General features: G+C 38.1%; 1 protein-coding gene across 6 annotated transcripts; it reads left to right on the top strand.

Moving 5' to 3' along the window:
- Nucleotides 1-25,951: 25,951 nt before the first annotated feature.
- LOC103234294 (uncharacterized) lies at nucleotides 25,952-67,419 on the top strand. 6 transcript variants are annotated; one of them, XM_073016707.1, is made up of 5 exons: nucleotides 25,952-26,075; nucleotides 27,281-27,376; nucleotides 53,019-53,956; nucleotides 54,209-54,548; nucleotides 54,965-55,076. In XM_073016707.1, exons 1-5 carry the CDS (start codon nucleotides 26,042-26,044, stop codon nucleotides 54,997-54,999), a joined length of 1,443 nt encoding a protein of 480 aa, XP_072872808.1. In that variant the 5' UTR covers nucleotides 25,952-26,041; the 3' UTR covers nucleotides 55,000-55,076. The 6 variants fall into 6 exon arrangements, with proteins under 6 accessions (XP_072872808.1, XP_072872811.1, XP_072872807.1 ...); XM_073016706.1 differs by lacking the exon at nucleotides 54,965-55,076 and adding an exon at nucleotides 54,713-54,747 and having other exon boundaries at nucleotides 25,961-26,075; nucleotides 53,019-54,182; nucleotides 54,342-54,548; XM_073016708.1 differs by lacking the exon at nucleotides 54,965-55,076 and adding an exon at nucleotides 54,629-54,663 and having other exon boundaries at nucleotides 25,961-26,075.
- The last annotated feature ends 4,670 nt before the right edge of the window (nucleotides 67,420-72,089 follow it).

Raw genomic sequence — 72,089 nt, 5'->3', positions numbered from 1 at the left:
TGCAGATGAAAGTCCTGAAGGATATTCAGTCTGTCCAATAATAAAATGGGAATTACAACTACCCAAGCCTTTTGTGACAAGCCAACTAAAGGTAAATCCTCTGTAGACGCAGCAGCCTTGTGACCAATCTACCACCTCTGCCTATTACAAATGAAGAGGTCATCTTATAAATATGGGATCTTTGCCTCTTGTTACCAGTTTATATAAACTTGAAGAGGTTTTCGTTCAATGAAATTTTCAAAAACCAATGCAAAGCAAAACTATATTGTGCCCATTGTCAATGCTTCCATTTTAACATAACCCTGGAAGTATGTAGCAGAAGAGTTAGGCAAAAATACATTGTTTAAAGCCATTGAAATTGAAGACAAGTAAGTAAAGAGTTGCTGTTTGCAGATCATATAATATTACATATTTTTAAAAAACCATAAATGGTAAATTTAAGGCCAGGCATGGTGGCTCATGTCCGTAATCCCAACACTTGGAGAGGCCAAGGCAGGCAGATTACCAGAGGTTAGGAATTCGGAACCAGCGTGGCCAATATGGTAAAACTTTGTTTCTACTGAAAACACAAAAATTAGCCACACATGGTGGCCGGCGCCTACAGTCCCAGCTACTCAAGAGTCTGAGGCAGGAGAATCACTTGAACCTGGGAGGCAGAGGTTGCAGGGAGGCAGAGGTTGCAGTGAGCCAAAATCACGCCACTGCACTCCAGCTTGGGCAACAGAGTAAGACTCCATCTCAAAGAAAAAGAATATATTTTAGCCTAAAATATTAACTCCATGCTTCAGAAAGATAAATTTTCTTGTTTCACCTAAGTTGTACCTTAAGAAATGCAATGAGATAGACAACAACATAAAAATAGTGGGGGACTTTTATATGTTACTTATAGCATTACACAGGTCATCATGAGAGAAAGTCAAACAAACAAACAAACAAAAATCAATGGGCTTAAACTATACCTTAGAACAAATGGACTTAACAGATCTTTACAGAATATTCTACCCAGCAACTGCAGAATATACATTTTTTTCATCAGCACATAAAACATTCTTCAAGATAGACCATATGATAGGTCACAAGACAAGTCTGAATTTTTTTTTTTTTTTTTTGTAACAGCGTCTCACTCCGTCACTAAGGCTGGAGTGCAATGGTGCAATTTTAGCTCACAGCAACCTCTGCCTCCCAGGTTCAAGGGATTCTGCTGCCTCAGCCTTCCAAGTAGCTGGGATTACAGGCACACGCCGCCATGCGTGCCTGCTTTGTATTTTTAGTAGAGATGGGGTTTCACCATATTGGCCAGGCTGGTTTTGAACTTCTGACCTCAGGTTATCTGCCTGCCTTGGCCTCCCAAAGTACTGGGATGAAAGCGTGAGCCACCATGCCCAGCCCCTGAATAAATTTAACAATATCAAAATTTTATCAAGTACTGTCTTAGACCACAGTGGAATAAAATTAGAAATCAATTCCAATAGGAACACTCAAAACCATACAAACACATGAAAATTAAATAACCTGCTCCTGAATGACTGTTGGATCCACAATGAAATCAAGATGGAAATTAAATAACTCTTTAAACTGAATAATAGTGACACAACATATTAAAACCTCTGGGATACGGCAAAAGCGGTGCTAAGAGGAAAGTTCATAGCATTAAATACACACATCAAAAAGTTCAAAACACCACAATAAAGAACCTAAGATTACACCTCAAGGAACAAGAGAAACAAGAACAAACCAAACCCAGCAGAAAAAAAAAAAAAAAAAAAAAATCAGAGCAGAACTAAATAAAGTTGAAACTTAAAAAATATAAAAGATAAATAAAACAATAAACTAGTTATTTGAAAAGATAAACCAAATTGATAGACTATTGGTGAGATTAACCCAGAAGAGCAGAAGGAAGATCCAAATATGCTCAATAAGAAATAAAAGATCATTCTGCGTTTTTGGCCAGGCGCGATGGCTCAAGCCTGTAATCCCAGCACTTTGGGAGTCCGAGACGGGCAGATCACGAGGTCAGAAGATTGAGACCATCCTGGCTAACACGGTGAAACCCCATCTCTACTAAAATATACAAAAAACTAGCCAGGTGTGGTGGCCAGCGCCTCTAGTCCCAGCTACTCGGGAGGCTGAGGCAGGAGAATGGTGTAAACCCGGGAGGTGGAGCTTGCAGTGAGCCAAGATCCGGCCACTGCACTCCAGCCTGGGCGACAGAGCGAGACTCCATCTCAAAAAAAATAAAAAGAAAGAAAGAAAAGATCATTCAAAGCTACTATGAATACCTTTACATGCTCAAACTAGAAAACCTAGAGGAATTCCATAAATTCCTGGAAATATACAACCCTCCTAAATTAAACCAGGAAGAAATAAAAACTCTGAACAGACCAATAACAAGTAGCAAGATTAAACTAGTAATAAAAAATTGCCGCTGGGTGCAGTGGCTCATGCCTGTAATCCTAGCACTTTGGTAGGATGAGGCGGGTGGATCACTTGAAGTCAGTCTGCTAGGGATGCAGAGATGATTTAACATAGGTAAGTCAATACATGTTATCCACCAAATAAACAGATTTAAAACCAAAAATTATATGATTATCTCAAAATACACAGAAAAATCATTTGGCAAAATCCAGCATCCCTTTATGATTAAAATCTTCAGCAAAATTGGGATAGAGGGAACATATTGTAAGGTCATAAAAGCCATCTATGACAGGCCAGGTGTGGTGGCTCACGCCTGTCATTCCAATACTTTGAGAGGCAGAGGTGGGCGGATCACCTGAGGTCAGGAGTTTGAGATCAGCCTGGCCAACATGGTGAAACCTCATCTGTACAAAAATACAAAAATTAGCCAGGAATGATGGCGGGTGCCTGTGGTCCCAGCTACTGGGGAGGCTGAGTCCCAGAGGTGGAAATTGCAGTGAGCGGAGATTGTGCCTTTGCACTCCAGCCTGGGCGACAGAGCAAGACTCCGTATGGGAAAAAAAAAAAAAAAAAAAAAAAAAAAAAACTATCTATGATAAACAGCCAACATTACACTGAACGGGAAAAAGTTGGAAGGATTTTTTCTGAGAACACAAGACAATAATGCCCACTCTCACCACTTCTATTCAACATAGTAATGGAAGTCTTAGCCAGAGCAATCAGAGTAAAGCAAAAAATAAACAGCATCTAAATTGGTAAAAAGGAAGTCAAACTGTCACTGCTTATCAATGATATAATTGTATAGCTGGGAAACCCTAAACACTCATCTAAAAAGCTTTTAGGGCTGGGTGCAGCGGCTCAAGCCTGTAATCCCAGCAATTGGGGAGGTGGAGGCAGGTGGATCACCTGAGGTCAGGAGTCCAAGACCAGCCTGGCCAACGTGGTAAAATCCCGTCTCTACCAATAATACAAAAATTAGCCAGGCGCGGTGGCAAGTGGGTGTAATCCCAGCTACTAGGGAGGCTGAGACAGGAGAATCACTTGAACCCAGGAGGCAGAGGTTGCAGTGAGCTGAGATCATGCTACTGCACTCCAGCCTGGGTGACAGAGTAAGACCTTGTCTCAAAAAGAAAAAAAAAAAAAAAGAAAAGAAAAAAAAGCTTTTCGATCTGATACATAAATTCAGTAAAATTTCAGGATACAAAATCAATGTGCACAGATTAGTGGCACTGGTGTACACTAACAGTGACCAAACTAGGAATTAAATTAAGAACTCAACTCATTTAAAAATAGCTGCAAAAAAAAAATAATAATTAGGAATATGTCTAACCAAGGTGGTGAAAGATCTCTACAAGAAAGATTACAAAACGTTGCTAAAAGAAATCACAGACAATGGAAACAAATGGAAACATATTTCATGCTTATGGATGGGTAGCAATCCTTTTGCAACCATGATAAACCTACCAAAAGCAATCTGCAAATTCAATGTAATTTCCATCAAAATAGCATTATTATTCTTCACAGAACTAAAAAAAATCCTAAAATTTATATAAAATAAAAAGAGAGCCTCCATAGTTAAAGCAAGAAAAAAAAAAAAAAAACCCCAACAAAACCAAAAACACACACACAAAAAATCTGAAGGCATCACATTATCTGACTTCGAACTATACTACAAGGGTATAGTTACCAAAACAGCATTGTATGGGTATAAAAATGGACATTTAGATCAATGAAACAGAATAGCGAAACCAGAAATAAATCCAAATACTTACAGCCAACTGATCTTTGACAAAGTAAACAAAGATATAAAGTGGGGAAAGAACACCCTATTCAATAAATGGTGCTGGCATAATTGGGAAGCCACATATTGAAGAATAAAACTGGGTCTTTGGCTGGGCACAGAGGGTCATACCTGTTATCCCAGCCCTTAGGGAGGTTGAGGTGGGTGGATCACGAGGTCAGGAGTTCCAGAGGAGCCTGGCCAACATGGTAAAACCCCGCCTCTACTAAAAACACAAAAATTAGCAGGGTGCGATGGCTTATGTCTGTAATCCCTGCTGCTCCGGAGGTTGAGGCTGGAGAATCGCTTGAACCCAGGAGGCGGAGGTTGCAGTGAGCCGAGATCGCACCACTGCACTCCAGTCTGGGCGAGAGAGCGAGACTCCATCTCAAAAACAAACAAACAAACATACAAACAGAAAAGACCATAATTAAAACATCAAAAAATGGACCAGGCACGGGTGGCTCATGCCTGTAATCACAGCAAACTCCCTCTCGAAAAAAAAAAAAAGAAGAAGAAGAAAAGAAAAGAAAAGAAGGGATAAAACCCCAAATATTGTGTGTCCTCACTTATGAGTGGGAGTTAAGCTATGAAGACGCAAAGGCATAAAAATTATATAATGGGGCCAGGCGCGGTGGCTCACGCTTGTAATCCCAGTACTCTGGGAGGCCGAGGCAGGCGATCACCTGAGGTCGGGAGTTCAAGACCAGCCTGACCAACATGGAGAAACCCTGTCTCTACTAAAAATACAAAATTAGCCGGGCATGGTGGCGCATGCCTGTAATCCCAGCTACTCGGGAAGACTGAGGCAGGAGAATCGCTAGAACCTGGGAGGCGGAGGTGGCGGCGAGCCGAGATCGCGCCATTGTACTCTAGCCTGGGCAACAAGAGCGAAACTCCGTCTCAAAAAAAAAAAAAAAAAAAAAAAAAAAAAAAATTAAGAAATTAAAAAGAATTATATAATGGACTCTGGGCACACAGCGGGAAGGGTGGGAGAGGGAGTGAGGGATGAGAGACTACATATTGGATACAGTGCACACTGCTTGGGCGATTGGTGCACCTAAATCTCAGAAATCACCACAAAAGAACTTATCCATGTAACCAAATACTACCTGTACTCCAAAACTACTGAAATATAACAATTTAAGACAAAAATAAAACCCCCCAAACCCCATAAATTGAAGTTTATATGCTTTGGCTTTTTTTTCCAGAAATGGTCTCACTCTGTCACCCAGAATGGAGAGCAGTGGCTTGATCAGGGCTCACTGCAGCCACAACCTCCTGGGCTCAGGCCTACTTCAGTCCCTGAATAACTGGTACTACAGGTTCAGGCCACCATGCTAAATTAGCTGGGCGTGGTGGTGGGCGCTTCTAATCCCAGCTACTCGGGAGGCTGAGGCGGAAGAATCGCTCGAACCCAGGAAGGCGGAGGTTGCAGTGAGCTGAGATCATGCCATTGCATTCTGGCCTGGCTGGCAGAGCAACATTTGTCTAAAAACAAAAAAAGATAAAAATAAAGATTGTTTCAAGTTAAAAAAAAAAAGTCTAATAAAATAAAATAGAAAAAGTTAAAAAATTATAAGAGATTATAAGGCCGGGCGCCATGGCTCATGCCTGTAATCCCAGCACTTTGGGAGGCTGAGGTGGGCGGATTGCCTGAGGTCAGGAGTTTGAGACCAGCCTGGCCTCAACATGGTGAAACCCTGTCTCTACTAAAAAACCAAAAATTAGCCAGGCGTGGTGGCAAGCGCCTGTAATCCCAGCTTCTGGGGAGGCTGGGGCAGGAGAATTACTTGCACCCGGGAGGTGGAGCTTTTGGTGAGCTGAGATCGCGCCACTGCACTCCAGCCTGGGCAGCAGAGGGAGACTGTCACAAACAAACAAACAAACAAACAAAAAAGAGATTATAAAATTTATGTGAAAATCTAGAGTGTTCAAAAATGACAAATTTGATGGATTTATTTATAAGATTTTACTAAAATTAGGTTTAGTTTTTGTTTTGTTTTGTTTTTTGAGATGGCGTTTCACTCTTGTTGCCTAGGCTGGAGTGCAATGGCCCGATCTCAGCTCACTACAACCTCCACCTCCTGGGTTCAAATGATTCTCCTGCCTCAGCCTCCTGAGTAGCTGCGATTACAGGCGCCCATCACCACACCTGACTAATTTTTGTATTTTTAGTGGAGAAGGGGTTTCACTACGTCGACCAGGCTGGTCTTGAACTTCTGACCTCAGGTGATCTGCCCGCCTCGGCCACCCAAACTGATGCCATTAAAGGAGTAACCCATCACGCCCGGCCTTCAGTATTGATAATACACTATTACTAAAGTAAAAATTGATTTACTGTTGAACAAAAATTTTATGTATTATTAACATGGCAGTAAACTATATTTGTTCACATTTCGAATACATTTAAAAAGAGAGTAAAGAAGAGAAAGAATTTTCCCATGCTCTGGGGTGGGCCTGGCTCAGCTCAGGGAGGAAGCCCTGCCTGGAAAGGCTGCAGCCTTTTGTTATCAGAAGCATCTGATAACATCTTCTGTCACTCAGGGCCCGAAGGGGCGGGGCCTTAAACATCATCCAATCAGGGACGCTGGGCTGGGACCGTCCAATCAGGCATGCAGCTGGAGCGGACAGGGCGACTTCCGGGATGTGGTCGGACCTTTGGCTCTCGCCGCAGCCGGAGGTCAAGGTGGGGTGGTTGCTGCTGTGTGTCCTCTCCTCCTAGAGGCCCAGCTTCTGTGGTCCTGTGACCTGCAGGTATTGGGAGATCCACAGCTAAGTCGCCAGGACCCCCTGGAAGCCTAGACATGGTGAGTGTGCCGGGTCCGACATCCGGAGAGAGTGGCCGGGGCTGGTTGGAACCGGCTGTGGCGGGACTCAGGCCTCCCCGCAGTCAGCTCCACAATCTGCGCCCGAAGTTCTCCTTGCCTAGCTCCACCTCAGTCCGCTTCAGCCATAAGATGGCGGCTGCGCTGACACCCGGACCCCGGGCGTCCTGTCTCTAACCTGCGCTATGACTGTGCCCTGGCCTGGAGACCTCTTGGGGCAGCTCTGCACTAGCAGCGCGGAGTCTCTCCCATATGTGCAGGGACCATGGGAGGGTCGTCAGAGGAGAATCCTGACTCCGCGTGTGGGTTCATGAATGGAAAGAGCTTTGGTCCGTGAGGTTCCCAGCTCCTGTTTCCTCTTATTAAAAATTTACGGAAGTCAGCGCACAAATATAAAATAATTTATCCAAAGAGTGATTCCAAAATTGTAGAGCACCCAGCTGTGGGTTGTAGTTTATGGTCTATTGAAGGGATTTGACGGAAGAGTTTTATAAGGCACATAATGAAGAAAACCAAATTCAATAATTGGTTAGGTACAGTTAGGTAGTTTCTTAGTTTGTACTATCAAGATGGAAATTTCTTGATTATGTAGTCAGAGATTAATTGGCACTTTATAGTTTCTTAAGCCTGAATTTTTTCCCCCAATATAGTAATTTACAAAAAGTGCATTTGAATTAGTTTTTTTTTTGAGACAAAGTCTCACTCTGTCGCCCAGGCTGGAGCGCAGTGGCACCGTCTGGGCTCACTGCAATCTCCGCCTACCAGGTTCACGTGGTTCTCCTGATTTAGCCTCCCAAGTAGCTGGGATTACAGGCATGCGCCACCACGCCCCCTTAACTTTTTTTTTTTTTTTTTTTTTTTGAGAAGGACTCTGGCTCTGTGGCCCAGGCTGGAGTGCAGTGGCGCGATCTCGGCTCACTGCAAGCTCCGCCTCCCGAGTTCATGCCAGTCTCCAGACTCAGCCTCTTGAGTAGCTGGGACTACAGGCACCCGCCATCACGCCCAGCTAATTTTTCTATTTTTAATAGAGACGGGGTTTCACTGTGTTAGCCAGGATAGTCTGATCTCCTGACCTCGTGTTTCACCCGCCTCGGCCTCCCAAAGTGCTGGGATTACAGGTGTAAGCCACCGCGCCTGGCCGGATTAGGTTTTTTAAAAGTAGAATTTAGGAACTAGAGCCTCTTCAGTCTAACTGCCAGCCACTTAATTATTTGCACACCCCACAAGGAACTGCTGTTTCCTTGCATTTTTCACATGTGTCCCAAGCAAGGCCTCAAGTCTATCCCCCATCCCCTATTTCTCCAGCCTGACTCTGGCTTGCAGTAAAATACTTAATTTTCTCTTCCTTCTGACATTCCCAAATGCCAGTTTCCCCTCCCTTATTCATATTATCAACTATTTGTCCTTTAGTGTACATTTTGATACCTGTTTTAATCATTTTTTTGACAAAGCATTTGATGGCACATTTAAAAAAAATGGTTTTCTGTTTGTAAATATTTTTTCTTCTGTTTTCCCTAGACACAGATATCAGAATGTTTTGGGGTCAAGGTTTCCCTTTGGAAACTTTATAGGGAGATGTGTCCTCAGCTACCCTTCAATTTTTTCTTGGACCTGAGATTCAGTACTGTCTGGGGAAAAACCAGGATACCCGCCATGGCTATGTCTGCGAGAGTGTCTAGTGAATATCAGTTCCTGGGTCATTTTCTCCCATAAGACAACCTGAGCTATGGAGTGTAGCCTCTCATCTCCCATAAGACAAACTGAGATATGGAGTGTAGCCTCTCGAGAGCAGGTGAATGCCCTGCGACTGAGAGGCATCTTCTGGTGCGCTGTTTTTTTGGAAAGCTACCCCCTTGAGGTATTAATATTGTCTTTACCCAACGCAGCTTCCATTTCTTGGAGACACATTATTGTTCAGACAGTCAGATGCTGGTAGTGAAGGGGAAACCAAAATAATTTTTGCCCCTGGATTCTCTTAGGGGACAGAAAAATAGTGATAGAAAAATGGTAAAAAGTTTGTGAAATAAAATAGCACTCCAAAGACAAAGAAAAAAAACTGATCCCAGTGAGATGGTGCAAGAACTTGCAAAGTGAAATATACCTGGGGCACTCACTGGGGCAGAGTTCAGAGTCTCCTGAGAGAATGATTATTGAGCACTTAAGTGAACAGGATGGGGTGGGAGACTCTCTCAAGTAATTGGATGGCCTGACTTGACACATGAGTCAGACATATCTGTACCTTGAAATGATTAAATGATTTGTTCACTTATTTTGACCTCAGGTTTTTTTGTTTTTTGTTTTTGACAGTGTTTTCCTCTGTTGCCCAGGCTGTAGTGCAGTGGTGCAATCTCTGCAGTGCTCACTGCAACCTCTGCATCACAAGTTCAAGTGATTCTCATGCCTCAGCCTCCTGAGTAGCTGGGACTACAGGTGCCTGCCACCACACCTGGCTACTTTTTGTATTTTTAGTAGAGATGGGGGTTTGCCATGTTGGCCAGGCTGTTTGAGCTCAAAATTCTGACCTCAAGTAATCTGCCCACCTTGGCCTCCCAAAGTGCTGGGATTGCAGGTGTGAGCCACTGTGCCCAGCTGACCTCAGTTTTTTAACTGTAAATTGCATTTTATTAGTAGGGCTTGAAAGGTAAGAAAATATTTACAAAGGGCATAAAAAAGGTGAGTTTCAGAAAATAATACCTAATTATATATTTGTTGAAAATTCTCATTCACCTTTTTCTCAGAGTGAATTTAGAAGTTTTCTCAGGTTTGTTTTGTTTTGTTTTGTTGAGACACAGTCTCACTCTGTCACCCAGGCTGGAGTGCAGTGGTGGGATCTCAGCTCACTGCAAACTCTGCCTCCCAGGTTCATGCCATTCTCCTGCTTCAGTCTCCCGAGTTGCTGGGACTACAGGTGCCCACCACCATGCCCAGCTAATTTTTTTGTATTTTTAGCAGAGACGGGGTTTCACCTTGTTAGCCAGGGTGCTCTCGATCTCCTGACCCCGTGATCCGCCTGCCTTGGCCCCCCAAAGTGCTGGGATTACAGGCGTAAGCCACTGTGCCCAGCCTTCTGGTGTGTTTTTTATGGCTGAATGATTTCAAACAGAATTCCATCTAGCTTTTAGAATGTTAGCTACTGAGAAAAAAAATAAGAAAAATTGTTCTTCCATTTCGGCTGTAGAGAATTAATATATTTCCACAAGCAAATGTGGTAGATAATTGGTGAGTTACATAGATTTGTGAAAACATCAGTTTCTTTTTTTGCAGGGTGAATTTGCTAAAGTAAATATCTTTGTTCTATATCCTGTTATTTTGATTTCTGAGTTTAATGCTAAATTTTATGTGATGAAACTTGGTACCTCCTAGAAGTGTTCCCATATAACTGTTTACCACATGATTTTTATTATTTTATTTTATTTTATTTTAATTTTATTTTATTTTATTTTATTTTATTTTATTTTATTTTTTTGAGACAGAGTCTCGCTCTGTCGCCCAGGCTGGAGTGCAGTGGCCGGATCTCAGCTCACTGCAAGCTCCGCCTCCCGGGTTTACGCCATTCTCCTGCCTCAGCCTCCCGAGTAGCTGGGATTACAGGCGCCCGCCAACTCACCCGGCTAGTTTTTTGTATTTTTAGTGGAGACGGGGTTTCACCGTATTAGCCAGGATGGTCTCGATCTCCTGACCTCGTGATCCACCCGTCTCGGCCTCCCAAAGTGCTGGGATTACAAGCTTGAGCCACCGCGCCCGGCCCCACATGATTTTTAATACAAAAAGTAAAATAATACTTTATTGTCCAAAAGAAATAAATACCTTTCTTTCTCTTACTGAGGTACAAAATACAAGCACCTTAAAATTTTCTTATATGTTTTTGGATCATTTTGCTGGATTTTTTCAAACACTTGGTTTCAAAAACTAAGTGAATGACTCTGACATGGTAATTAAAGCTTGAGCCCCATGACTGCTAGCTATGGTTAGTTTTGAGCCAGCAAAAGGAGGTTATTAAAGACCCGGTTAGTTCCTTCTGGAAAACCTTTCCTGCAGATGTCCCAGCCTGCTTACCCCAGCGGTGGAAGAAGCCTCCATAGTGAGAGAAGCTACAGAGCCCTGGAAAGCTGGGGCCCCACAGGCAGATGCAGTTAAGGTTAAGATAGAAAGGGTTTGGGAGTGTCTTACTAAAGATAAAATTGTTACTGTTTTGAGGCAGTTTTGAGAGGTTTTAAACCAGTTACATGTATGTTTAAAAAAAAAAAAATTGAATTCCAAAGGAGTATGGCAACAGGAGGAAGTATCAACTATAAGATCTTTAAGGATTGCAAAGATTAGGCCAGAAAAGGGCTTTTTTTTCCCTAAGGATAAGAAAATAAGTTTAGAAAAAAGGTGAGGGGAATGTTTAAATGAAGGTTGAAATAATCAGGTTTTAGATCAGAGAATGTTTTACCCTGAAGTCAGTGTGTTCTTAGGAGGGATATAAAATGAGGTTGTATGGTGGCTCAGACTGAGCATAGCTCAGAGTTCAGGAGCCTGTGGGAAGAAAATAAACTTAAGTGAATTTTGGTTAAGAAATATTTTATGTTGATCACTGAAGACAAATTCAGCTGCTTTTTTAATGAGAAAAAGAAGAAAATATGCGAGTGTTTTCCTGGCTGTGTATTAGGTAAGTAAAGAGAGCACCATCTAAGTCATAATGGGAAGGGTGTGTCTTTTCATAAAGTGTTCCTGGAGAACACAGAGGATAGAGAATTTTATTAATCACAGCTGTTTATTGTCTATGTGCTTCATCTTTTCCCACCTCTTTTCTTGGTTCTATACTTTTCTTCCATTTGGCTTTTTGGGAGTTGTATATTTTATTTGAAACCAGTAAATATAACTACAGTGTTCTGCTGAGTTCTGTGAGTAGCTGTATCGGATTACTGAATTTCAAAAAGGTTATGGGAGTCCCCAACTTTCAAACAGTAGGTCAGAAGCATAGATGAGCCCATGGAGTTTGTGACTGGCATCTGCCGTGAGGACAATGTTGTGGGACTGAACCCTGAATCAGGGTCTGTGCTGACTCTGGGTGGTGTCAGAATTCAAGTGTTAGACAATGAGTTGGTGTTGGAGAATTGTTGGTGTTCATCAAACTCTGCAGATTTGGTGCCAGAAGAAAGATAGCACAGACTTCTGGCCTGGAATGAAACTCTAGGTGTCTGGGAATGGGAGGCTCTGCTCTCCTCTACACAGGCAGTGACACCGCCCCTTGTTCTTTGATTTCAGATCTCCTCCCAGGGTAACAGAGGACTGAAAACTTAGAGGAGATCTGATGACAAACCCCTTTTTGCGACAGCTGCCAGCAGAGGATTTCCACCCACTCACAAACACTAGACATTGATGTGTCCACACCCCTCTCAGGACAAGGCACCACCCTCAGGAATTTTACCACAGCATTTTTGAGCTTAGTGGTTTTTTTGGCCAAAAACCTACAAAAGTATCTACAAGTCTCCTGGCATATCTCTATTTTCAGACACTGAATCTACAGTAGCGACCTGTTTCTCCACCAGCCTAGGGTTCTTGACCACGTGTTCGTAATCTTATCTCCCTGCACAGCCCCACCTGAGCCACTATCTATTGCGCAGACCAGTCTGTCCACCTGCATTGCACTCTCTCTAATCCAGGGACTTTTTTTTCTTTTAACTTTTATTTTTGGTTGGTTCAGGGGTACACATGCAGGTTTGTTGTACAGCTAAAATTGTGTCATGGAAGTTTGGTGTGCAGATTATTTTGTCACTGCAGTACTAATCATAGCACTAAAAAGGTACTTTTTCTGACCCTTTTAGTTCTGCCACCCTCCATCCTCAACTAGGCCTCAGTGTCTTTTTTTCCCCTCTGTGTTCATTTGTTCTTGTTATTTAGCTCTTACTTATAAATAATAACATGCATTTGGTTTTCTGTTTCTGCATCAGTTTTCTAAGAATAGTGATCTCCAGCTTCATTCCATGTTGCTGCAAAGGACATAATCTTTTTGTTTTTTTTTGTTTTTTTGTTTTTTTGTTTTGTTTTATGGCCACACAGGATTTCATGATTTCATGATGTTTATGTACCATTATTTGTTTGTTTGTTTTGAGATGGAGTCTCGCTATGTCACTCATGCTGGAGTACAGTGGCATGATCTCAGTTCACTGCAACCTCCACCTCCCAGGTTCAAGCAGTTCTTCTGCCACTGCCTCCCGAGTAACAAGGATTACAGGTGTGTGCCACAACACCCAGCTAATTTTTGTATTTTTAGTATAGATGGGGTTTTACCATGTAGGCCAGGCTGGTCTCAAACTCCTGACTTCCGATGATCTGTCGCCTTGGCCTCCCAAAGTGTTGGGATTACAAGTGTGAGCCATTGCACCTGGCCCATATTTTGTTTTTATTAAGTTTTTTGTGTTTTGTTATATTTGGAGACAGGGTCTCACTCTTTTTCTCAGGCTGGAGTGCAGTGGTGTGGTCTTGGCTCACTAAAACCTCAACTTCTCAGGCTCAAGCTATCCACTTCTACCTAAGCTTCCCAAGTAGCTAAGAATAAAGGCTTGTGCCACCATGCCTAGCTAATTTTTCTTTTTGTATTTTTTTTTTTTTTTTTTTTTTTTATAGATGGGATTTTGCCATGTTGTCCATGCCGGTCTCAAACTCCTGAGCTCAGGCAATCCACCTGGCTCGGCCCCCAAAGTGCTGGATTACAGGCATGTGCCATCATATAACCATACCATATTTTGTTTATCCAGTCTACCAGTGATAGGCATTTAGGCTGATTCCATGTCTTTGCTATTGTGAATAGTGCTGCAATGAACGTGATTGTGCATGTGTCTTTGTGATAGAATAATCTGTATATTTTTAGGTATATACCCAATTGTGAGGTTACTGGGTCAAATGGTAATTTTGTTTTTAGTTTAGTGAGGAATCACCACACTGCTTTTCACAATGGTTGAATTATGATAATGGCCATTCTCACTGGTTTGAGATGATTTCTTGTTGTGGTTTTCTTTTGCATTTCTGTAATGATTAGTGATGAGCATTTTTTTATATGCTTGTTAGCCACATGTTTGTCTTCTTTTGAAGACAAGCATCTTAATGTTTTTATCTTTTAAGTGAGATTTTTTTTTTCCTTGTAAACTTGTTTTAGTTCCTAATGAATTCTGGATAGCAGACCTTTGTCAGAAGCATAGTTTGCAAGTATTTTCTATTATTCTGTAGGTTGTCACTTTACTGTGTTGATACTTTCCTTTGCTGTGAAAAAGATCATTAGTTTAATTAGGTCCCATTTGTCAATTTTTGCTTTTGTTGCAATTACTTTTGATATCTTCATTATCTTTGCCAGTTTCTATGTCTAGAATGGCACTTCTTACCTTCCAGGGTTTCTTTTTTTATATACATAATTTTTCAGATTAACATTTAAGTCTTTCATTTACCTTGAGTTGATTTTTTTATATGGTGTTATAAAAGGATCCAATTTCAATCTGCTACATAGTGGTAGCTAGTTGTTCCAGCACCATTTATTAAATAACATTCCTGTTGTCACCTTTGTTGAAGATCAGATGGTTTTAGGTGTGTGGCATTATTTCTGGGCTCCCTATTCTGTTGCATTGGTCTATGAGTTTGTTTTTGTACCAGTACCATGTTGCTTGGTTTATTGTAGCCCTGTTGTATAGTTTGAAGTCAGGTAATGTAATGCCTCCAACTTTGTTGTTTTTGCTTACGATTGCCTTGGCTATTCAGGCTCTTTTTTGGTTCCGTGTGAATTTTAAAATTGTTTTTTTAGTTCTGTTAAAAAATATTTTGGTGGTTTGATTAAATTAGCATTACATCTGTAAATTTATTTCAGCAGTATGACCGTTTTATGATAGTGATCTTTTTTATTCATGAGCATAAAGTGGTTTTCCATTTGTTTGTATCATCTCTGGCTTCTTTAAGCATTGTTTTGTAATTCTTGTCATAGAGATCTTTTCCCTTTCTGGTTATCTGTATTTCTAGATATGTTATTCTTTTCTGTGGCAGTTGTGAATGGGGTTGTGTTTTCCATTCAGATTTGGCCTAGATGTTTTTGATATATAGGGTTGCTACTAATTTTTGTACATTTCTTTTGTATCCTGAGACTTTACTCAAGTTGTCAGTTTAAAGAGCTTTTCTGCTTAGCGTATATGGGTTTCCAGATGTAGAATCATGTTGTTTGCAAATAGGGATAGTTTGACTTTCTCTCTTTTTGTTTGGATGCCTTTTATTTTTATCTTTTGCTTGATTGCTGTGGCTAAGACTTCCAATTTTATGTTGAATAGGAGTGTTGAGAGAAGACGTCCTTGTCTTGTGCCAGTTATCAAGAAGGAATGCTTCCAGGTTTTGTCCATTCAGTATGTTGGCTGTGAGTTTGTCATAGATAACTTACTATTTTGACGTATGTACCTTCAATGCCTAGTTTGTTGAGGGTTTTTAATGTGAAAAATGTTAAATTTTATTGAAAGCTTTTTGTGCATCTATTGAGATAGTCTTGTGGTTTCTCTCTTTAATTCTGTTTATGTGATGAATCACATTTATTGATTTGTGTATGTTGAACAAACCTTGAATCCCCAAAATAAACCATAGTTTATCACAGCGGGTTAGCTTTTTGATAAGCTGCTGGATTTGGTTTGCCAGTAGTTTGTTGATGATTTCTTTTTTTTTTTCTTTTTTTGAGATGGAGTCTTGCTGTGTCACTCAGGCCGGAGTGCAGTGGTGTGATCTTGGCTCACTGCAACTTCTGCCTCCCAGGTTCAAGTGATTCCCCTGTCTCAGCCTCTTGAGTAGCTGGGCTTACAGTTGTGTGGTACCATACCCAGCTAATTTTTTTTGTGTTTTAGAAGTGACGGAGTTTAATCATGTTGGCCAGGCTGGTCTTGAACTCCTGACCTCAGGTAATCAGCCCATCTTGGCCTCCCAAAGTGCTGGGATTACAGGTGTGAGCCACCAGGCCCAGCCGTTTGTTGAAGATTTTGGCATCAATGTTCATCAAGGATATTGGCCTGAAGTTGCCTTTTTTTTTTTTTGTTTTTTCTCTGTTAGGTTTTGGTATCAGAATGATGCTGTTCTTACATAATGAGTTGGAGAGGAGTTTCTTCTTTTTAATTTTTTGATTTTGTTTTAGTAGAAATAATTTAATCTTTTGAAATTGTTTTAGTAGAAATATTATCAGCTTCTATTTGTACATCTGGTAGAGTTCAGCTGTGAATATGTCTGGTCCTGAGCTTCATTTGATCGGTAGGTTATTTATTACTCTTTCAGTTTTTTGAGCTTATCTATCTATTTAGGGCTTTGATGTTTTTGTGTGTATTCAGTCTTGGGAGGATGTATTGGTTCCAGAATTTTTTCATTTCTTCTAGAGTTTTGTTTTGTTTTTTTATGTGCATAGTATGTTCATACAGACTTCTATATATATATATATATATTTTATTTTATATTTGCTTATGTGCATAGTATATTCATAGACTTCAGTATATTTTTGTGGGGTCAGTGGTAATGTATCTTTTTCTCATTTCTAATTGTGTTTATTTGTATCTTCATTAATCTAGCTAGTAGTTTATTTACCTTTTTTTAAAAAAATAGATTGAATGCCTGGATTTCTTGATATTTTGTAGTTTTTCATGTCTAAATCTCCTTCAGTTCAGATCTGATTTTGGTTATTTCTTGTCTTTTGCTAGCTTAGCGGCTGATTTGCTTTTGCTGCTCTCAGTCTTTTGTTTATGTTGTCAGGTTGTTAAACTGAGATCTAACTTTTTGATGTGAGGATTTAATGCTATAAATTTTTCTTGTAATACTGTCTTAGCTGTATTGCAGGGATTCTGGTATGTTGTATTTTTGTTCTTATTTGTTTCAAAAGACTTCTTGGTTTCTGCTTTAATTTCATTATTTACCAAGAAGTTATTCAAGTGTAGGCCATTTAATTTTTATTTAATTGTATGGTTTCCAGTTGTTTTATTGGTATTGAATTATATTTTTCTTAAGCTATAGTCTGTGTGTGTGGTTTGCATCATTTTGGGATTTTTGAATTTGCTGAGAATGGTTTTATTTCTGATTGTGTGGTCAATTTTAGAGTATGTGCCACGTGGTAATGAGAAGAATGTGTATTATGGTATTTTTAGATGAAGAGTTCTGTAGATGTCTATTAGGACTATTTGGTCAAGTGTTGAGTTCAGGTCCTAATATTGTTGTTAATTTTTTTCTTCAATGATCTGTCCGTTAGTGCCTGTGAGATGTAGTCTCTGATTATTACTGTGTCAGATTCTAAGTCTCTTCATAGGTCTCTAAGAACTTGCTTTATTCATGTGAACCCATGGATTTTTTTATAATACCTTTCTCTCTTCTGCTTTCCCCCCCATAAACGTCCTTTCAAGTGCGCACAGTGTGCAAAATTCAGATGTCCAAGAGTTCAAGAACTTGTCCAGAGACCTGGCTGTTTTAAGAGAAAATATAAATTTGCAACAAGAGGCTTTATTCTCATATGTGAAAATAAGGGAGGATAACTTGCTGATTTTTAAAAAAAGGTTTAGATTATGTGTATATATTTCTTCTGCTTTTTGAAATATATGTAAATCATATTAACAATGAAACAAACCTTTTGTCATTCTTTTTGACTCAATTGTCTTTATTTGGGACCTGAGATTCATTGCTTTCTTTTTGTCTTGGCAAAAGATTATTTTTTTTTTATCTTTAGTCTTTAAACTAGACACAGATTTGTTCAGAGTAAACTTCATTTCAAGAGCATTAAAAAGTTGAGCACGAAGATCGGAATAAATTTAGCAATACAGAATAATATAGACTAAAAGATACTGAGTAAGTTCTTTGGCAGAAACCTGATTATCCAAGATGATTATTTGCAGGCTGACATACTTACACTGCAAAAGCCAGAAGAGTTCAGTGTATAAACTGAACAGTGGAGTCTGTTGTACTTGGGTTACTTCAGTACAGTTAGTGCAGTTATGTGTAGTGTTTGTAGACAACTTGCATTCATATAAATTAAACAGTATTTTCTACAATAGTATGAATATAAGGCCACAATGTTTACTTTGAATTCCTTAGTTATTTTAATATTGTTATTCATACTTTTGAAATACAGTGTTTTAACTGAATTATAGTTCAGATAATTTTTTAAAATCTTACATACCTTATGACAAGTACATAAAATTAGTCATATATGTATATCTGATATCCAAAGAAATTTACCATTAAATTGTTACAGTAGATATTAGTCTGACATGCTTATTAATTTATCCAATAGTAATAATTATAGGTAAGCATAATTTTAGTGTCATATTTTACCAAATTAGTATGCTGCTATTACGGAACAAATAAAGACAGGTGATATGGCTACCCAAAAACCATAATAGCTCTCCAGTTAGCTATGTTGCAAGCTCTAATATATTCTACTATATTAACATAGATTTCAATGTTTTATAAAAAAGTGCTGGTGGAAGCTGTCAGATATATTCCAATATAGATCTCACATTCAATGGTTAGGAAATAAGAGAGCAGCAGAGATGGAAGATAAATCTTTTAAAATTCTGCTGAGAACTGGGCATGGTGGCTCATGCCTCTAATCCCAGGACTTTGGGAGGCCAAGGTGGGTGAATCACCTGAGGTCAGGAGTTTGAGACCAGCCTAGACAACATAGTGAAAACTTGTCTTTACCAAAAATACAAAATTAGCCGGGTGTGGTGACACATGCTTGTAGTCCCAGCTATTTGTGAGGCTCAGACAGGAGAATCACTTGAACCCAGGAGGCAAAGGTTGCAGTGAGCCAAGATCACACCATTGCACTCCAACCTGGGCAACAAGAATGAAACTCCATCTCAAAAAAAAAAAAAAAAAAAAATTCTGCTGAGAATATGCCCCCTTTATTCAATAATGCTCATGTTTCTCTTGCTGAGAGTAGCTATGCACTTCGGGTGTTTGGAGAGAAATTCTTCTTAGGTATTTTCTGGCTGACTTGATCAATTTTATATCCAATCTCAGTTTTTTCTTAAGACATTTTAACTTTTTTCTCTCAATATAATTTTTCTCAGAACAAGAGCTGTTTTTCTCTCGAATGCATTGCGTGTCTGTTTCAGAAACCCTATTAGTATCCAATGGTATCTGTGAAAGATGTGGGCTGTCACAGTGAGAACTCTGAGAGCTATCTCTATCTGGAGTCATGCTAAAACCCAGCAGTATTTTTTCATGTCACCATTATAAATAAAAACTCAGGCTGAAACACTGCTCCTTTTTCTATTATTGTGAAGGTGCAATTCTACCCAGGAGGTCTGCAGACTCTCCTCCTGCTGCTAAGGCTTCACTCTCTGATGTGGCACCGGAGTGCTGCTGTGGCAATTGGGATTCAACTAAGATGTGAGTTTCCAACTGTGAGCCCTGTGCTGTGGGCCGTGCCTCAGTGGCAGATGGTAGGGGTCAAGAGAATACACTAGCCACCAGGAGAGGGAAACGAGTGCTCAAGCCCAATGCTCGGGAAGTAGAGAGCTATTACTTTAAAATTTAAATAGCCAAAAAGATAGCACCCGAATCAACAATTTTTGTAGAAGAGTCAAAGCCTACCTTCACCAGACACTGGGGTTCAAGTTGCACAACTACCTCCAGTCATGAAGATGTGAAAAGTTTATTTTTTCATTGATTATAACCATTTAGCATACATGGATGGCCTTCCCAACTACCAGGTGAATTTAGGATGAACTATGTGTGACATGGTGCTGTAAATTCTACTTGTAGACGTATTATGGTGATTGTCTTTCTGTTTTTGCAATCTCTTGAGCAAATTGACTGTAATGCATGTCACATTCACATGTAATTGTATCATAAAACAGTTTTCTTTCTGTTCTGTTATTGTGGAGTTCCTTTGGGGCTAAAGAAAATTTTGCTTTTAATTATATTTTCCAAACCCAGTCTAGAATTACCAGACATAATGTAAACACATAAGGTACCAACTAAGCTTTACTCTAGATGGGCCTTTTTGACTTCCAGTCAATTCACAATTGTGCAGTGAAGTGCATGCTGTCCCCTAAATATGCAGGTGGAATTGTGTCTCTGCCTACTTGGTATCTATCATCCTCTACAGTCACTTTTAGAGAGGCTAGACCAGATGTCTACAAACTTCGTAGGTCAGATATTAACCATTTTACCTCTTCTGATGACTTGTGTCTTCAGACTTGAAACTGATTCAGTGACCATCTGTCACCGAAACCCAATCAGTAAAATATGTGCATTGAGTAGACCTGTAGACATGAGAATCTCCATTTCTCCCTCCTTCCTCATGCTAAAATGCCCACAAATGTTCAGGTAACATTTACCTTGAATATTGCTGCTACTTTACCCATGCAGGGCCTGAATTTGCAGCTCCAAATTCTAAATCTAGGTCTTGAGAATTGAGACGGAAAAAAAAAAGTTTTTATCTGAGGAATGCAAGTCTTTTTAGGTATCAAACTCAGAGAGACATTAAAATGAGAGCACAGTCATGTTTCTCTCCCTTTTTTTTCAGCTATATATCTCTTGAAACTGTTCACTATTGCCACAAGTAGCTATAAATTAAACTAATTCCACACTGGACACTACATTCCATATCCTTAACCTTGATGTATATCCGATCAATTATTAAAGTTATTTCTTTACATAAATAAGAATTTCTCACAACCAATTTTGTATCAGTGAGCACTCACTGTTCCTTTTTTTTTTTTTTGCCTTTACAAATCCACTTGTAAGTGCTGCTAATCAAAGTGTAGGTTCCAGGCAACTTGAATATTTTATCTCAAGTTAAAATCCTTAAGCTTGACCCAAATAAACTGTCTGCTTTTGTTCATGTCGTGTCAGCTTTTTTAAGGTAAACTATTATTTAGAATGTTCTAGAGCAGCCTCTATGAGGGAATCTCTCCTTTGATTTCACTTTACTTGCTGTAACACCCAAAAAGGCAGAGTGAGGTTGATTTCACCTAGAATTTGCAAATAAGGTCTGGCTGACCTCTGCCTGGGATTTACAAGGGAGGGCCGGACTTTGGATTTAGAATTTATAGAAAACCAACAGGAGGCATTTTCTGCATTGTGAGATATCAACATAGACATTTTTAATTCCTCTTTTGAGAGTGTGGCTTTTTGACCTTTTCACATCTTTTTCATTAACTTGCCATAGTTATGTGAGAGGCTCCAGGAGTAAATAGAATCTGATGGCAGAATCTGTAAGTGTAAACAAGCATCTTAAGGCCACAAAGTATCCAGAGCCACGACCACAACTATACCTACCTGTAAAATGTGATACTGGAGTAAAATATTCTTGTCCTTCTACTTACCCAACAGCTAGCAAATCAGGACAGCTAGCAAATCAGGATGGATGACCCAGGTTCTGGAGTTCAACCAAGGCAGTTCCATTTTTTATTTAGAATCATCCTGAGTCTTCTCTGCCTGGCTTATCAGTGGACCATCAGCCCCAGGTCACTGGGAACCCTCTCACAATCACCTGTGAATCTTTGAGATATTTGAGAATGTCCAGAACAGAATTGTGTCAGGCTGACAAGAGTGATTAATTCTGCTTCTGTCCCAGTGTGAGAGAAATGAGTCATTCTGTGTTTGTTTTGCCTCTTACACAAGAAGTATCTTTGATTGGTACCCAGATGAGAGTTTTTCCAGTTCCCTGGTACTTGGGTAAAAAATCAGGAGGTCTGGAGGCTCAAACAGATAAACTAATTGCTTCCATTTCATATAGTCATTAAAAAAAATAGATGAAGCAGGCCAGGTGCAGTGGCTCCTACCTGTAACCCCTGCACTTTGGGAAGCCAAGATGGGTGGATCATCTGAGATCAGGAGTTTGAGACCAGCCTGGCCAACATGGTGAAATCCTATCTCTACTAAAAATACCAAAAGTAGCTGGGTGTGGTGGCTCATGCCTGTAGGCTTGGCTACTTGCAAGGCTGAGGCAGGAGAATCTCTTGAACCTGGGAAGTGGAGGCTGCAGTAAGCCGAGATCCCATCTTTGCACTCCAGCCTGGGCAACAAAGTGAGACTTCATCTCAAAAAACAGAAGAAGAAAAGAAAAATAGATGAAGCAGTCATGGTTCCTACCATCCTGGCAGTTTTAGCCTAGACTAGCAACTGGAAATATGGTTGAAATATACATCAGATGGTGGGTACAGTAAATAGACGTGTGCAAAAAATTGGGGCTTTATTTGGGCCACTTTCTTTATACTGTGGCTTCTGATGTCTACACCTGAACTTAGAAGAGTCATCATTATTATTTGTATTTATTTTAGCCTGCTAAGAATACTTTTTTTTTATTTGAGACAGAGTCTCGCTCTGTCGCCCAGGCTGGAGTCCAGTGGCGCAATCTCGGCTCACGGCAAGCTCCTCCTCCCGGGTTCATGCTGTTCGCCTGCCTCAGCTTTCTGAGTCACCGGGACCACAGGCGCCTGCCACCACGCCCAGCTAATTTTTTTTTTTTTTTTTGTATTTTTAGTAGAGACAGGTTTCACCGTGTTAGTCAGGATGGTCTCGATTTCCTGACCTTGTGATCCACCCACCTCAGCCTCCCAAAGTGCTGGGATTCTAGGCGTGAGCCACCGCACCTGACCAGAATACTTACTTTTCTTCTAAAAAAATTATTCTAGATAACCTTAAGGGATTTTTAAAAATTGCTTATTAGCATATAATATAAAATTTGCAGGGCAGTGGCAAAAAAGATTAAAATTATACAAACTCAGACTTAGGTTTACTTAAGTAAGCTTTAAAAAAATGAACTGACAATACCCCCCAGTGGCATAGATAACTTAATTGTACATCGGCTGTACACTCTGCCCCAGCCCTGTTCATATTCACCCTTTTTAGAGTCCTTATTTATGTTTGGCTCTACCCTGGCATCTTGCCTCACAGAACTGATTAGAAGAGATCAGAGTTTTGGGTCATGAATCCTGTTGCCTTTTTAGAGCTGCTGCTCAACATTTTCTGCAACCCAACAGATAAATGGGAAATATAAAGTATGTATTATAGGATCTTACTTTTCAAATTTTTTATTAAAACCAGTGCTTGCAGAAACATTATTTAGCAACTTGTTTTCTGTTCCTGCAGATCTAGTAGTTGATTCACAAGTCCCAAGAAAGTAAGTATAAACACAATAAAAATTTATCTAAATTGCATTAAACTCTTTCCATCTGTATCTCTTTCATCTGTCTGTATTTACCTTTTATTCTTTGCATTTTTTGAAAAAAATGACAGATCAACAGAAATAGAAATAAAAATGCTGGGTCCTTTAAAGCCTTGGAATTATTGAACACGTAGTATCGACTCACAGGGTGTTATTAGGATTAAACCACATAATGTGCTATCACAGTGCTCTGTAACATCTTATTGAGCACATAGTACCTGCTTAATAAACATTGCATTAGTACATGTGCACATGTTGTTTTCCAAATGCAGACTTACTCAGAAATTGCTACCTTCTGTTTTCTCTGTAAACTTTAGAGTCAGCAAAGAGTATAATACTTTAGAATGAAGAATGATTGTCTTCATTTGTACCAGAAGTATTTGTGTTGTGACAAGAGTGCTGGGTTATCAGCCCAGGCTTCTAATGAGTGTCACCTGGCCATTTTGCAGAACTCTCTTTACTTGTGCCCTGTCCATGGATTCTGTTTATTGTTCTGGTGGAAGCATCCATGTTATTTTAATTAAGTGGTTCATGTGACTCTAAGGTGAGGTCAGAATCAAGTATGAGGAATTCAAAATACATTCATGAGAGTTAAGTTCCATCTTTGCATTAAAGGGTGGTTCAAGAACCCGTTCTGTTTGGATTTGGTAGGGACAGGACAACGTGGCCCATATTTCCAGTACTGTAGTGGAAATTGCTGGTGCCTGTGTCAGGGGATGGCTCCTGAGGACAAAATAAAAGTGTATTTTTATCTCTGTGGAGCTACTCATTGTTTCTCAATCTCTTCTCCTATAAAGGACAGAAATGGGTGGAGTTTCTCTGTCTTGGTTCTTCTGCCTGTGGATGTGGTGACAGCAGGTAGACCTGTGGTGCTGACACTTTTAAAGGCATGTTCTCAAGATGCAGGTATAATTTGCCCAGAGAATTTTATCTGAGAAATAATCCTAGAGAAGGAAGAGAAAGAGGAAAAAATGGCCTTTTTAAATTTTCAGCTAAATATGTCTCAGATCAAGATCTGTGTCCACTCTGCTTCCTCCAGGAAACATAAGTTTGGTACTTGCAAACCTGTACTTCTCTACTTGTGTTTTTCCTTCCTAATGAGTTTGTCTTAACTACTTTAAAAAATTCTTACAATAATCAAAGTCTCTGAAAAATATATTTTTCTATATACCAGAGCCTTCTCTACATTATGGCTTCTTATATGCCATGCAGAAATCTCACTATGAATTTATAATCTGCAATATTAAAAATGTCCCTTTGTGGCTGTTGAACATGGGAAGGTGTAGATACTCCAGATTCCTGTTGGGGAAAACCTGGGGTTTTTAGTGAAGACAGAGAACATGTAATGTTGAGGTTTCATCTGTGTTCTTTATTATGTCTATGCAGTACAGGATTAAGAAAATACCCATTGAAGCAGTATGGTATTTATTACCCAGAAAATTATAAAAAATTTGATAGGAGATAACTGCTCTTTACAGTGCTAAAGAAAGGCTATTTAAAATCACTATTAAAAGTTACAGAACATGGGAAATACCTGTATCTTGAACTTTCCATGAAACTAATGTTTCCTTATGGTGAAATTCACACTATAATTTACCTTTCAGGGGGCAGTATCTCAGCAGCAATGCTGTGTCGTTCTGGGTGCATCAGGACATTATAAAAGTTTGTTCTAGTGTAGTTGATGTTAATAAATCACTTAGTTGATAAGCTCTCTGATACATTTTTTACTATAGAATTAATTATTTTTCTCTTCATTGTTAAGTATCTTTACGCAGCTGATGTGAACAAACCACCACATTTAATCTGGCAGCTGCCCTCCTTTCTTAGGTTTCCTTTGCATTTGTCTGTTTTTGGAAAATGAAGGCTCTCATCTTTATTTACAAACCAGAAAAACACAGGGTCATTCAATTACTGGATATTTGACAAAATAGTCTTTTTGGGCCAAAAACATTGGCATACTGATGAGCTTGTTAAAAATTCAGCAACTCAGACTTTATCCCTGATCTTCTGGAAAAAAAAAAAAAATCTGCATTAACAGGATCTCCAGCTTATTGTACACATTAAAATTTGAGTGATAGCTTCTAACTCAACATGTCTATTCCATCTGAATAATATACAAAAGTATGTCCATCTGAAAAATACACACAATTAATTCTTTTTTTTTTTTTTTTGAGATAGAGTTTCACTCTTGTTGTCCAGGCTGGAGGGCAATGGTGCGATCTCAGCTCACCGCAACCTCTGCCTCCTGGATTCAAGTGATTTTCCTGCCTCAGCCTCCCAAGTAGCTAGAATTACAAGCACAAAGCACCATGCCCAGCTAATTTTGTGTTTTTAGTAGGGACGGAGTTTCTCCATGTTGGTCAGATGGTCTCAAACTCCCGACCTCAGGTGATCTGCCCGCCTCTGCCTCCCAAAGTGCTGGGATTACAGGCATGAGCTACCATGCCCGGCACACAATTAATTCTGTATGATGTAAATGTAGCACTCAAAATTGTACATGTTAGTGTTTATGCCCTCAATTTTATACTTTGTTGTCCAGAAAAATACTATATATACACTGGTGTTATGGATCTTATAACACTTTGTTTTCTCAGAGTTAGAGAATACATTAGAGAATATTTCTAGTTGAAAACTATTTTATTGAATTATTTCAGTCACTCTTAGAAGTCAGAACCAGCTCTGTTTACTCTCTCCATTTTACGTTGAGTCAAATTAAAAATTATGCCCATGACCACTTGGTAAATAAGTGTGTTTGTGTGTGTTTTCCAGGGATCATTGACATTTCGGGATGTGGCCATAGAATTCTCTCTGGAGGAGTGGCAATGCCTGGACACTGCACAGCAGAATTTATATAGGAATGTGATGTTAGAGAACTACAGAAACCTGGTCTTCCTGGGTGAGAATAACTTTAATACGCAATTCCTAGTATGCGCTATAGGTTTCATTTTGCTGCGGACTTTATTGGCCTGAACAAAGGAGGTTGAATGCAGGAATAAAGACAAAGACGGCACCAGGGGACTCCTTGCTTCTAGTGAACAAGGGCCGTGAACTTCTATAGCTCTTCATATTTATTGAGTAAAGGAGATAGGGAGAAGGGGGAGGTTGTGGTCAGCTGCTTGACTTAGTGACTGTATTCTTTAAACAGTACTCTCCAGATGTTCCAGTAGTTAACCTCAAGGAGCATGGCACCAGGGAGTGACTGTCCTCCGTGTACCTTCTGGCGGCATGAGCAGAAGCAAGTTTGCCCACATTCTGCATTCATGATAAACAATTTGCCATTTGATTCATTCAAGTCCAGTGGAATGCTGAGTTGGTCACAGCCCTCAGGCTTTCGGCTCCCAACAGCATTGCCCCTTTTTTTTTTTTTTTTTTTTTTTGAGACGGAGTCTGGCTCTGTCGCCCAGCCTGGAGTGCAGTGGACGGATCTCAGCTCACTGCAAGCTCCGCCTCCCGGGTTCACACCATTCTCCTGCCTCAGCCTCCCGAGTAGCTGGGACTACAGGCACCGCCACCTCGCCTGGCTAATTTTTTGTATTTTTTTAGTAGAGATGGGGTTTCACCGGGTTAGCCAGGATGGTCTCGATCTCCTGACCTCGTGATCCGCCCGTCTTGGCCTCCCAAAGTGCTGAGATTACAGGCTTGAGCCACCGCACCCGGCCAGCATTGCTCTTTTGTATAATTTCTTTTTGGTAATTTATGCTTCAGATTTCTGTTTTCAAGAAAATCATAGGGAGTTTTCCATAGAGAAAAAAATTTCAAGATGTTTCATCTTGACCTGAACTTACCACATTCTTGAGCTCCTCTCTGTCCTTCACTTTAGATTAATGGTAATTTCAAAATTTTACTGGCATAAAATATTATTGCTCACACTTTAAAATCTAATTACCACCACCAATTTTTAATTCAGTAGTACCAGGTGATAAAAGTAAGAACCCACAAAATTAGAGTATTTTCTAAATATTTAGAAATTTCTGTTGTAATTTAGTATTTTGGGATAAATGTATTAGAATATTGTATTAAATCCTCTTTACTGAGCACATAATTAAGTTGTTAATTGGAGAATATGAGCAAGAGGCATGTTACTTATTTTTAATAAAACAGGTATTGCTGTCCCTAAGCCAGACCTGATCATTTTTCTGGAGCAAGGAAAAGAGCCCTGGAATATGAAGAGACATGAGATGGCGGAAGAACCCCCAGGTAGGTGAGAGTGAATACAACAGACAACGTGGATGACAGGTCCAAAGTCAAGAAGAAAGCAAGTCCTTAAAGTGATATGGGAAGCAGTGTTCCAAAAGAAATAGTTTCTGGAAAGCCTAATTTTTATTTTTATTTTTATTTTTAAATTTTCTCTCACACAGGGGCATCTTCTCTCTTTTGCTTTTAAAATATCTAAGAATTCTTCTTTCCCTTCAGTAATCTTCCTTCAAGTTTACAGTGACAGCCAAAGTACTGTTCATGGCATACAAGAGAGTGTGCAATCTGAGTTTTTTCGTTTTTGTTTTTGTGGACACACAGATGTTTGCATAATTTTAAGACACTCCACGTTAGACTATCTTTTAAGTTCTCTTTTTCCATCATCTCTGAAATGTGTGAGAGTAGTGATTTCTGTATTATTGGGTGTTTTTTTGGTTCATTTTTCTACACATTTCATCCTGTTTTTATTATAGTCTTAAAATATAGTTTGAAATTATAAAGTATGATGTCCTTCTGCTTTTTTCTTTTTCTTCAAGATCGCTTTGGCTATTCACAGTTTCTTGTAGTTTCATGTAAATTTTATGATTGTATTTTTCATTACTATGAAAAAAAACCACTGGAATATTGATAGAAAGTTTATTGAATCTAGAGATCACTTTGGATAATATGGTGTTTTAGCGTTTATTCTTTGAATCGATAGAGAAAATGTATTTAAATTTATTTGTGTTCTCTTATTTTTCATTGATAAATCTTTCGCTTGAAAAGTTTTTCAGTTCCTCGATTAAATTTGTCCTCAGATATTTATTATTTTAGTGCTATTTTAAATAAGATTGTTTTCTTCCTCTATTTTATCAGATAGTTTAAGTGTATGGAATCATAACTTGTATGTTAATTTTATATTTTGCTAATTTACTGAGTGTATTAGTTTTAAAAGGTTTTAATGTACTGTTTATGGTTTTTTTATAGAGAACATTGCATGATCTACAAGCAGCAATGTTTTACTTGTCTTCAATTTCAATGACTTTAAAAATTTTTTGACTAATTTTTCTTCCACATACATCAAGTGCTGTGTTAAAATAGAAGCTTTGACGATGGGCACAATATACTTTTGCGTTGGTGTCTCAATTTGAAGGAGCAAACACCTCAAAGTTTTGATAAACTGGTTTCAGAGGGTAAAAATCTTCCTTTCTTGGGCCCCCAGGGTGACAGAATGCCCTCTGGGTTTGTAGTAGAGCGGGGTTGTAGCTTGGTCACAAGGCTGCTGGCTCTGCACTAGGGTCAGCTTATCATAAAGGACTTGGGTAGTTGTAATTCCCATTTTACTTTTGGACACAGTAAATATCCTTCAGGACTTTGCTCAGTAGGATAGATGCTAGGGCAGGTTTCTGCAGTCAGGTCTGCATATGGTGGGCTTTATATTATTAGCATGTGGATTAGTATGGCTTGTACTGAGTACCAGAGAGGATTTCTGAGGTCACTGTGGGTTTCTACATAGGCAGAACTGGCGATGAACTGTGGCTTAGGAAGCTGGAACTGAGTCATGGAACTGTTATTGGGACCAAGGTCTGCAGGCCTGCCAGCTTGGCTCTAAATGGGTATCTCTCCAGGCTTCTGGAAGACCAAGACCTCTCACAGACTGTGGCTGGGAGAAGTTTGGGATGCTTACAGTTCAAAATTCTCAGTGGGATGGAGTTGGGTGGGACATTTTCTGGTCTGTAGTCAAGAGCAGGGGTCCTGTAGTTTGCCACCTAAATGAAAGCTTGCCTTCTGAAAAGGGTGCTCCTCAATCTTGGGCTCAGCAAAGTTTCACAATTCCCTCCCTGGATCTCAAAGCTCTCTTAAAGGCACTTATTTCCGAGATGGGGTCTCACTGCATAACCCAGGTTGGTCGTAATATTTTGGCCTGAAGCAATTCTCCAACCTTACTGTACCATGTAGCTGTCATTACAGGTACTAACCATGATGCCTGGTTCTCTCATTAAGACATTTTTGTCATGGATGACTGACAAACTTTCTTGCTGTTGGGGGTTAAGCAAATAGGGCATCTTTTTCTTTTTATCTGCTTCTAAGAGTGTAAATGCTTTATATCTGTCTATCTCTTACAATCTTTGTCTTTTTGTGGCTGACATTTCATTTTGCATAACGTTATCAAGATTTATCTTTATAATTGGTAGACTGTTTTCTGCTTTTTGAAAACTGAGTGATATTCCAGTATTTTTGTATTTCAAATTGTATTTACTGAATGATTTGGTGATAGAAATTTGCATTGCCTTTACCTGTTAGCTTACAGTAATAATTATTGCTATGTAAATGACTCCTCATATGACCATACATGTTAAAGTATATATATATGGGTTGCATTCTATTTCATTAGTTTAATTTTCATCCTTATACCAGATTGTTTTAATTCTGTAACTTTGTAATGTCTTTTGAAATCAGGAACTTTAATGCCTGCAACATTCCTTTATTATTATTATTATTTTAAGATTGATGGGAACTTTATTGCCTTTGGGGTTCGATATACTTTTGGGGTTGCTGTTTCTGTTTCTTCAAAAATACAATGAGAAATTTGAAAAACATTTCATTAAATTTGTAGATTACATTGACCAGGATTGACCAGGATGAACATCTTTATAATATTAACTATTACAACCTTTACATAAGAGCGTGCTTGAGTGTTTTGTTAAATTCCTATGTGTGTGTGTATATATATATATATGGTTTTTTTTTTTTTTTTGAGACGGAGTCTTGCTCTATCTCCAGGCTGGAGTGCAGTGGCACGATCTCGGCTCACTGCAACCTCTGCCTCCTGGGTTCAAGCGATTCCTTTGCCTCAGCCTCCTGAGTAGCTGGGACTACAGATGTGTGCCACCAAGCCTGGCTAGTTTTTCACATTTTAGTAGAGACAGGGTTTCACTATGTTGGCCAGAATGGTCTTGATCTCCTGACCTCGTGATCCACCTGCCTCGGCCTCCCAAAGTGCTGGGATAACAGACGTGAGCCACCATGCCTCACATTTTTTTTTTTTTTCCAGTTTCTGTCTATTATTGTTGTATACTTGCATTTGAGTTTAGTCATAGAAAATAATTCATAAAATTTCAGTTTTAAAAAATTTGGTAAGACTTCTTTTTTGGCCTAAGAGGTGGTCTATCAAGAAATATGTTGTATGAGCTATTGAGAAGGGTGTGTATCCTGATGTTGAGGAGTGCTCTCTATACCTCTGTCAGAAATATTTGTTTTATACCACCTTTAAGTAGTCTGTTTCCTTATTAATATTCTGTTTTGATTTTTTTAAAATTATACTTTAAATTCTGGGGTACATGTGCAGAGCGTACAGGTTTGTTACATAGGTATGCACGTACTCTGGTGGTTTGCTGTACCTATCAACCTGTTATCTACATTAGGTATTTCTCCTAATGTTATTCATCCACTAGCCTCCCACCCCACCACAGGCCCTGGTGTGTGATGTTCCCCTTCCTGTGTCCCTGTGTTGTCGTTGTTCAACTCCCACTTATGAGTGAGAACATGCTGTGTTTGGTTTTCTGTTCTTGTGTTAGTTTGCTGAGAATGATGGTTTCCAGCTTTATCCATGTCTCTGCAAAGGACATGAACTCATCCTTTTTTATGGCTGCACACTGTTGCGTGGTGTGTATGTGCCACATTTTCTTTATCCAGTCTATTACTAATGGGCATTTGAGTGGGTTCCAAATCTTTGCTATTGTGAATAGTGCTGCAATAAACGTGTGTGTGCATGTGTCTTTATAGTAGAATGATTTATAATTTTTTGGGTATATACCCAGTAATAGAATTGCTGAGTCAAATGGTATTTCTAGTTCTGGATCCTTGAGGAATTGCCACATTGTCTTCCACAATCGCTGAACTAATTTACACTCCAACCAACAGTGTAAAAGCATTCCTACTTCTCCACATCTTCTCGAGCATCTGTTATTTCCTGACTTTTTAATGATCACCATTCTAACTGGGATGAAATGGTATCTCATTGTGGTTTTCATTTGCATTTCTCTAATGACCCGTGATGATGAGCTTTTTTTCATATGTTTGTTGGCCACATAAATATCTTTTTTTGAGAAGTATCTGTTCATATCCTTTGCCCACTTTTTGATTTTTTTTTTTTTCTTGTAAATTTGTTTAAGTTCTTTATAGATCCTGGATATTAGCCCTTTGTCAGATGGATATATTGGAAAATTTTTCTCCCATTCTGTAGGTTGCCTATTCACTCTGATAGTTTCTTTTGCTGTGCAGAAGCTCTTTAGTTTAATTAGGTCCCATTGGTCAATTTGGCTTTTGTTGCCATTGCTTTTGGTGTTTTAGTTATGAAGTCTTTGCCCATGCCTGTGTCCTGAATGGCGTTGTCTAGGTTTTCTTTTAGGGTTTTTATGGTTTGAGGTGTTACATTTAAGTCTGTAATCTATCTTGAGTTAATTTTTCTGTAAGGTATAAGGAAGGGGTCCAGTTTCAGGTTTCTGAATATGGCTAGCCAGTTTTTTCAACACGATTTATTAAATAGGGAATTCTTTCCCCATTGCTTGTTTTTTTCAGGTTTGTCAAAGATCAGATGGTTGTAGATGTGTGATGTTATTTCTGAGGCCTCTGTTCTGTTCCATTGATCTGTATATCTGTTTTGATACCAGTACCATACTGTTTTGGTTACTGTAGCCTTGTAATATAGTTTGAAGTCAGGTAGCATGACGCCTCCAGCTTTGTTCTTTTTGCTTAGGATTGTCTTGGCTATATGAGCTTTTTTTCTGGTTCCATATTAAATTTAGTTTTTTCAAAATCTGTGAAGAAAGTTAATGGTAGCTTGATGGGGATAGCATTGAATCTATAAATCACTTGGGGCAGTATGGCCATTTTCACGATATCAGTTCTTCCTATCCATGAGCATGGAATGTTCTTCCATTTGTTTGTGTCCTCTCTTACTTTCTTGAGCAGTGGTTTGTAGTTGTCCCTGAAGAGGTCCTTCACATCCTTTGGTAGTTGTATTTCTAGGTATTTTATTCTCTTTGTAGCAATTGTGAATGGGAGCTCAGTCATGATTTGGCTCTCTCTCTATTATTGGTGTATAGGAATGCTTGTGATTTTTGCACATTGATTTTATATCCTGAGAGTTTGCTGAAGTTGCTTATCAGCTTAAAGAGATTTTGGGCAGAGACAATGGGGTTTTCTAAATAGACAATCATGTCATTTGCAAACAGAGAGAATTTGGCTTCCTCTTTTCCTATTTGAATACCCATTATTTCTTTTTCTTGCCTGATTGCCCTCATGAGAACTTCTAATACTATGCTGAATGGGAGTGGTGAGATTTAATTTAACATCCAAGTTAAATTAATCCTCCTCACCACGGATACGCCCCTCACTTAGGTGTCCCTTGTTCACCATCCTCCATGAAATCAATATCCCGCACAAGAGTGCTACTCTCCTCGCTCTGGGCCCATAAATCGTGGGGGTAGCTATAATGAACTGTATCCGGCATCTGGTTCTTTACCTCAGGGCCATATAACTGAGATCGCCCACACGTTCCCCTTAAATAAGACATCTCGATGGATCATGGGTCTATCACCCTATTAACCAGTCACGGGAGCTCTCCATGCATTTGGTATCTTTTATCTCTGGTCTGCACGCGACCCCATCGCAGAAAGCTGGTCCCACCACAACACGTCCCGCAGAACCTGTCTTTGATTCCTAGTCCATGCCATTATTAATCGCACCTACGTTCAATATCCTAGCCCCACATAAGTTTTACAAGGTGTTATTTAATTCATGCTTGTAGGATATACCAATAATTACCATGTAATCCATTTTCAGTCACACTGCAAATAACGCAGGAAACTATCAACAAACCCCCCCACCCCCATCTCTGACTTCTTGTCCAAAAATTCACTCTTGCCAAACCCCAAAAACAAAAGCTTTCACACACCTAGCCAGAGATCGCGTTTTCATCTTTTAGGTGTGCACAACTTCAACTGCCATTTCCTCAACTAACACAAAATTACTTCACTTTACCCCTCTTAACTTCATCCCACTCCTTCTCTTTCCTACTTCCTTGCTCTCATGCACTTGTTCACTACTAAATATGGGCCCTCATTGTCACAACCCGAAAGACAGCACCTCACAACTATACTTCTCTCCGTGCTTATGTAGCTTAATTCACCTAAAGCAAGACACTGAAAATGTCTAGACGGACTTGCACACCCCATGAGCAAATAGGTTTGGTCCTGGCCTTTCTATTAGTTCTTAGCAAGATTACACATGCAAGCATCCCCGCCCCAGTGAAGACACCCGATAAATCACTACGATCATATGGAGTAAGTATCAAGCACGCACAATGCAGCTCAAGACACTTTGCTCAGCCACACCCCCACGGGAGACAGCAGTGACAAACCTTTAGCAGTAAATGAAAGTTTAAGCTATGCTACAATCTAGGGTTGGTCAATTTCGTGCCAGCCACCGCGGCCATACGATTAACCCACGCTAATAAAAACCAGCGTAAAGGGTGTTTTAGATCTAGTCAAATAAAGCTAAACTCCATCTAAATTGTAAAACCTTAGCTGATGTAAAATAAACTACGAAAGTGGCTTTAAAATTTCTGAACACACAATAGCTAAGACTCAAACTGGGATTAGAGACCCCACTATGCTTAGCCCTAAACTTCAATAGTTAGAACAACAAAACTACTTGCCAGAATACTACAAGCAACAGCTTAAAACTCAAAGAACTTGGCGGTGCTTCACATCCCCCTAGAGGAGCCTGTTCCGTAATCAATAAACCCCGATCCACCCCACCATCTCTTGCTTAGCCTGTATACCACCATCTTCAGCAAACCCTAACAAGGTCGCAAAGTCAGCATAACTGTCCCCACAAAAACGTTAGGTCAAGGTGTAGCCCATGAGATGGTAAAAAATGGGCTACATTTTCTACCCCAGAAAACCCTACGATAACTCTTATGAAACCTAAGAGTCCAAGGAGGATTTAGCAGTAAATTAAGAATAAAGTGCTTGATTGAACCAGGCCATAAAGCACGTACACACCGCCCGTCACTCTCCTCAAGTATATTTAAGGACTAACTTAACTAAACACCCCAACATTTATATAGAGGAGATAAGTCGTAACACGGTAAGTGTACTGGAAGGTGCACTTGGATAAATCAAAGCATAGCTTAACACTAAAGCATCCGGCTTACACCCAGAAGATCTCAATATCATTTGATTGCCTTGAGCTAATACTAGCCCTAAACCAATCTAAAACTAATACCAAACTAACATACACCAAACCATTTACCAACTCAAAAGTATAGGCGATAGAAATTCTATCCTGGCGCTATAGACACAGTACCGTAAGGGAAATAAAAAACATCAAACAAGCACAAAATAGCAAAGTTTCACCCCTGTACCTTTTGCATAATGAATCAGCTAGAAACAATCTCGCAAAGAGAACTAAAGCCAGATTCCCTGAAACCAGATGAGCTACCCAAAAACAGCTGAAAGAGCACACCCATCTATGTAGCAAAATAGTGGGAAGATTTATGGATAGAGGTGACAAGCCTACCGAGCCTGGTGATAGCTGGTTATCCAAGATAGAATTTTAGTTCAACCTTAACTTTACCTGCAGAACTACCCAATCCCCCTGTAACTTAATTGTTAGTCTAAAGAGGGACAGCTCTTCAGACATCAGGAAAAAACCTTGTATAGAGAGTAAAAAATCTGACCTCCATAGTTGGCCCAAAAGCAGCCATCAATTAAGAAAGCGTTCAAGCTCAACATCAATTATATAAAAATTCCAAACACACCACTAAACTCCTTATTCCACATTGGATTAATCTATCATTTCATAGAAGCAACAATGCTAATGTAAGTAACATGAACATTTTCTCCGCCGCATAAGCCTAAATCAGACTGAAAAACTTCACTGATACTTAACAGCCTAACACTAACAAACAGAAACAAGTCAGTATTACTCACACTGTTAACCCGACACAGGCATGCTTTAAGGAAAGGTTAAAAAAAGTAAAAGGAACTCAGCAAACTTAACCCTGCCTGTTTACCAAAAACATCACCTCTAGCATTACCAGTATTAGAGGCACTGCCTGCCTGGTGACACATATTCAACGGCCGTGGTACCCTGACCGTGCAAAGGTAGCATAATCACTTGTTCCTTAAATGGGGACTCACATGAATGGCATCACGAGGGTTCAACTGTCTCTTACTTTCAACCAGTGAAATTGACCTGTCCATGAAGAGGCAGACATGAAACAATAAGACGAGAAGACCCTATGGAGCTTTAATTTATTAATGCAATCAAAATTATACAAATCCACGGACCCTTACACCACCACACCTGCATTAAAAATTTTGGTTGGGGTGACCTCGGAGCATAACTAAACCTCCGAACAGCCTACGCTAAGACTACACAAGCCAAAGCGAACCAGCACCTGTAATTGACCCAATGACTTGACCAACGGAACAAGTTACCCTAGGGATAACAGTGCAATCCTATTCCAGAGTCCATATTGACAATAGGGTTTACGACCTCGATGTTGGATCAGGACATCCTAATGGTGCAGCAGCTATCAAGCGTTCGTTTGTTCAATGATTAAAGTCCTATGTGATCTGAGTTCAGACCGGAGCAATCCAGGTCGGTTTCTATCTATTCTATATTTCTGCCTGTACGAAAGGACAAGAGAAATAAGGCCCACTTCATAAAGTGCCCTCATTCCATAGATGACCTAATCTCAATCTAACAAAATAACACCAACCCAACCCAAAAACAGGGTTTGTTAAGATGGCAGAGCCCGGCAATTGCATAAAACTTAAAACTTTACAATCAGAGGTTCAACTCCTCTTCTTAACACCACGTCAACAACAAATCTCCTACTCCTTATTATATCCGTAATGGCCGCCATAGCATTCCTCACACTCATTGAACGAAAATTACTGGGCCACATACAACTACGCAAAGGACCAAACACCATTGGCCCCTACGGGTTGCTACAACCTTTCGCTGACGCCATAAAACTATTACCGAAGAACCCTTAAAACCTTCAACATCTACCACCATTCTCTACATTACTGCACCAGCCTTGGCCTTTTCCATTGCTCTTCTCCTGTGAACTCCCCTTCCCATACCCCATCCACTAATTAACTTCAATCTAGGACTTTTATTCTAGCCACATCTAGTCTAACTGTCTACTCCATTTTATGATCAGGATGGGCATCAAACTCAAACTATGCACTTATCGGAGCACCTACGAGCCGTCACCCAAACAATCTCATATGAAGTCACTCTTGCTATTATTCTCTTATCAGTCTTACTAATAAGCGGCTCATTTAATCTTCACATACTTATCACAACACAAGAGCACCTCTGACTCCTCCTACCATCATGACCCCTAGCCATAATATGATTCACCTCCACATTAGCTGAAACAAACCGAGCTCCTTTCAACCGCATAGAAGGCGAATCGGAACTAGTCTCAGGCTTTAACATTGAATATGCCGCAGGCCCATTCGCCCTGTTCTTCATGGCTGAGTACATAAATATAATTGTAATAAATGCCCTAATAACCACAATCTTCCTAGGTACATTATACTTTATTCATTCCCCAGAACTATTTACAACGTGCTTTACCACCAAAACACTTCTTCTAACCTCATTATTTTTATGAATCCGAACAGCATATCCTCGATTCCGCCATGATCAACTTATACACTTACTATGAAAAAATTTCCTCCCACTTACACTAGCTCTTCTCATATGATATATCTCAACACCTATTGCAATCTCCAGTATTCCTCCGCAAACCTAGAAATATGTCTGACAAAAGAGTTACTTCGATAGAGTAAATGATAGAGGCCCTAATCCTCTTATTTCTAGGATTATAGGTATCGAACCTACCCCTGAGAACCCAAATTTCTCCGTGCTGCCTACCACACTCCATCCTAAGTAAGGTCAGCTAAATAAGCTATCGGGCCCATACCCCGAAAATGTTGGTTATACCCTTCCCGTACTAATTAACCCACTAGCCCAACTTATTATCTACCTCACCATAATCACAGGCACTCTCATTACAACGCTAAGCACACACTGATTCCTCGCCTGAGCAGGCCTAGAAATAAATATACTAGCTTTCATCCCAATTCTAATCAAAAAAACAAACCCCCGTTCTACAGAAGCCGCTATTAAATATTTCCTAATACAATCCACCGCATCTATAATCCTCATAATAGCAATTATCTCCAACAACCTACTCTCCAGATGCTGAACCACAACAGACAACATCAACCAACTTTCATCTCTAGCCATAACAACAGCCCTAGCCATAAAATTAGGAATAGCCCCCTTCCACTTTTGAATCCCAGAAGTCACCCAAGGGGCATCTTTAATTTCTGGCCTGCTCCTCCTCACATGACAAAAACTAGCTCCCATCTCAATTATATACCAAATACATTCTTCAACCAATACAGATATTCTCCTGACCCTCTCTTCTCTATCTATTATAATAGGCAGCTGAGGAGGCCTTAACCAAACACAACTACACAAAATCATGGCATATTCTTCAATTACTCACACAGGCCAAATAATAACACTAACCTACAACCCAAATATCACAATCTATTACCTAACCATATACACTATTATGACAACTACCGCATTCCTAACTCTCAACCTAAACTCAAATACCACAACTCTTATACTATCCTGCACTTGAAACAAACTAACCTGACTAATACCATTAATATCAACCACCCTCCTATCCATGGGAGGCTTACCCCCACTAACCTGTTTCCTACCCAAATGAATTACCATTCAAGAACTTACAAAAAGCAATAACTTCATCATCCCCTCCATTATAATTACCATAACCCTACTCAACTTATACTTTTACATACGCCTAATTTATACCACCTCCATAACAATACTCCCTACATCCAACAATACAAAAATAAAATGACAATTCGAAAATATAAAACCCATACTCCTCATCCTCCCACTCATTATCCTCACCACCCTCCTCTTACCAATTTCTCCACTAACCCTAGTCATCCTCTAGAAATTCAGGTGAAGTAAGACCAAGGACCTTCAAAGCCCTCAGTAAGTTAAACTACGCTTAATTTCTGAAATATATAAGGACTGCAGATTCTACTCCACATCAAATGAATGCAAATCAATTACTTTAATTAAGCTAAGCCCTTAGTAGATTAATGGGACTCAAACCCATAAAATTTAATTAACAGCTAAATACCCTAACTACTGGCTTTAATCTACTTCTCCCGCCGCAGGGAAAAAAGGCGGGAGAAGCCCCGGCAGAAATTAATTGCTCCCTTGAATTTGCAATTCAACATGAAAATCACCTCGGAGCTGGTAAAAAGAGAACTTTAATCTCTGTCTTTAGGTTTACATCCTAATGCTTACTCAGCCATTCTGCCCCCCCTCCCCCACCTATGTTCACCTACCGTTGGCTGTTCTCAACAAACCACAAAGATATTGGAACCCTTTACCTACTGTTCGGCACATGGGCTGGGATCATAGGTACAGCTCGAAGCCTTCTTGTTTGAACTGAACTGGGTCAACCAGGCAGCCTATTAGGCAACGACCATATCTACAATGTTATCGTTACAGCCCATGCGTTCATCATAATTTTCTTTATAGTTATACCCATCATAATCGGAGGTTTTGGAAACTGATTAGTACCACTAATAATTGGTGCCCCCGACATGGCTTTCCCCCGCCTAAACAATATGAGTTTTTGACTTCTCCCCCCTTCCTTTCTACTATTACTGGCATCTGCGGCAGTAGAAGCCAGTGCTGGGACAGGTTGAAGAGTTTATCCTCCTTTAGCAGGAAATTTCTCCCACCCAGGAGCTTCCGTAGATCTAACTAACTTCTCACTTCACCTAGCAGGCATCTCCTCCATCCTAGGGGCTATAAACTTCATTACCACTATTATCAACATAAAACCCCCTGCAATATCTCAATGTCAAACCCCCTGATTCATCTGGTCAGTGTTAATCACAGCCATCCTTTTACTCCTCTCTCTACCAGTACTAGCTGCCGGCATTACTATACTACTAACAGACCGTAATCTAAATACCACTTTCTTTGATCCTGCCGGAGGGGGGGATCCTATCTTGTATCTACATCTATTCTGATTTTTCGGACACCCCGAAGTCTATATCCTCATTCTACCTGGATTTGGGATAATCTCTCATATTGTGACATATTACTCCAGAAAAAAAGAGCCATTTGGCTACATAGGTATAGTTTGAGCTATAATGTCAATCGGGTTTTTAGGCTTTATTGTATGATCCCATCATATATTTGCAGTAGGAATAGGTAGACACACGAGCCTACTTCACTTCTGCCACTATAATTATTGCAATTCCCACTGGCATTAAAGTCTTCAGCTGACTTGCCATGCTTCATGGAGGCAATATCAAATGATCTCCCGCAATACTTTGAGTTCTAGGCTTTATTTTTCTATTTACCGTAGGGGGCTTAACTGGTATCGTGTTAGCAAACTCATCATTAGACATTATACTACACGATACGTACTATGTTGTTGCACACTTTCACTATGTACTATCAATAGGAGCTGTATTTGCTATCATAGGAGGCTTCATTCATTGATTCCCCTTATTTTCAGGCTATACTCTACACCAAACTTATGCCAAAGCCCACTTCACCATCATATTTGTAGGTATAAATTTAACCTTCTTCCCACAACATTTCCTCGCCTTATCCGGAATACCCCGACGCTACTCTGACTACCCCGATGCCTATACCAGATGAAATATCTCATCCATAGACTCCTTCATTTCCCTAGTAGCAGTAATACTAATAATCTACATAACCTGAGAAGCCTTCGCCTCAAAATGTAAAGTCTCATTAATTGAACAGCCCTCTACCAACCTAGAGTGACTGCATGGTTGCCCTCCACCCTACCATACATTTGAAGAACCAACCTACATTAAACTAAACGAAAAAGGAAAGAATTGAACCTCCTAAAACTGGTTTCAAGCCAGCCCTGTGACCTCCACAACTTTTTCAATAAGATATTAGAAAAACTATTTCATAGCTTTGTCAAAGCTAAATCATAGGTTAAACCCTATATATCTTATATGGCTCACCCAGTTCAACTAGGCCTACAAGATGCTATATCCCCTATCATAGAAGAATTAATTGCTTTTCATGACCACACTTTTATAATTGTATCCTTAATTAGCTTTCTAGTCCTATATGCCCTGTCTTCAGCTCTCACAACAAAACTAACCAACACCAATATCACGGACGCCCAAGAAATAGAAACCATTTGAACCATCTTACCCGCAATCATTTTAATCTTAATTGCTCTTCCATCCCTGCACATCCTGTATCTAACAGACGAGATCAACAACCCCTCTTTTACTATTAAATCAATTGGACACCAATGATACTGAACCTATGAATACACAGATTACGGAGGATTAAACTTTAACTCTTATATACTCCCCCCATTGTTCTTAAACCCAGGAGACCTTCGACTTCTAGAAGTTGACAACCGAGTAGTTCTCCCAGTTGAAGCCCCTGTCCGAATAATAATTACATCTCAAGACGTCCGACACTCATGAACAATTCCTATTCTAGGCCTAAAAACAGATGCAGTTCCTGGACACCTGAATCAAACCACATTCACAGCTACACGACCAGGTGTATACTACGGACAATGCTCAGAAATCTGCGGTGCTAACCACAGCTTCATACCCATTGTCACAGAATTGATTCCACTAAAAATTTTTGAGATAGGGCCTGTATTTACCCTATAGACCCCCCCCCCCCACATCTCACTCCGTAACTCTCTGCAAAATATTCTTATAATACACTGTACAGCTATCCTAGCATTAACCTTTTAAGTTAAAGATCGAGAGAAATACCCTCTCTGCAGTGAAATGCCTCAACTAGATACATCCGTATGGTTTACTATCATCATAACTATACTCCCCACACTATTTCTTATTATACAATTAAAACTACTAAACACAAACTACTACCCACCTCCCCTACAAAAGAATCCCAATACACAAACCTACAATAACCCCTGACAATTGAAATGAACAAAAATCTATTTGCCCCATTTACCTCTCCAACAATCCTAGGCCAACCTGCTGCAGTACTCATCATTTTATTCCCTGCGCTACTATTTTCCAACCTCCAAACACCTTATTAATAATCGACTAATTACCATTCAACAAAACCTAGTCCAACTAACCCTAAAACAAATAATAATATCCGATAATACCAAAGGACAAACCTGGTCCCTAATACTAACATCTTTAATTATTTTTATCTCAATAACCAATCTTCTCGGACTTCTACCCTACTCATTTACACTCACCACCCAACTATCTGTAAACCTAGCCATAGAAATTCCCCTATGAGCAGGGACAGTAATCATAGGCCTTCACTTCAAAACTAAAAGCTCTCTGGCCCACTTCCTACCACAAGGCACACCCACTCCCCTTATTCCTATACTAGTAATTATTGAAACAATCAGTCTATTTATGCAACCAGTTGCCCTAGCCGTACACTTAACCGCCAGTATCACAGCTGGCCATCTACTAATGCACCTAATAGGAAGTGCTGCACTAACATTATCAACCATCAACCTCCCTATTACCTCACTAATCTATGCACTTCTAGTACTATTGACCATTCTAGAAATCGCAGTGGCCCTAATCCAAGCCTATGTCTTCACACTATTAATCATCCTTTATCTACGTGATAGCACTTAATGACCCACCAATCTCATGCCTGTCACATAGTTAAACCTAGCCCCTGACCACTAACAGGGGCTCTCTCAGCCCTGTTAACAACATCAGGCCTAATTATATGATTTCACTTTTACTCCACCACTCTACTAATGCTAGGCCTACTAACCAACGTGTTAACCATATACCAATGATGGCATGACATTATTCGAGAAAGCACCTACCAAGGCCACCATACAATACCTGTCCAAAAAAGCCTTCGTTATGGAATAGTCCTTTTTATCATCTCAGAAATCCTCTTCTTCACCGGTTTCTTCTGAGCATTCTACCACTCGAGCCTTGCTCCCACCCCACACCTAGGAGGACACTGACCACCAACAGGAATTACTCCCCTAAATCCCCTAGAAATGCCCCTTTTAAACACCTCTGTACTACTTGCATCAGGAGTTACAATCACCTGGGCCCACCACAGCCTAATAGAAAGTAATCGAAAACAAACAATCCAAGCTTTACTCATTACAATCCTACTAGGCATCTACTTCACCCTACTACAAATTTCAGAGTACTTGGAAGCGCCCTTCACTATTTCCGATGGTATCTATGGCTCAACATTCTTTATCACCACAGGCTTCCACGGACTTCACGTCATCATCGGATCTACATTCCTTATTACCTGCCTTATCTGTCAACTATTATACCACTTCACATGAAACCACCATTTTGGATTCGAAGCCGCTGCTTGATATTGACACTTTGTAGATGTGGTCTGATTATTCCTTTATATCTCTATCTACTGATGAGGATCCTACTCTTTTAGTATAATTAGTACAGTTGACTTCCAATCAACTAGTTTCGATACTATTTGAAAAAGAGTAATTAACCTAGCATTAGCACTGACAATTAATACCCTTCTGACCCTCCTACTAATAATTATCATATTCTGACTACCCCAGCTGAACTCTTATGCAGAAAAAACCGATCCTTACGAATGTGGCTTTGACCCACTAAACTCTGCCCGCATTCCCTTCTCCATAAAATTTTTCTTAGTCGCCATTACCTTCCTACTATTTGACCTAGAAATTGCCCTACTACTACCCCTACCATGAGCTCTCCAAACAACAGATCTTCCAACCATGCTTAAATCATCAATTACACTAATTATTGTCCTAACCCTAAGCCTAGCCTACGAATGAACTCAAAAAGGACTGGACTGAACTGAATTGGTAAGTAGTTTAAACAAATGATTTCGACTCATTAGATTATGATAACCATACTAACCAAATGCCTTTCATCTATATAAGTGTTACACTAGCATTTATAATCTCACTCCTAGGTATATTAACCTATCGCTCACATCTAATATCCTCCCTATTATGCCTAGAAGGAATATTATCATCACTGTTTATTGTAAGTACTCTTATAGCTTTAAACATGCACTCCTCACTAGCTAACATTATACCCATCGCCCTACTAGTATTTGCTGCTTGCGAAGCAGCAGTCGGTCTTGCCCTACTAATCTCAATCTCTAACACATATGGTCTAGACTATATCCACAACCTAAATTTACTTCATTGTTAAAAATAGTTATCCCCACAATTATACTACTACCAACAACGTGATTTTCCAAAAATAGCATAATCTGAATTAACCTTACCGTACATAGCCTAACCATCAGTATTATCCCCTTATTATTTTTCAACCAAACCAGCAACAATCTCCTCAACTACTCAATCCATTTATCTTCCGACCCTCTAACGACACCTCTCCTAATATTAACTGCCTGACTCCTGCCCCTTATAATTACAGCAAGCCAATATCACTTACATAATGAATCCCCCTCACGAAAAAATTCTATCTCTCCATGTTAATTTTCCTACAAATCTGTCTAATTCTAACATTCATAGCCACAGAACTATTCATATTTTATATTCTATTCGAAACCAGTCTCATTCCTACCCTAATCATCATCACCCGATGAGGCAGCCAAGCAGAACGCCTTAACGCAGGCACGTATTTCCTATTCTATACACTAACTGGCTCTCTCCCCCTACTCATTATGTTAATCTATACCTATAATAGTTTGGGTTCACTAAACATCATGCTACTCACGCTCATGGCTCAAAAACTAACAACCACTTGATCCCACAATCTTACCTGACTAGCATGCATAATAGCCTTCATAGTAAAAATACCCCTGTACGGCTTACACTTATGACTCCCCAAAGCCCATGTTAAAGCCCCCATTGCTGGATCAATAGTCCTTGCTGCAGTACTCCTAAAACTAGGTGGCTCCGGCATGATACGACTCACCTCTATCCTTAACCCTACAACAGAACATATAACCTACCTCTTCCTTATACTATCCCTATGGGGCATAATCATAACAAGCTCTACCTGTCTTCGACAGACAGACCTAAAATCACTCATCGCATACTCCTCCATAAGCCACATAGCCCTAGTAATCATAGCCTCCCTCATTCAAACCCCCTGAAGCTTCATTGGTGCAACTGTTCTTATAATCACCCACGGACTCACCTCATCCATACTATTTTGCCTAGCAAACTCAAACTATGAACGAACCCACAGCCGCATTATACTACTTTCCCGAGGACTCCAAATACTATTTCCATTAATAACCTTTTGATGATTTGCAGCAAACCTTACCAACATCGCCGTACCCCCTACTATTAACCTAGTAGGAGAACTCCTTGTAATAATAACCTCATTCTCCTGATCATACATCACCATTACGCTTACAGGACTTAATATGCTAATTACAGCCCTCTACTCCCTCTATATATTTACCACAACACAACGAGGAATACTTACATATCACACTACTAATATAAAACCTTCCTTTACGTGAGAAAACATACTAATATTCATACACCTTTCCCCTATTATACTCCTGTCCCTTAACCCTAATGTTATTCTAGTTTTCACCTCCTGTAAATATAGTTTAACCAAAACATTAGATTGTGGATCTAACCATAGAGGCCTGCCACTTCTTATTTACCGAGAAAGCTAGCAAGGGCTGCTAACCCATGTCTCCATTTTTAATAAATACGGCTTTCCCAACTTTTAAAGGATTACAGTTATCCATTGGCCTTAGGAACCAAAAACATCGGTGCAACTCCAAATAAAAGTAACAACCATGTACACCTCCATTACCATAACAATCCTAACCACTCTAATTCTACCAATTGCTATTACCTTTATTAATCCCAACAAAAAGCACGTATACCCATACTACGTAAAAACAACTATGATATATTCTTTCACCATTAGCCATCTCCCCATAATCTTGTTTATTCTCCTGGACCAAGAAGCAATTATCTCAAACTGACATTGAATAACAATCCAAACATTAGAATTAACACTAACCTTCAAATTTGATTACTTCTCCATAATATTTATCCCAATTGCACTATTCATTACTTGATCTATTATAGAATTCTCACTATGATATATAAGTTCAGATCCAAACAATCAATTCTTTAAGTGCCTTCTCACATTTCTCATCACCATACTAATTTTAATCACTGCCAACAACCTCTTTCAACTTTTAATTGGCTGAGAAGGCATAGGAATTATATCCTTCTTATTAATTAGCTGATGGTACGCTCAAATAGAAGCCAACACAGCAGCCACTCAGGCAATCTTATACAACTGTATTGGCGATATCGGCTTTATCCTAAGCATAACATGGTTCATCCTACATTACAACTCATGAGACTTTCAACAAATGTTTATCCTAAACCCCAACCCAAGTCTTCTCCCACTAATAGGTATTCTCCTGGCAGCAACAGGAAAATCAGCCCAATTTGGTCTTCACCCTTGACTACCTTCCGCCATAGAAGGCCCAACACCAGTCTCAGCTCTACTCCACTCCAGCACGATAGTTGTCGCCGGAGTATTCCTGCTCATCCGTTCCACCCTCTAATAGAAAATAATACATTAATCCAAAGCCTTACATTGTGCCTAGGAGCCATTACCACCACATTCATAGCAGTTTGCGCCCTAACACAAAACGATATTAAAAAAATCGTAGCCTTTTCCACCTCAAGCCAACTGGGCCTCATAATAGTTACTATCGGCATCAACCAACCATACCTAGCGTTTCTACATATCTGCACCCATGCCTTCTTCAAAGCTATATTATTCATCTGCTCTGGATCCATTATTCATAACCTAAACAACGAACAAGACATTCGAAAAATAGGAGGGTTATTTAAAACAATACCCCTTACTTCAACCTCCTTATTTATTGGCAACTTAGCACTTGCAGGCATACCCTACCTCACAGGCTTCTACTCCAAAGACCTCATCATCGAAACCGCAAACATGTCGTATACCAACGCCTGAGCCCTATCTATCACTCTCATTGCCACATCCCTAACTAGTGCTTACAGCACCCGAACTATCTTTATAACCCTAACAGGACAACCCCACTTCCCAACCTCAATCTATATTAACGAGAACGACCCCACCTTATTAAAACCAATCAAACGCCTCACTGTCGGCAGTATACTAGCAGGATTTCTTATCACCAACAATATCTCCCCTACCTCACTCCCCCAACCAACAATGCCTCACCATCTAAAACTCTCAGCCCTATATCTAACCACCCTGGGCTTTCTAGTAGGCCTAGACCTTGCCCTTATAACCAACAAACTTAAAATAAACATGCCATCACACACATTTAAATTCTCCAACATATTAGGATATTACCCTATCACAATTCACCATATAACCTTCTACCAAAATCTACTTATAAGCCAAAACCTATCCTTCCTCTTACTAGACTTAACCTGACTGGAAAAATCTATACCCAAAACAATTTCACATATCCACACTACCATCTCCACCATCACAACCACCCAAAAAGGCATAATCAAACTTTACTCCCTCTCCTTTCTTATTCCCCTCATTCTAACTTTATTCCTAATAACATAATCTATTACCCTGAGTAATTTCAATAATAATGTATACACCAACAAACAACGTTCAACCAGTAACCACTACCAATCAACGTCCATAGTCATACAAAGCACCTGCACCAATAGAATCCCCTCTAACTAACCCCGACCCCTCACCCTCAAAAATCACCCAATCCCCCATACTATTAAAGTTAACCACCACCACTAAATCATCAAAATCTATAACTCATAAAATTAAACCCACCTCCATCGCTAATCCTACCAGAAAACTCACAAAAACCTCAAGCCCCGATCCCCATGTTTCAGGATACTCCTTAATAGCCATCGCCGTAGTATACCCAAAAACAACTATCATACCCCCTAAATAAACTAAAAACATCATTAAACCCATATACGCTCCCCCACAATTCAAAATAATCACACAACCAACTATACCACTAACAATTAATGCCAACCCTCCAGAAATAGGAGAGGGTTTAGAAGAAAACCCCACAAACCCCATAACTAATAATACGTTTAACAAAAATAAAATATATGTCATTGTTCTCACGTGGACTCCAACCATGACCAATGATATGAAAAACCATCGTTGTACTTCAACTACAAAAACATTAATGACCCCAATACGCAAATCCCACCCAATCCTAAAAATAATTAACCACACCTTCATTGACCTACCCACCCCACCTAACATTTCTATATGATGAAACTTCGGCTCACTTCTTGCAACCTGCCTAATTCTACAAATTATTACAGGACTATTCCTAGCAGTACACTACTCACCAGACACTTCCTCCGCCTTCTCCTCAATCGCACACATCGTCCGAGATGTAAATAACGGCTGAATCCTTCGCTACCTCCACGCCAACTGTGCCTCCATACTCTTCATCTGCCTTTTTCTACATGTAGGCCGAGGCCTCTACTACGGCTCCTTTCTTCTCACAGAAACTTGAAACACTGGCATCACACTTCTACTCATAACCATAGCAACAGCCTTCATGGGCTGTGTACTCCCATGAGGCCAAATATTCTGAGGCACCACCGTAATTACAAACCTACTATCAGCAATCCCATACATCGGAACCAATCTCGTCCAATGAGTTTGAGGTGGATATTCTATTGAAAACCCCACCCTCACACGATTCTTTACCCTTCACTTTATCCTACCTTTCATTATCACAGCCTTTACTACTCTACACCTATTATTTCTACACGAAACAGGATCAAATAATCCCTGCGGAATTTCCTCTCACTCCGATAAAATCGACTTCCACCCCTACTACACAATTAAGGACATCCTAGGCCTAGCCCTCTTTTTCACAGCCTTAATAACATTAGTATTATTCACGCCTGACCTTCTAAGCGATCCAGACAACTACATCCCAGCCAACCCCCTAAGCACGCCTCCACACATTAAACCAGAATGATACTTCTTATTTGCATATGCAATTCTACGATCCATTCCTAATAAACTAGGAGGGGTGTTAGCACTCCTCCTATCAATCTTTATCTTATTATTCATACCCACTCTCCACAAATCCAAACAACAAAGTATGGCATTCCGCCCACTCAGCCAGTTCCTATTTTGACTCCTAATCACAATTCTACTAACTCTTACCTGAATCGGAATTCAACCAATAAGCCAACCCTTTATGACTATTGGACAAGTAGCATCCGTAATATATTTCACAATTCTAGTCTTAATACCACTTGCCTCCCTAATTGAAAACAACCTGCTCAAATGAACCTGCCCCCGTAGTATAGATAAATACACCAGTCTTGTAAACTGAAAATGGAAAACTTCTCCCTAGGGCAACTCAGAAAGAAAGTACTTAACTTCACCACCAACACCCAAAACTGGCATTCTAACTTGAACTACTTTCTGTCTTTTATGGTATGCAAGCTTTAAATGCAACTTAAGTATTAAACATTTCAATAAACTTTTATGTAAATCGTGCATTACTGTTAGCCAACATGAATACTATATAGTACTATATATGTTTAACTGTACATAGCACATATTCTTACATACTTACTAAACACAGTCCCACAACATGCTTACAAGCAAGCACTCTAATAGATCAATCAACTGTAACACATAACAACAAGACTCAAAGCTCAAGCATCACAACCCGAATATCAACTAACCTATTGTTCATTTACAGTACATAGTACATTAAATCGTTCACCAGACACAGCACATCCAAGTTAAATTAATCCTCCTCACCTCCTTGTCTTGTGCAGGTTTTCAAAGGGAATGCTTCTGGTTTTTGCCCATTCAGTATGATATTGTCTGTGGGTTTGTCATAAATAGCCCTTATTATTTTGAGATACGTTCCATCAATACCTAGTTTATTGAGTTTTTAGGACGAATGGGGTGTTGAAATTTATTGAAGGCCTTTTCTGCATCTATTGAGATAATCGTGTGGTTTTTGTCATTGGTTCTGTTTATGTGATGGATTATGTTTATTGATTTGCCTATGTTGAACCACCCTTGCATCCCAGGGATGAAGCCGACTTGATCATGGTAGATAAGCTTTTTGATGTGCTGCTGTATTCAGTTTGCCAGTATTTTATTGAGGATTTTTACATCCATGTTCATCAGGGATATTGGCTTGAAATTTTTTTGCTGTTGTGTCTCTGCCAGGTTTTTGTATCAGGATGATGCTGGCCTCATAAAATGAGTTAGGGAGGCTTCCCTCTTTTTCTATTGTTTGGAATAGTTTCAGAAAGAATAGGTCAGCTCGTCTTTGTACCTCTGGCAGAGTTCAGCTGTGAATCCATCAGGTTCTGGACATTTTCTATTGGTAGGCTAATAGTTACTGCCTCAGTTTCAGAACTTTTGTTATTGGCCTCTTCAGGATTTATTTTATTTTTATTTTTTGAGGGGTTTTTTGTGTCTCTCTCTCCTTCTGTTCTGCTGTTAGTTATTTGTTATCTTCTGCTAGGGTTTGAATTTGTTTGTTCTTGCTTCTCTAGTTCTTTTAATTGTGATTTTAGCATGTCTATTTTAGATCTTTCTTGCTTTCTCTTGTGGGCATTTAGTGCTGTAAATTTTCCTCTAGACATTGCTTTGTCTTAGTCCCAGAGATTCTGGTATTTTGTGTCTTTGTTCTCATTGGTTTCAAAGAACTTTTTAAGTTCTACTTTCATTTAATTATTTACCCTGTAGTCATTCAGGAACAGGTTGTTCAGTTTCCATGCAGTTGTGCGATTTTTAGTGAGTTTCTTAATCCTGAGTTCTAATTTGATTGCAGTGGTCTGAGAGACTGTTATGATTTCCATTCTTTTACATTTGCTGAAGAGTGTTTTGCTTCCAATTATGTGGTCAGTTTTAGAATAAGTGCGATGTGGTGCTGAGAAGAACGTGTATTCTGTTGATTTGTGGCAAAGAGTTCTGTAGATGTCTATTAGGTCTGCTTGGTCCAGAGTTGAGTTCACATCCTGAATATCCTTGTTAGTTTTCTGTCTCATTGATCAGGCTAATATTGACAGTGGGATGTTAAAGTCTCCCACTGTTATGGTGTGGGAATCTATGTCTTTTTGTAGGTCCCTAAGAACTTGCTTTATGATTCTAGGTGCTCCTGTATTGGGTGCATATATATTTAGGATAGTTATCTCTTCTTGTTGCATTGACCCCTTTACCATTATGTAATGCCCATCTTTGTCTCTTTTGATCTTTATTGGTTTAACGTCTGTTTTATCAGAGACTGGGATTGCAACCCCGGATTTTTTTTTTTTTTTTTTTTTTTTGCTTTCCATTTGCTTGGTAAATATTCCTCCATCCATTTGTTTTGAGTCTATATGTGTCTTTGCACATATAGACTCAAATACAGCACTTAGATGGATCTTGACTCTTTATTCAATTTGCCAGTCTGTGTCTTTTAATTGGAGCATTTAGCCCTTGTATTTAAGGTTAATATTGTTATATCATTATGATGCTAGCTGGTTATTTTGCCCATTAGTTGATGCAGTTTCTTCATAGTGTCGATGGTCTTTACAATTTGGTATGTTTTTGCAGGGGCTGGTACCAGTTGTTCCTTTGTGTGTTTAGTGCTTCCTTCAGGAGTTGTTGTAAGGCAGGCCTGGTGGTGACAAAGTCTCTCAGCATTTGCTTGTCTGTAAAGGATTTTATTTCTCCTTCACTTATGAAACTTAGTTTGACTGGATATGAAATTCTGGGTTGAAAATTCCTTTCTTTAAGAATGCTGAATATTGGCTCCCCACTCTCTTCTGGCTTGTAGGGTTTCTACAGAGAGATCCACTGTTAGTCTGATGGGCTTCCATTTGTGGATAACCCGACCTTTCTCTCTGGCTGCCCTCAACATTTTTTTCATTTCAACCTTGGTGAATCTGGCAATTATGTGTCTTGGGGTTGCTCTTCTCAAGGAGTATCTTTGTGGTGTTCTCTGTATTTCCTGAATTTGAATGTTGGCCTGTCTTGCTAGGTTGGGGGCATTCTCCTGGATGATATTTTGAAGAGTGTTTTCCAACTTGATTCCATTCTCCCTGTCACTTTCAGGTACCCTAATCAAACGTAGATTTGGTCTTTTCACATAGTCCCATATTTCTTGGAGGCTTTGTTCATTTCTTTTTATTCTTTTTTCTCTAATCTTGTCTTGCTTTATTTCATTAAGTTGATCTTCAGTGTCTGATCTCCTTTCTTCTGCTTTATCGATTCAGCTATTGATACTTGTGCATGCTTCACGAAGTTCTCATGCTGTGTTTTTCATCTCCATCAGGTCATTTATGTTCTTCTCTAAACTGGTTCCTCCTGTTAGCAATTCGTCTAACCATGTCATAAGACTGTTTGCAAATCACTTTTATCTTGCAGCTCCCAAAATTCTCTTTTTGTCTGTAACTATTGAAATTGTGATTATAAATATGTTTTTGTTATAAATGTATTTGTATGTATCGTAATTTGCTTTTTGAGCTTTTTTATTTTTAGATATTTTTTCTTAATTTTAGAATCTTTCAATTATTTATTTTTGTATTTTTATCACCACAATTTAGATATTTTTGTTCTTATCCTCATTTTTCTAACTTTTTATAGTCTTTTGTGTTCCTGTTTCATGCATTATTATTCCATTTTTAAAATTAGTATATAAATTTTTAGTGGTTTCTTTCTGAAATTTTAATAATATTTTTGGTGGGATTATGTTGCCCTATTTTGTATAGATTGTATGTAATCTTTGAGATTTGGACATTTAAAAAGGTTACCTGTCACAAAATTTATTAATGTAGCTTTGTCCTGGCATAGTCAGAAAGCAATGGTCTTGACTAGAGATTGTGTGGGTCTGTCAAACATGTTCTTCAGATTTGTGTTGTCTGAAATTTTGTGCTTACTTTTAGTTTAAAGAGATTATGTTTCTCCTGAAAAGTAATTACCTGGTATACCTGTTCTCTCTCTGCAGCACTGCAGTGCTCTGCTGCAGTGTATTTACCTTTGGTCCCAGCAGACTCAAAATGAAAGTATACCATCATTTATTTCAGCAATTTATGTCATGGGAGACAGAAACCAGTGTGTGGAAAGGCCAGTAGAAGACAGAAATTAAATTGTACATGCCAATATTTTACTTTCCTTTAAAAAAAAGCCAGAAGTTACAATTTACTTCTGAAGGGACTAGGTAATACTGAGGAGCAGAAAGAGTTGTAATGGGTAAATGTAACAAACTTTTCTTTTTTTCTATGTGGTTCTTTGCATTGGGTTTAATTCAGACACTGTACACACTTAACTCATGTATAAATTATCCACATATGTATTTTGGTCTGTATGTTTTCATTACATTTATATGTCTGTGAAGAATTAGGGCCTGTGGGCCTGTGTCATATTGCAATGTAATCTTACTTATGTAGTTTGAATAATTTTATAGGTTAGATTTGGAAACTGTATTTATCTGAGTCTAATAAGTGGACTAATTTGTTATTTTTATTTCTTTTCAGTTATATGTTCTCATTTTGCTCAACACCTTTGTCCAGAGCAGGGCATAGAAGATTCTCTCCGAAAAGTGATATTGAGAAGATGTGAAAAATGTGGACCTGAGAATTTACAGTTAAAAATTGGTTGTACCAATGTGGATGCGTGTAAGGTGCACAAAAAAGGTTATAATAAGCTTAACCAGAGTTTGACAACTACACAGAGCGAAGTATTTCAATGTGGCAAATATGTAAACATCTTTCATAAATGTTCAAATTCAAAAAGACATAAGATAAGGCATACTAGAAAGAAGCTTTTGAAATGTAAGGAATATGTCAGATCATTTTGCATGCGTTCACACCTATGTCAACATAAAAGAATTTATACCAGAGAGAATTCCTACAAATGTGAAGAAGATGGCAAAGCCTTTAACTGGTCCTCAACCCTTACTTATTATAAGAGAATTCATACTGGAGAGAAACACCACAAATGTGAAGAATGTGGCAAAACCTTTAGTAAGGCCTCAACCCTTACTGTACATAAGACAATTCATGCTGGAGAGAAACCCTACAAATGTGAAGAATGTGGCAAAGCTTTCAACCAGTCCTCAACCCTTACGGAACATAAGAGAATTCATACTGGAGAGAAACCCTACAAATGTGAAGAATGTGGCAAAGCTTTCAGCCAGTCCTCAACCCTTACGGAACATAAGAGAATTCATACTGGAGAGAAACCCCACAAATGTGAAGAATGTGGCAAAGCTTTCTACCGGTCCTCAAGACTTAGGGAACATAAGAGAATTCATACTGGAGAGAAACCCTACAAATGTGAAGAATGTGGCAAAGCTTTCTACCGGTCCTCAAACCTTACGAAACATAAGAGAATTCATACTGGAGAGAAACCCTACAAATGTGAAGAATGTGGCAAAGCCTATGGTAACTTCTCAACCCTTACTAAACATAAGGTAATTCATACTGGAGAGAAACCCTACAAATGTGAAGAATGTGGAAAAGCCTTCAGCTGTTCCTCAAGCCTTATTGAACATAAGAGAAGTCATGCTGGAGAGAAACCCTACAAATGTGAAGAATGTGGCAAAGCTTTCAACCGGTCCTCAAGACTTAGGGAACATAAGAGAATTCATACTGGAGAGAAACCCTACAAATGTGAAGAATGTGGAAAAGCCTTCAGCTGTCCCTCAAGCCTTATTGAACATAAGAGAAGTCATGCTGGAGAGAAACCCTACAAATGTGAAGAATGTGGCAAAGCTTTCAACCGGTCCTCAAGACTTAGGGAACATAAGAGAATTCATACTGGAGAGAAACCCTACAAATGTGAAGAATGTGACAAAGCTTTCTACCGGTCCTCAAACCTTACGGAACATAAGAGAATTCATATGGGAGAGAAACCCTACAAATGTGAAGAATGTGGCAAAGCCTATGGTAACTTCTCAACCCTTACTAAACATAAGGTACTTCATACTGGAGAGAAACCCTACAAATGTGAAGAATGTGGAAAAGCCTTCAGCTGTTCCTCAAGCCTTATTGAACATAAGAGAAGTCATGCTGGAGAGAAACCCTACAAATGTGAAGAATGTGGCAAAGCCTTCATCTGGTCCTCAAGACTTAGGGAACATAAGAGAATTCATACTGGAGAGAAACCCTACCAATGTGAAGAATGTGGCAAAGCCTATGGTAACTTCTCAACCCTTACTAAACATAAGGTACTTCATACTGGAGAGAAACCCTACAAATGTGAAGAATGTGGAAAAGCCTTCAGCTGTTCCTCAAGCCTTATTGAACATAAGAGAAGTCATGCTGGAGAGAAACCCTACAAATGTGAAGAATGTGGCAAAGCTTTCAACCGGTCCTCAAGACTTAGTGAACATAAGAGAATTCATACTGGAGAGAAACCCTACAAATGTGAAGAATGTGGCAAAGCCTATAGTAACTTCTCAACCCTTACTAAACATAAGGTAATTCATACTGGAGAGAAACCCTACAAATGTGAAGAATGTGGAAAAGCCTTCAGCTGTCCCTCAAGCCTTATTGAACATAAGAGAAGTCATGCTGGAGAGAAACCCTACAAATGTGAAGAATGTGGCAAAGCCTTCATCTGGTCCTCAAGACTTAGGGAACATAAGAGAATTCATACTGGAGAGAAACCCTACAAATGTGAAGAATGTGGTAAAGCTTTCTACCGGTCCTCAAGACTTAGTGAACATAAGAGAATTCATACTGGAGAGAAACCCTACAAATGTGAAGAATGTGGAAAAGCCTTCAGCTGTCCCTCAAGCCTTATTGAACATAAGAGAAGTCATGCTGGAGAGAAACCCTACAAATGTGAAGAATGTGGCAAAGCCTTCATCTGGTCCTCAAGACTTAGGGAACATAAGAGAATTCATACTGGAGAGAAACCCTACAAATGTGAAGAATGTGGCAAAGCCTATGGTAACTTCTCAACCTTTACTAAACATAAGGTACTTCATACTGGAGAGAAACCCTACAAATGTGAAGAATGTGGCAAAGCCTTCAGCTGTTCCTCAAGCCTTATTGAACATAAGAGAAGTCATGCTGGAGAGAAACCCTACAAATGTGAAGAATGTGGCAAAGCTTTCAACTGGTCCTCAACCCTTACGGAACATAAGAGAATTCATACTGGAGAGAAACCCTACAAATGTGAAGAATGTGGCAAAGCGTTCTACCAGTCCTCAAACCTTACGGAACATAAGAGAATTCATACTGGAGAGAAACCCTACAAATGTGAAGAATGTGGCAAAGCTTTCAACCAGTCCTCAACCCTTACGGAACATAAGAGAATTCATACTGGAGAGAAACCCTACAAATGTGAAGAATGTGACAAAGCTTTCTACTGGTCCTCAAACCTTATGGAACATAAGAGAATTCATACTGGAGAGAAACCCTACAAATGTGAAGAATGTGGCAAAGCCTATGGTAACTTCTCAACCCTTACTAAACATAAGGTAATTCATACTGGAGAGAAACCCTACAAATGTGAAGAATGTGGAAAAGCCTTCAGCTAGCCCTCAAGCCTTAGTGAACACAAGAGAATTCATGCTGGAGAGAAACCCTACAAATGTTAAGAATGTGGCAAAGTCTTTAGCTCAGTCTTCAATAAACATAAGAAAATTCATACTGGAAAGAAATTCTACAAATGTGAAGAATGTGGTAAAGAGTTCAACCAATCCTCACACCTTCCTACTCATAAGAGAATTCATACGGGAGGAAAAACCCTACAAATGTGAAAAATGTGGCAAAGCTTTCAATTAGTTCTCAACCCTTACTGAACATAAGGGAATTTATACAGAAGGGAAACCCTACATATGTGAAGAACGTGGCAGATTTTTTAACTCTTCCTCAATCCTTACTAAACATAAGGTAATTCATACTGGAGGGAATTCCTACAATTGTGTGGAATGTGGCAAAGCCTTTAACCAGTCCTTAAGGCTTACCACATATAAGACAACTCATACTGGACAGAAACCATACACATGTGAAGAATGTGGGAAAGCCTCTAACAGATCCTCAATTCTTAACAGACACAGGCTAATTCATAATAGAGAGAAACTACAAACCTGAAAGATGTGACAATGCTTTTGGCAACACCCGAAACTTTTCTGAGTATAAAAGAAATCATAGTGGTGAGAAATCCTAGAAATGTGAAGAATGTGACAAAGCCTTTAAATGGCTGTCACACTTGATTGTAGGTAAGATAACTCATACTGGAGAAAACTAGTGTGAACAATGTGGCAAAACATTTAACCAATGCTCATGCCTTTTTGCAAAGGAAAGCATTTATATTAGCCTGGGCAACAGAGGGAAACTCTGTCTGGAAAAAAAAAAAAATCATTAATATCTTCTCACATCTTAGTCAATATCAGAGAGTTCATACTAAATAAAAGCATTAGAAGTGCAATTGGTGTCAATAGATCTTTCAGAAAATATAAGCCTTTAAATTACAAAAGAATATTTATTTTGAGGAAACACATTACAAATATAAAGAGGATTGTAGTACCTTTACTTGTATCACAGGTTTTATTGTACACATTTTGTACTAGAGGAAAACCCTGAGGTAGTTGTTCCAACTTTGCTCAACATCAGGGAATTTATATTGAAGAATAACCCTGCAAATTTAATGAATTTGGAAAAACATTTTTTCAAAAACTATAGATTATAAAACACAAAAGTTTATACTAAAATATATTTTTGCAGATACAGTAAATATTTTAAAAATGTAATCCAAAATTAAGTAAAGAGAATCCACAGTAGAAATACCTGTCTCTCAAACTTCAGACATTACACTTAATCAGATTGCTGAGTATAGGAAAAAATTCAAAACTAAAGTTGGTAAAAAGAAAAATTATTTGTATGTAACTTTAAAAGAAGTAGATCTTTGAAGAGTTATAATTTCATTTAAAGTATACTTTTGTCCTGAAAATACAGATTTTTTTTTGCCAGACACAGTGGCTTACACCTGTAAGGCCAACACTTTGGGATGCTGAGGTGGGCAGATCACCTGAGTTGAAGACCAGTCTGGCCAACATGGTGAAATCCCATGTCTACTAAAAAGAAATACAAATATTCGCGAAGCATGGTAGTGCACACCTGTAGTCCCAGCTACTTGGGAGGCTGAGGCATGAGAATCACTTGAACCTGGGAGCCAGAGGTTGCAGTGAGCTGAGATGTTGCCACTGCATTGCTGCCTGGGTGACAGAGCAAGACTCTGTCTCAAAAGACAAAAACAAAAAACAAAAAAAAAAAAACAAAAAAAAAACTACAGCTTATTTGGAAACTGAATACTGATGGAATTCAACTCTTTAATTACTTCATGCTATTTCTTCGTTTCTGTTGTTTTCACATGTAAAAGCCTGTGATCAATTCTTTCTGCATCAGAGATTTGGGAGACTTTTATTAGGTGGTCATTATTTATTACCTTATGGATGACTGAGGACATTAAAATGTAAGATGCATGATGAAAATCTAAGTAGAAAAGCTATTTGTGGTTATCTTATAGAATTGAGTGATGTATGAGGTAGGTGTTCAGAGTAATATTCTTTTTTTTTTTTTTTTTCTTTTTTTTTTTTTTTTGAGAGGGAATCTCGTTCTGTTGCCCAGGCTGGAGTGCAGTGGCATAATCTCGGCTCATTATAAGCTCCTCCTCCCAGGTTCAAGCTATGCTTCTGTCTCTGCCTCCCAAGTAGCTGAGATTACAGGTGCCCATGACCACATCCAACTAATTTTTGTGTTTTAGTAAAGGAAGGTTTCACCATGTTGACCAGGCTGTTCTTGAACTTTTGACCTCAAGTGATCTGCCTGCTTTGGCTTCCCAAAGTGCTGTGATTATAGGTGTTAGCCACTGCACCCAGCCCTAAGTAATATTCTAATACATTATTATGAGAGAAAATCGTTCTTGTAGTTTTCTTTTTTTTTTTTTTTTTTTTGAGACGGAGTCTCGCTCTGTGGCCCAGGCTGGAGTGCAGTGGCCGGATCTCAGCTCACTGCAAGCTCCGCCTCCCGGGTTAACGCCATTCTCCTGCCTCAGCCTCCCGAGTAGCTGAGACTACAGGCGCCCACCACCTCACCCGGCTAGTTTTTTGTATTTTTTAGTAGAGACGGGGTTTCACCGTGTTAGCCAGGATGGTCTCGATCTCCTGACCTCGTGATCCACCCGTCTCGGCCTCCCAAAGTGCTGGGATTACAGGCTTGAGCCACCGCGCCTGGCCATTACTTATAGTTAAAATTAAATCAAAATAATTAGTATGTCATTTTACTAATTGTACTTTTATGTGATAAAACTACAGTTTTAAAGTTTTAAATTGTGTGTTAATTTTTTAATTGAACATTGATGACATGTTAAACACTGTTATACATTCAGCAAAGTGTTATTATGCCACTAATTTTAACCTATTCCACCTTACTCAAGGGTGTATTTAAAAGATGGTAACAATACACTATTTGGTAACATAATAGACTAACATTTCTAGTATTCTTCTTTTTCAGTGGCTTTGAACTGCAAATAAGTTAAAGAATATGGTTCCTGTGGGTTAATTTTTTTTATATTTAAATTTATTTTTCTTAGTTTTTGTGTGTACATAATATGTGTATATATTTATGTCATATATGGTATATTTTGGTACAGTCATACAATGTATAATAATCACATTGTGATAAGGTACCTATAACCTCTGGCTTTTATGTTTTGTATTACAAACAATTCAATTCTACAGTCTTAGTTACTCTAAATTGTACAGTTAAATTGTTATTGACTACATGGTTATTTTTATGGTATCATAAAAATTATATATAAACATAAATAAAATCAATATATTTCTGAGTCCTGAATAATTTTCGAAACTTTATTATGTATTTTTTGAACACGTGGCCTCTGCCTGAGAACACATAATGGAGTTTTAGTTTTGACTTACATGCAGTTAAATATACACATCTATTAGTCTAAAGATATAACTTAGGTTTAAGGAGCAAGGGTGTTTGAGTATAAGTTTGTAACTGTTTTCAGAAGAAAAGGGCAATATTGAAACAAAGCAAAGCATTTTAACAAGATGTCTAATTTACTAGAAAACAAAAATCCTCAAAAATGCTAAAAGCAAATGTAGACTCTGCTTTGTATTCAGTTTATTACACTATCTTATAGCTTATGATTTAGAATCTTTCCATGCAAATTTTCTGTTTTTACTTGCATGATACTCATTCTAGACCCATAATCTTTTTTTTTTTTTTTCTTTCTGAGACCAAGTTTCCTTCTTGTTGCCCAGGCTCGAGTGCAATAGCATGGTCTTGGCTCACTGCAACCTCCGCCTCCTGGGCTCAAATGATTCTCCTGCCTGAGCCTCCCGAGTAACTTGGATTATAGGCATGTACCACCACGCCTGGCTAATTTTTGCATTTTGCGTAGAGATGGGGTTTCACCATGTTGGCCAGGTTTGTCTCGAACTCCTGACCTCAGGTGATCCAGCCATCTCAGCCTCCCAAAGTGCTGGGATTACAGGTGTGAGCCACCATGCCCGGCCTAGACCCATAATCTTTTTGTTTCCTGTTTTTTTTTTTTTTTAATAGTTTATGAAGTATTTATTATCTGAGCTCATTTGTAGTTATAAGAATAATTTTTATAAAATTTCATCATGCACACAAAATTATTTTTAGAAGTAATTCCACAATTTGTGTATTATTACATTTTATTTAGTTAAAACATTCCATTAGCTTCTAGAACCCTATATAAGCTTACTTTTCTTTAATTATTCCCTTAACTTTTTATAAGTGACATAAGTAAATTTTATTTATTGAGTCAATTTGTTTCAGTAAGTACTAGGGAAGCTTCACAAGTCATGTGGATGCTTTTATATATAAATGTAGCAAACAAACATGATGGTGTTCAGTGTATAACAGATGCTCCATAATTAGTCATAAATATTCCTGCTAAAGTTAGTTTGTAACTTCAAGTCAGAGATGGAAAATACCAATTGCAAAGAAATAACATTTATTCTTCATGTGAGAACATTTTTTCCAGGCTGCAAAGCTGAATCTTGCTGAATTTAAAGAGAAATGCTTCATTCATGTCCTAATAAGTTTTATCCTTTTATGTGCATTCAAACCATATATGCATCACAGAACTTTTTCTGTGTTACAACTAGTTTTCTCACTGTTGTTTTCCTGCCATGTGGTTTCACACGGTATGTTGTAGGTTTTAAGGAGGACATTGGTATTTTTTAATGCACTGAAAAATTGGTTTTGACTGGAAAGTTTGCTTATAAATATAACTTTAAGATTGGCTAATTAACATCAAAGACATACATTGTCTACCGAAGAGAGGATTAAATCATCATGGTGTTTCTTTGTAAAAGAAAAATGTTAGGCTTTTATACAAAGTGTGGCAAATATGTAATTTGCTAGAACATACATATAAAAATTAAATTTTTAAGAGAATTAATAGTGAGCAATTTTAAATTTAGTTATTTAGGATGTACTTACAGAACAACTTACATTTCCATGCAAAGTCCTCTATTTAAAGTGTGAATGTTAAAGACTGCAAAACAATAAAATAACTGCTGTAAATTTGGAATAATACTTATTTTCTATATTGATACTACAATTTGGAGAAATTTATCACTCATTTTTTAAAGAAATGTTTTAGTGGTTGAAGTTTAGTCTACAGTTTATATTCTTAGTCACCTAACTGTAGTGATCTCCTAGATGATTTTCTCTGAAAACGTTTGGAGATAATGGCAGCTTTTGGATTAAAACATTTCCTGTTAGTTTGCATGCAAACCAGTTTACTGTGATCACACAGTGGCCAATCATGTGAGCATAAGCAAGCCTGCCCTTTTCGTGTCTTTCATACTATTACCATAAGCACCAATAACTTCAGGTGCCCCAAGCTTAAAATAAAAGCCCTGAAGTCTTTGACTTCTCCCATGCACTGTGCTGGGTTCAGAACATACTGTTAAACATCAAAGTTCCTGTGGTTATGACTGACAAATGAGAAAACAGCAAAGAGACAGACAGTATTTGAAACACTGTTATTCTTAACTTGACAAATAAAATGTGTATTTCATTAAACAACATTTTGAAGTATATATATACATTGTCAAATGCTTAGAACTAGGTAATACTTTATCTTATATTAACATTTTTATGGTTAGACAACATGAAATTTTAAACATTTTTCAAAAATACAAATACATTATGAACTATAGTCATCATGCTGTACAATAAGTTTCTTGAAATTATTTGTTTTATCCAAGTATAATTACGTATTATTTGACAGACATCTTTCAATCCCCCCATTTCTTCTAAATACCTTGGCATTTGGTGGTCACCAGTTTACTCTACATCAGTGAGATTAACTTTTTTAGAATCCATGTGTAAGTGTAATCATGAGACATTAATCTTTCTGTGCTTCCCTTATTTCAACTAATATAATGTCCTCTAGGGTAATCCATGTGATTGAAAATAATAGAATTTTTGTTGTTTAAAGATGAATATTATTCCATTGTGTATATCTACCACATTGCCTTTATTTACTCATTAGATGTTGAACTCTTGATTTTATAAATTTTACATGTGAAGAGTGCTGCAAACAACCTAGAAGTGCAAATGTTTCTTCATTCTAATTTCATTTGTTTTGGATATACAGTGCTGCAATTGTTATATGGTAGTTTGATTTTTAAGTTTTTTAAGAAAACTATTTTGTTTTTCATAATGGCTGTCCTCACTTACATTCAAACAAATAGTGTGCAAGCATTTTCTTTTCTTCAGAATTCTACCAACACTTTTTCTTCTTAGAGTCCTTCTAACAGAAGTGAGTTGGTATCTCATAGTTCTTTTTTTTGCTTGCCTTTCCCTGATAATAATTGACGTTGAGCATGTTTTTAATATATCTGTTGGCCGTGTGTATGTCTTTTTCTGAAAAATATTTAAGCCTTTTTCTCGTTTTTAATAGTTATTTGTTTTTTGTTGTATAGTGATTTGATTTTGTTATATAGTTTTGATATTAATCCCTTATCACATTTATGATTTGCAAATATTTTCTTCCATTTTTTGGTGTCCTCATCCTGTTGATTGTATTATATTCCGTGCAGCAGTTTTTAAATTTAAAATAATCTGATTCATCTATTTTTTCAATTTGCTCCTTGGGATTTGAAGTCAAATTTTAAAAGTCACTGCCCAACCAGTGTTACAGGGCTTTCAATCTATGTTGTTTATAGTAGTTTCAGAGTTTTAGATCTTATATTTAAGTATCTAATTTATTTTGTGTTTTTATTTTAAGTATCTAATTCATTTTGTGTTTTTATTTTATTTAAGTATCTAATTTATTTATATATGGTATTAGTTGAGAGTCTTATTATATTCTTGTATATGTGGATATAAAGTTTCTCAACACCATTTATTTTATTTTATTTTATTTTTTATTGTATTGAATCCAATTCAAGCATTACAGAACTTTAAGCAAAATTTGGTGAAAGATGCCTTCATTCTTTGCCTTAAGATTGGCAAATGGCAAACAAAGGAGGCATTAAAAGGATCTAAACTCAAAAATAAGATTTTTCTTTTTTTTTTTTTTAATTATACTTTAAGATGCTGCCTTTTCCCTAAGAAATTGCCACCATTATTTAAAAATCAGATGGCTGTAAATACATCAATATATTTCTGGTTTCCTTTTTCTTCTCTACTCGCTTGTGTGTTTTAATTCAGGTACTACACTTTTTTTTTTTTTTACTATAGCTTTTTAGTATATCTCAAAGTCAGATACCTTCACTTTTTCTATTGCTTGATTACTTTGGCTATTCAGGGCCTTTTGTGGTACCCTATAAATTTTAGATGTATTTTTAAAAATTTGTTAATTATGTCACTGGTATTTCGGTAGAGGTTGCATTTTAGCCATACATCATTTTGTATAATACAGATGTTTAACAATATTAGTAACGCCAATTTATGATCAATATTTTTCCAATTGTGTTTAATTTCTTTAATTTCATTTAATGATAGTTGTCAATGTATAGAAATTCTACTGACACTTGTATGTTGCTTTTGTATTCTGCAAGTTTAATACATTTATTAGTCCTACTAATTTTTAGTAATGTCTTAGGCTTTCATTAACTTAAAATTATGTATAGAAATAAAAATTACACCGGAATAATTTAACATTTTTTCTAATCTCAGTGCTTTGATTTTTATTTTCTAATTTTTCTTTCTTGGATAGTTAGTACTATGTTTAACAAGACTGAAGAAAGTGGGCATTTTTGTCTGCTCTTAGAGTAAAAGCTTACAAGATTTCCCTGTTTAGTATGTTATTAGCTGTGCTTTTTGTGTGTATGTGTGTGTTATATGTGGCAATTATTGGCTTGAGGTTCATTTGTCCTATACCTACTTTTTTCAGAAATTTATGAAGAAATGTCGAATTTTGTTAAACTCTTATTCGGCATTTATTTAAATGTTAGAGATGAGAAATCACATCTGATTATACATAGATTTAAAAATATCTTCAGAGACTTCTGTGAACATGCATGCAAAGTAGAAAATTTAGAGAAAATAGATAAACTCCTGGATATACAGAACTTCCCAATATTGACAGAAAATAACAGAAGTCTTTAACAGAGCAAAAATGTAAAATGTGTAATGACATTGAATAAGTAATAATAAAACTACTAACCATAAAAAGCCCTGGATCATATGAAACCACAGCCATATTTTACTACGTATACAAAGATAAGCTGGTCCTAATCCTACTGAGTATTCCAAAAAATCAAGGTGGCATTTCAACCTAATTGCATGAAATCAGTGAATTATGTGAAACTAAAATCTAGTGAAAACATAACAAAGGAAACTACAGGTCAATATTCTGGGTGAACATTGGAACAATAATCCTCCATGAAATACTAGCAAACTGAATTCAAAAGCAAATCAAAGTTATTTTGCTACTATCATGTGAGCTTTATTCCATAAATACAAAGATGTTTGATCATATGCAAGTCAGTAAGTGTGATTCACCATGTAAAGATAATTAAAAGAAAAAATATTTAATTAACACAGTAGGGGCAGAGAAAGCATTCAAGAAAATCCAATATTGACTCAAAAATATTCTCAACACACTAGAGATTGATGAGACATACCTCAAAAGAATGAGAGTCATCTATGACAAATCCTTAACAAACATACTAAAAAAGCAAAAAGTAGATGCATTCTCCATAAGAATAAAAAGATGAGAATATCCATCCTAAACAGTCCTACTGAACATAGTAATGGAGTCCTAGCCAGAAAAATAAAAGGAATCCAAATAGCAAAGGAAGTCAAATTATCTTTATTGATGATATATTTCTCTACCTAGAATACTTTAAGGATTTCACCAAAAGACTCCTAAGCCTAAAGACTTCAAAAAAATCTCAGAATACAAAATCAACACAAATACATAGAATTTCTATACGCCAATAATAAACTGAGAACAAAATAAAAAAAGAGCTCTATTTACAATAGCCACACACAAAAAAATTACCTAGAAATACATTAAGTCAAGGGGGTAAAATATCTCTACAAAGAACTGCAATGCTGAAAGAAATGAGAGAGAATGCAAATAAATAGAAAAATACTGGATGCTCATGGATTCAAATAATATAGTTAAAATGGTCATTCTGCCTAAAGCAACCTACAGATTAAGTGCTGTTTTTATCAAGACTATCCATGACGCTTTTTTACAGAATTAGAAAAACTATTCTAAATATATATACAAAAGAATTAAAGAGTTCAAATAGCCAAGACAACTTCAGACTAAAAGAATAAATCTGGGCCAAGTGTGGTGGCTCACGCCTGTCATCTCAGTCCTTTGGGAGGCTGAAGAGGATGGATCACCTGAGGTCAGGAGTTTGAGACCAACCTGGCCAACAAGGTGAAACCATTGTCTACTAAATACAAAAAATTAACGAGATTTATCACCGAAACAAGTGCTCTTCGTCATCATAAAAGTAAGAAGAGCATTGCCTGCTTTCTTGGAAGCAGCTGACCTGTTTTCTACTGATACAAAGTGGAGAAGGCATTGAAATAGTGAAAGAGGATGATATAAATTGAATACTTATATGAAATACAGTTTATAATAAAAAATAGCATTTGGTGTTGTACACCCGTAGATGAGACTATTAACATGAGGTCATATTCTTATTTCTATTGACAAATTACCTTCATTTACAATATTCTTGTTTCAGAAATATTCTTTTTTCTGCTCTATATTTGCTAGCTTTTGGTAAAATCTTATCTGAACTCAATAGAAAGAAAATAAATCCATTCTACCACAAGCATTTTATTATTGCTGCATATGCTTATTTTGCTTAAAATACGTTAGCTTTTGTTGAAAGATTTATAGTTTTGTTTCCGAGTGTTGTTTATTTCTGAGAAGTTGCTTTCATGATAGAAAACTGCTATTCTCAGCTCAAATCACCTTGACTAATAGCAAGTGAAAGTGATGTGTGGATGAGAAGAAAATGTGTCTTCTCTGCATCTCTTTTTTAATCAATTGGCTGAAGAAAGAGAATGCAGATAGAAGGTGAACGAAAATATAATCCCTGAAAGACCATGAAAAAGTCCTCTTAATCAGGAAAAAAAAAAGGAAATGGTGATTTGAGCAGAATATATATATTTTGCAAAGCCTCTGAAATTTCAGTATACAACCTTCATTGCTTTAATAAATATGTTATTCTTGCAGTTGTAATTCTTCAGGAAATAATTCAATTCCCTGGTGATTTAAAAAAGAGAAGAATAACTTATTTGTTAAGAGATGTAGGAAAGACTCATTACTTTTGACCAACATCTCCTCCACCTCCAGCTTCAGGCAATCATCATTCTACTCTTTGCTTTTATGAGTTTGAGTTTTTTTTATTTTCCAATTTAAAACTTTTAGTTAAGAAGTAGACTTTAGTGTCGAAAATACAAACTTGGGGATGGCAGAAAGATCACACACAAGGCCGCCACTTCACACCTGGAGTGAGTTTGAATTTTTTAATACTCTACATGGAAATGAGATAATTTTTTATTATTTTGTGTGGTGCTGGCTTATTTCACTTAACCTAATGTCTTCAAGGTTCATCAATGTTGTTGAAAATAAAAAGACTTTTTAAAAAAATTTTTCTTCTTTGAAATATATTTTTTAAATGACCAAATAAAGTCTAAATGAATTAAGTATAGCTCCTAGCATAACTCACAGTTAATTTTAATTGACTGTCGTCTCTGTAGAAATATTTTTTATCAGCATTTTTTAACATACAACTAGAACTCGACTAACAGTCATTATGTGTCACAAAAATGAATCAGTTTAGAAGCTATCTTAATAATGAGACAATTGACTTCTGGTACCCAATTCAGAACAACTACAAAAGGAGTGGAGAACAGATTTCAACTGTGATGCACAATCTTATTCATTGGCTTGGTAGCTGAGTGCAGTGTTAAGGATTGTAAAGTCACTATTAAGTGGGAGTAGATCATCATAAAAGTCTTCATTCTCATCATCATCTCACTGAGTAAGGTTGTTTTCTTTTCTGCAATTGTGTTTAAAACTGTCCAAAGAGACTTTCCAAATGCTTGGTTTCTGTCTGGAAGTTTCAAATGAGGCTTTTGGGTGTGCGTCTTTTTCTAGTTTTGCACAGCTACAGAGGCTTCAGGAAACTTACCATCGTGGTGGAAGGCAAAGGGGAAGCAAAGACTTTCTGGTTGTGGCTGGAGAAAGAGCTACAATATGCTAACTGGTCTCACTCGGGATGTTCCTCACTTTCAGGATAGGTGGGGTGACCCAGCAATCATATGGACACTATCCTTTCCAGTGTCCCTCAAACTTTGGTGTGCATCAGAATTTCTGCAAGGCTTGCTAAGGCACAGACTGTTGAGCCCACCTCCAAGACTTCTTTCTTTTTAAGAAATAAATAGCATTCCCTTGTGTAAATATATCACTTTTTAAAATTCATTCACCTGTTGATGGACACTTAGGTTGATTTCATACCTTAGCTATTGTGAGTAATCCACTTTTTTTCTTTTCTTATTTATTTATATATCTCTTTTTTTATTTCTAGAAACATTTTAATTTTATACTATATAAGTTTTTAAAATTTTTTTTGGATCAAGGCCATTACTTTGTTATTAACATAATTTGAGACAAAATAACAATAAAAATCAACATTGATTAGTGAAAACAATTTTCTAGCCCTTAGTAATCATTTTCTCTCCCACCTGACATAAAAGTTGAATCTTCGTGTCATTTCTCACAGTTGTAACAAGGTAGCTTCTGATTAAATTGGTCTGCATATAATTTTGTAAAATTTTACTTTTTTAATCTAAAAATTAAACTTCTCTATTACCAGAAAAGTTATTTTTAATAGGTATTATTTTACTCTATTATATTTAAATTCTTCAGGAAAACTAAGCTGACAAGGAATGCACTCAAATTTTTTTGAAAATTAAAAATGCTTAAGAAGCGTTTATTACAGAATCTAAAACTGAAAATATTTTTACATTCTTAGAGAACATCTCTCAAATACTTCAAGTTACCTTCTTCTGACAGTAGATATATATTTTTCTGTATTGCTATAATACAGCATTGGCTGTCCTTTGTGGTCAACTCCATCATTTTTATTCTATTGCGTAGTATTTATGTTATGCATTTTATATTTTATTATCTTTTATTTTTTAATTATACTTTATGTTCTAGGGTACATGTGCACAACGTGCAGATTTGTTACATATGTATACATGTGCTATGTTGGTGTGCTGCACCCATTAACTCATCATTTACATTAGGTATGTCTCCTAATGCTATCCCTCCCCCCTCTCCCCACCCCACGACAGGCCCTGGTGTGTGATGTTCCCCTTCCTGTGTCCAAGTGTTCTCATTGTTCAATTACCATCTATGAGTGAGAACATGCAGTGTTTGGTTTTCTGTTCTTGTGATAGTTTGCTGAGAATGATGGTTTCCAACTGCATCCATGTCTCTACAAAGGAATGAACTCATTCTTTTTTATGGCTACATAGTATTCCATAGTGTATATGTGCCACGTTTTCTTAATCCAATCTGTCATTGATGGACATTTGTGTTGGTTCCAAGTCTTGCCATTGTGAATAGTGCTGCAATAAACATACGTGTGCATGTGTCTTTATAGCAGCATGATTTATAATCCTTTGTGTGTATACCCAGTAATGAGATGGCTGGGTCAAATGGTATTTCTAGTTCTAGATCCTTGAGGAATCACCACACTGTCTTCCCCAATGGTTGAACTAGTTTACAGTCCCACCGACAGTGTAAAAGTGTCCCTATTTCTCCACATCCACTCCAGCACCTGTTGTTTCCTGACTTTTTAATGATTGTCATTCTAACTGGTGTGAGATGGTATCTCTTTGTGATTTTGATTTCCTTTTCTCTGATGGCTAGGGATGATGAGCATTTTTTCATGTGTCTGTTGGCTGCATAAATGTCTTCTTTTGAGAAGTGTCTGCTCATATCCTTTGCCCACTTTTTTATGGGGTTGTTTGTTTTTTTCTTGTAAATTTGTTTGAATTCTTTGTAGGTTCTGGATATTATCCCTTTGTCAGATGAGTAGATTGCAAAATTTTTCTCCTATTCTGTAGGTTGCCTGTTCACTCTGATGGTAGTTTTTTTTTTTTTCTTTTCTTTTTTTGCTGTGCAGAAACTCTTTAATTAGATCCCATTTGTCAATTGTGGCTTTTGTTGCCATTGCTTTTGGTGTTTTAGACATGAAGTCCTTGCCCATGCCTATGTCCTGAATGGTATTACCTAGGTTTTCTTCTAGGCTTTTTATGGTTTTAGGTCTAACATTTAAGTCTCCAGTCCATCTTGAATTAATTTTTGTATAAGGCATAAGGAAGGGATCCAGTATCAGCTTTCTACTTATGGCTAGCCAGTTTTCCCAGCACCATTTATTAAATAGGGAATCCTTTCCCCATTTCTTGTTTTTGTCAGGTTTGTCAAAGATCAGATGGTTGTAGATGTGTGGTATTATTTCTGAGGGTTCTGTTCTGTTCCACTGTTCTATGTCTCTGTTTTGGTACCAGCACCATGCTGTTTTGGTTACTGTAGCCTTGTAGTATAGTTTGAAGTCAGGTATTGTGATGCTTCCAGCTTTGTTCTTTTGGCTTAGGATTGTCTTGGCAATATGGGCTCTTTTTTGGTTCCATATGAACTTTAAAGTAGTTTTTTCCAATTCTGTGAAGAAAATAATTTGTAGCTTAATGGGGATGGCATTGAATCTATAAATTATCTTGGGCAGTATGGCCATTTTCATGATATTGATACATGAGCATGGAATATTCTTCCATTTGTTTGTGTCTTCTTTTATTTCATTGAGCAGTGGTTTGTAGTTCTCCTTGAAGAGGTCCTTCACATCCCTTGTAAGTTGGATTCCTAGGTATTTTATTCTATTTGAAGCAATTGTGAATGGGAGTTCACTCATGGCTTGGCTCTGTTTCTCTGATACTAGTCTGTAAGAAAGCTTGCAATTTTTGCACATTGATTTTGTATCCTGATACACTGCTGAAGTTGCTTATCAGCTTAAGGAGATTTTGGGCTGAGACGATGGGGTTTTCTAAATATACAATCATGTCATCTGCAAACAGGGACAATTTGACTTCCTCTTTTCCTAATTGAATACTCCTTTTTTTTTTCTCCTGGCTGATTGCCCTGGCCAGAACTTCCAACACTATGTTGAATAGGAGTGCTGAGAGGGCATCCCTGTCTTGTGCCAGTTTTCAAAGGGAATGCTTCCAGTTTTTGCCCATTGAGTATGATATTGGCTGTAGGTTTGTCATAAATAGCTCTTATTATTTTGAAATACGTTACATCAATGTCAAATTTATTGAGAGTTTTTAGCATGAAGGGCTGTTGAATTTTGTCAAAGTCCTTTTCTGCATCTATTGAGATAATCATGTGGTTTTTGTCTTTGGTTCTGTTTATATGCTGGATTACGTTTACTGATTTGCATATATTGAACCAGCCTTACATTTCAGGGATGGATGAAGCCCACTTGATCATGGTGGATAAGACTTTTGATGTGCTGCTGGGTTCGGTTTGCCAGTATTTTATTGAGGATTTTTGTATCGATGTTCATCAGGGATATTGGTCTAAAATTCTCTTTTGTTGTGCCTCTGCCAGGCTTTGGTATCAGGATGATGTTGGCTTCATAAAATGAGTTAGGGAGGATTCCCTCTTTTTCTATTGATTGGAATAGTTTCAGAAGGAATGGTACCATTTTGTACCTCTGGTAGAATTTGGCTGTGAATCCGTCTGGTCCTGGACTTTTTTTGATTGGTAGGCTATTAATTACTGCCTCAATTTCAGAGTCTGTTATTGGTCTTTTCAGGGATTCAACTTCTTCCTGGTTTAGTCTTGGGAGAGTGTATGCGTCCAGGAATTTATCCATTTCTTCTAGGTTTTCTAGTTTGTTTGCTTAGGCGTGTTTATAGTATTGTCTGATGGTAGTTTGTATTTCCATGGGATTGGTGGTGATATCCCCTTTATCATTTTTTATTGCATCTATTTGATTCTTGTCTCTTTTCTTTCTTATTAGTCTTGCTAGTGGTCTATCAATTTTGTTGATCTTTTCAAAAAACTAGCTCCTGGATCCATTGATTTTTTTGAAGGATTTTTATGTCTCTGTCTCCTTCAGTTCTGCTCTGATCTTAGTTATTTCTTGCCTTCTGCTAGCTTTGGAATGTGTTTGCTCTTGCTTCTCTAGTTCTTTTAATTGTGATGTTAGTGTGTCAATTTTAGATCTTTCCAGCTTTCTCTTGTGGGAATTTGTGCTATAAATTTCCCTCTACACACTGCTTTAAATGTGTCCCAGAGATTCTGGTATGTTGTATCTTTGTTCTCATTGGTTTCAAAGAACATCTTTATTTCTGCCTTCATTTCGTTATGTACCCAGTAGTCATTCAGGAGCAGGTTGTTCAGTTTCCATGTAGTTGAGTGGTTTTTATTGAATTTCTTAATCCTGAGTTCTAGTTTGATTGCACTGTGGTCTGAGAGACAGTTTGTTATAATTTCTGTTCTTTTACATTTGCTGAGGAGTGCTTTACTTCCAACTATGTGGTCAATTTTGGAATAAGTGTGATATGGTGCTGAGAAGAGTGTATATTCTGTTGATTTGGGGTGGAGAGTTCTGTAGATGTCTATTAGGTCCACTTGGTGCAGAGCTGAGTTCAATTCTTGGATATCCTTGTTAACTTTCTGTCTCATTGATCTGTCTAATGTTGACAGTGGGATGTTAAATTCTCCCATTATTATTGTGTGGGAGTCTAAGTCTCTTTGTAAGTCTCTAAGGACTTGCTTTATGAATCTGGGTGCCCCTGTATTGGGTGCATATATATTTAGGATAATTCGCTCTTCTTGTTGAATTGATCCCTTTACCATTATGTAATGGCCTTCTTTGTCTCTTTTGATCTTTGTTGGTTTAAAGTCTGTTTTATCAGAGACTAGGATTGCAACCTCTGCCTTTTTTTTGTTTTCCATTTGCTTGGTAGATCTTCCTCCATCCCTTTATTTTGAACCTATGTGTGTCTCTGCAGGTGACATGGGTCTCC

The sequence above is a fragment of the Chlorocebus sabaeus genome, chromosome 6 (genome assembly GCF_047675955.1).
Source record: "Chlorocebus sabaeus isolate Y175 chromosome 6, mChlSab1.0.hap1, whole genome shotgun sequence".
Taxonomy (NCBI): Eukaryota; Metazoa; Chordata; class Mammalia; order Primates; family Cercopithecidae; genus Chlorocebus; species Chlorocebus sabaeus.
This window is presented reverse-complemented; position numbering and strand designations above follow the sequence as displayed.

What these genes read in the sequence shown, in the direction of transcription:
- LOC103234294 (XM_037995077.2), top strand. Translation starts at nt 26,042, where the DNA reads ATGTTAGAGAACTACAGAAACCTGGTCTTCCTGG. An exon ending in CAGAAACCTGGTCTTCCTGG is followed by an intron (nt 26,076 to 27,280) that starts GTGAGAATAACT and finishes TTAATAAAACAG; the next exon opens with GTATTGCTGTCCCTAAGCCA. An exon ending in GATGGCGGAAGAACCCCCAG is followed by an intron (nt 27,377 to 53,018) that starts GTAGGTGAGAGT and finishes ATTTCTTTTCAG; the next exon opens with TTATATGTTCTCATTTTGCT.